Source organism: Phragmites australis, chromosome 6 (assembly GCF_958298935.1).
Source record: "Phragmites australis chromosome 6, lpPhrAust1.1, whole genome shotgun sequence".
Lineage (NCBI taxonomy): Eukaryota > Viridiplantae > Streptophyta > Magnoliopsida > Poales > Poaceae > Phragmites > Phragmites australis.
Window position 1 is genome coordinate 42,604,212 of NC_084926.1, and position 72,089 is coordinate 42,676,300.

Consider the following 72,089-nt stretch of genomic DNA (forward strand, 5'->3'; position numbering starts at 1 on the left):
ACACTGCCCAGAGCTGTCCTCTCCTAGCTCTCGTTTGTGTTTGCATGATACAGTATTGCTAACTGATCGCATATACATTCGGCACGAGATTTGCCAAGGCATTAGCAGCCAGGTCCAGATCTCAATATAGCTTATAAACGAACTTATTAATACTGCATACTATAAAATATATGAATAATAGAATCTCATAAAATATATATGATTTAGGTTTTAGAGGTGACTCATGTGTGTATAGTAATCATGTTTTTATTATATTTCTCTAATAAATCAGGGTCTTGCACAATGTTAGTTTTCTTTTTTTCCCTCACGTTCATGATATTCGTCAATATATGTGTCCATCATAATATTTTTTTTTTTAGTTTGTCTTATGACTCCATGACATGTGAGAGAGACTTAAATTAATATTTAGTGAAAAGCATACAAAACATTGCAAGACAATGACACTTTGAGTTAATTTGTTATAATGGTGGATGTGTGCAATTTAGATATAGTTATTTATGTTCTTTTGGTTAAATTTTTATAATGACATATGCGGGTTATTTAGAAGCAGATATTATGATACTTTAGGTTATTTTTTTATAATATCAGGGGTGGATACTTTGGGTTAATTTTCTCATAATGACAAATATGGATAATTTAGATTCATATTAGATCCAATGTCTATTGTTGTGTCATTGATGATCAGAGTTTACCAAATCAATGTCTGATGTTTTGCTTTTTTAAGAATTTCTCAGATTTTTCTCTTTTTCTAGCACATATATTCTGATGATTAACGTGAAGGACTCTAATGAGGCTCCAATTAGTGATAGTAAGATATGCCGGCAATACTGAATCTTTCAAATAAAAAAAAAGTTTAAGTGGGTACTGTAAAAGTTTAACGTAGTTCCCTCGAATTAACCCTCAGGTTCACAGTGCCAGTTACTTCGTAGCTTTGACATTTTTTGCTACCTTCAAAATTGAGCCTCTGCCTATACACGTGTGACTGTGTGAGTGCACGCATGCGCAGGCCGGCAGAGACCGACCTGGCTCTCGCGCGCGAGGCAGCAGCAAGAAATGAGGTGCGCGCAGAAGCCACACGTGAGCGCGGCTGCCTGCATCTCCATGCATGCATGTCGAAAAGTCCATGGCCAGAATAGAGGGAACCCGACGCTGCGAGCTGGTCCTGGCCTGGTGTTGAATTGTACGGGGGCGCTGTTTTGAGATCGACGGCACGAGCCAGGTGCACAGCACCTGTGTACGAGGGCAGCTCAAATGGTTAGAGCTAACTACTCACTCTTATTAAAATATATTTTTAAAAAATATATAGGTTTCTTCGTTTATAATTCTATAAATCTCTAAGCACGATTTCGTATTCACAATTCATCAAGAGATAGCTCTAAGTACGAAATAAATTCTATCTTCATACATCTCTACTCTCTGAGATATGTGTTGAAGAAAATACGAATTGCAATGTTTTTTTTTACTTAGGCTCATTTTCTTTCGTTTTGCTAGCCTGTTGACGTGTGTGTGGTCCAAACCCATGGTGGGAAACTCATATGAGGCACTAGCCACTCGGTTAGGGTTGGGAGAAAAGAAAAGAAAAAAAAATAAGAAAGAAAGAGAGGAGGCCAGCGATTGCTTGTTTGCAGCGATGGCGATGAAACTGAACCCCGATTTCAGCGGGAATCATGACACTACTACAAAACTAGCTTTTTATACCAGTGCATCACTGTCGGTTCATAAGCTACGCAGGAAGAATCAATCATCATGATTTATGAACCGAAAATGATAATGGTTGTCATTGTCGACCGACAGCTTGAGCTGGCAGTGATGCCCAGCTCCCTTATCACTGCCAGTTTACGCCACTGTCCGACAGTGATAACAGGACATCAGTGTCGTCTGGTTATATGAGCCGATAGTGATATCTCAGCTATATAAAAGTCGTCCTTTACTTCTCCAAGCTCAAGCACAATAGAGAGGAGCTCTGTTCTTACTAGGTGATAGTCATTTTTGGTCACCAATTTCTTGGTGGCTTCAAAATTTAGAGGATATCTCATATCCTAGGTGTTCCATGGTATGTAACTTTATCTCTAATATATTTCTAGTTGAATTTTATTTACTAAATTGCTCTAAATTTTGAAATGATGGAGATGAACCTATGTCCATGATGTTTTGAGACAATATAGATGCAATTATACCTTATTTATGATATGGAAGCTTCAATTAGTAGCTTATGATGAAAAATATCTTTATTATTGATTTACATTAGTTATATGTATGAACATATTTATTTTTGTTTTTTAATAAATTAAAAAAATTAGCCATGATATTAGGTATAAAGCAAACTCCAATTATTTATATTTTAATTAATTAGCAAGCTCTAATATAAGAACTTTAGGTACGAGCATATTTATGGTTAATTTTTAATGAATTAGAAAAATTAGCCATGATATTTAGGTATGTAGTAAGCTCCAATTATATTTTTTATATTTTAATTAATTAGCATGCTCCAATATGAAAACTTTCGGTATGGGCGTATTATTTTGATTTTTAATGAATTAGAAAATTTTGTCATGATATTTAGGTATGTATTTAATTAGCAAGCTCTAACATACAAACTTTACGTTTGAGCGTATTTATTTTTCATTTTTACTTAATTAGTCCTAAATAAGGGTTGAATAATAATAAAATTTTCTAGGGATGGTACCAACAAACACTCATCGGAAGAGAATGCGAAAGCATACAAAAGACGATTCTTCCAATCCGGGCCAATTGTTGGTAAGAGATGTCAAGGTAATTTATTTATTAGTGATTGCAAAATCTTCTAGATGTTATGAATTTGGATTTACAATAATGATATAATTGTAGATGAATAGAAGATAGATGTACGATGTGAGCATTGTGAGCGCAGACTACAACAACAGCATTGAGTGTTTCCTGTTAGCAGCTACAGTGTACAAGTCAAATACACAGTCTCAATACATGTGTTGTCCATGGGTCGATTGTGAGAACAAGAAGCAGTTTTCTACCATCCAGCAGATACATTATTACTTGATACCAAGGAGCTTTATGCTTGGCTATACCCGTTGGACTGAACACGGTGAAGCTAAGATCGTACAGGAAGGGCAATACATTAGCAGAGAAGCCGAACACTTGTGCACCGATATGCCAGCCGACGAATACACCGATATACCGCCGGCTAGAGATACGTTAGTCGATGATGATCTAGAGGAGATGTTGGCCGATACTGACGTCGATGATCTGGAACAGATGTTGTGCGATGGGAAGGGGAACTTCACCAATGAAAGATAGTTTCAAAAGTTTCAGCGTATGATATAAGACTCTAAAACATCGTTGTTCCTGGGCTACGAGAAGGAGCACACAAAGTTATGTGTCATGCTTTCACTGCTACAATTAAAGGCAAGCAATGAGGGGTCTGATATAAGCTTCACAGAGTTGTTACTGTTCTTAAAAAAATTACTACAAAGGGAAATGTGTTACCAGAAAACACGTATCAGGCCAAGCAAGTTATGTGCTCATTGATGTTGAAAGTGCATAATATATATGCATGTCCAAATGATTGCATATTGTATTATAAAGAGCATGCAGACTCGAAAGTGTGTCTCGTTTGTGGTGCAACACGGTACAAGCGCGATGGTGATGATATCGATGGTGAAGGAAAGAAGAAAAGCCATCTCATCAAGGTAATATAGTTTTTTCTATGGTCCCCTGTTTAGAGCGTTTATTCGCAAAAAAAAAGGCAAGCCAAACTGATACGATGGCACACCGAGGAACGTAAATATGATGGAATGCTGAGACACCCCGCTAATTCTACGCAGTAAAGAAACATCAATAGGAAATACAAGTAGCTCTTTATAGAAGATGTGAGAAATGTAAGATTTGGGTTGAGTACGGATAGGATGAATCCATTCGGTAACATATTCATTAGTCATAGCACTTGGCTTGTGACTCTATGTATCTACAATCTTTCTCCTTAGTTGTGTATGAAGCGGAAGTACATTACGATGTCGGTGCTGATACCAGGGCAGAGGCACCCTAGCAATAATATCAATGTCTAACCATTAATGGAAGATCTTGTAGTACTGTGGAACAATGGTGTGCATGTATGAGATGTATACAAATGAGAGAACTTCACCCTACACGCAATGTTATTCATAACAATTCAGGATTGGCCAGCCTTTCGTAACCTATCGGGCCAGACTGTCAAAGACTACTGTGCATGTGTGCATTACTTGGATGAAACGAAGAGTTTGTGGCTGAAGAACAGCCGAAAAATAGTGTACCAAGGTCATCGTAAATTTTTTCGTAAGAATCACTCATATTGCAGCAACAACAGAGCTTTTGATGGGAAAGTTGAGACTCGATCACCTCCTAAGCATCGCATTGGGAGACATGTACATTAAATGGTAAAGAGACTTAGGGAGTTCTGAAATCTAATCTCAGAGCTCCTATGTTCAAAAAGAAATTGGTTTTTTATGACTTAGCTTATTGGCCGGATTTGATGGTTTGACACACAATCGATGTCATGCATATTGATAAGAACATGTGTGATAACTTGATTGGTATGTTACTAGACATACCTAGCAAAACAAAAAAAAAACTCAAAGCATGGAATGACTTAAAATGTTTAAAACTCAGACATGATGTACACCCCAAAGATATGAATGAGGTTTTAGAGCTGACAATGATGTACTGTTCTGTAGTAGTGTGAAGCTCTAGAGGGTTGCACCGCATCTACAAGAGAGCCGGCTTCTTCTCTCTATGTAGAGGAGGAAATACTCTCTTTTCCCCCCTTTGATTCTCCATTAATCTTTCTCTATTGGTTGTCATCTCTAAGCTGATTGGAGGGTGGCTCTGATCTTGCTTTGGTGCTTCGGTTTCTCGAGGTGATTCGGGTGGAGAAGCTCCTATGTTGGTATTTATTGGAGCTGCATTTGTTGAGGCTCGCCCGATGCGGTGAGGTCTTGTATCTCCGTCTTCCTCATCGGCGGCAACGACGACGAATAAGATTTATGGGACAACGACATTTATGTCGTGCCTTGCCTCGATTGATTTTGTGTTTAAGCGAATCTCATTGTGAGTATTTCGGTTTCCTCTCTTTATATGGCCTGGACAACACAGAATGCTCGATGGTGTGTAATTGCTATGAGATTGGGCATGTTCATTCAGTACAGTAGCATATATCTGTAGTTTCTCTTGTTGTCTTGTTGAATCTGTTGCTACCTGGAGACTATTCAGTGTGTAGTTATGTTTAGTTTCTAGCACACTGTGATACTTTTGTTGAATTGGGTTGACAACTATCTGTCTGTTAACCTTGTCCTAGATTAGTGTTGTAGTGTGATATGAGTATACTTTGCATGCATCTTGTTGTAGATGGATTGCTAGATCAAATTGTAGTTACTGTCTTTTGCTTTTTTAGTTCAATTTCATCTCTGTATCAGCTATCTTGTTTCTATTGTGCTGATTTTGTGTTGTCTGATATTAGGCTACAACACTGTCCAAGATAGTCATTTAGATTTTGAGATTTTAGCTCAGGTTATAATTTTGCTCGCTGAGATCTTAAGAACATTGTTCAATCGATAAAATACTTGTTAGGACAAATAGGAAGCAGGATCATACAGGTCCTGGGGCCAATTGTCATACTGTTTCTGAGAACAATTTCACAAAAGTCTTATGTGTGATGTTCGGTTCACACATTACACATGTTTCCAGTTATTGTTATTACAGAATCTTTGTTATTATGCTTACTATTCATGTGTATGAATTTCATGCTGTCAAGCTCTTATTTTTATATATATGGAGTAATATTAATGCTCATATTATCGCATTATACACAACAATATATGGAATTATGAACAACGAGACTCACATAATTTTTGAGAAGTATACTCTAACAGTTAGATATATCTTAGCATAAAGTGGGGCCCGCCTAAACACCTCTCTGCTCCGCGAGGTATGGAAAATTATAAATAGCAAAATTCGTATAAATTTTAAGAAATATACTCTAATAATTTGAGCTAACTCTAACCATTAGCGCTACCCTTAGTTGCGGATCCAGAATACTAAGGGCTCTCTCGATATGAAGTGTTAGCTCGAATGGCAAGGTCGTCAAGCGTGCGACCAATCCCGCCTGCGTGCTCACCTGTGCTTGGTGTTTGTTCCCGGTGCGTTTCTCTCTTGCGATTAGATCCCTAGCAGATTGACACTATACATATATACTTTGGATGGTACTACATGTTTCTTACCCTCATTGAGGGTCTAATGCCTTCTAATCTTCCTAGCACGTGAAAAGATGTGCATGCATGTGCAAATGGTGTAAATAGAATGTGCTGTCGGTTATGTAAGTACCGAATGTACTTTTTTTAAAAGCTATCTTTCCCTCCTCTTCTATATCCAAAAGTTGAGGAGACTTGAAACCCTCCTGTCTAGTTGGATACTTCGATTTTACTCTGTTGTAATTCGTTGGATTGCGAATGGACGGATGAGATTTATTGCCACATTACCCTGTGATTGTTAAAATCAGCACGGTATTTTCGTGACCAGTACTCATACTACTCCATGACCAATACTCACACTATATAAGTATTTAACGTTATGGTATTTTAGCACCCTCACGTTTTTACTGTGTATCCTGGGGATCCGCATCCCTCAACGGCCCCCACCCCCGTTGGATCAGAACATCACAGAGGTGAGGTGAAGACTGACGAGACAGGAGTGATTCACGCTTGGGGTTTGCGCGCCTTAGTTCTGACTGGTGTTTTGTCGTTGCTCCCGATCAAAACTTGTACTGTTAACACCTGTTCAGCAGCGGACAGGAGCCGTGCAAACGTGCAATGGTGGGTTACTAGGTTTCAGAATGATCAAAGAAGTGGAGCTAAGACAAATGGCGTGTGGGAGGCCATAGGCATGGATGGCTAATTGGGCCGTTTGGGCTGGTCTGGTATGGATCGGGTTACGGTACGGTTTGAATGGACCGACTACAGTAACGGATTGTACCGTGTTTTGTCGGTCCGTGTGTGTGTTTTTTTTTATCAACGGTATGTTTCGTCGGTCACCGTACAATGTCGGGTTGGCTCGGGCACGATTGCGCCTCAGCGGTACGGTCGGTCCGACGAGCTCAGAGGCACGGGTGGCCCGACGGAAGCACAGTTGGACTAAGTCGGCCCAGCAGCACTTCAAAAATAGAAAAAAAAATAAAAAAAATAATTCAGAAATAATAGGAAGACATAATTATTTTTAAAAATGAGCTTTATTGATAGATTGTCTCATTAAAAATATTTCTAGCAAAAGAAAAAAGAGTACAACCTAACTCAAAAAATTAGAAATTACACGTTCTCAAGTGTCAACAACATCCATATACAAACTTTTGAATGAAGCTTCAAGCTCAGTGTTCTCTGAGTGTGTTGCATTTGCGTTTCAGCTTGTTCTGAGTCTTTTACTATGGTGAGTACTTTTACCATTTTACTTGTGAGATTTGTTCTTCTCTCTTCGATTATCCTTCCATTAAGACTAGAGACAGCCTCAAAAGAAACTGTAGATATTGGAACCGTTAACAAATCTCGTGCTAACAGTGAAAACACTGGATAATTCATCTTGTGCTCATGCCACAATTACAGTATGTTAAAATTTTCTTGTTTATGGTGTCAATGAAGGTAGTTAGCTCCCCTCTGAATGTTGGAATTTCAGCACTTGTTTTGAACTTCTTGATGAAGAACCTCTACCAAATATTTTTCTCCACATTGTCATCTTCTTGCTGGTTGTGGGTGCTAGTGGAGGTCATTATAAGTGAACTCCGGCATACTTTGTTTCATATTTACTATAAATATCGAATAACTTAGAACGAACATTAGTATAATAAGTAGAATAATCATGGTCAAGAGCATCATCTAGAATTGTGAGAACTCTTTAAAACCTGCGATTTTAGCTTTAGGATCTAAAATAAAGACAAATGCATACAATAAAGAAATTTCTTTCCAATATTTTAAAATTTTAGATTTCACAGGAACTACATAATGTCTTAGAAGATTTTCATTTTCATACATGTTTAAATGAGTAGCAATTTCAACAATATTATGCACTACTAAATAAGATGTTGGATAATAAATTTCTGATAACTTATAGTTGAATCATAAAAAAGATCAAGAAACTCTAGTATCGTTTCGGCAATATACCAATGCACTTCTGTGAGTAAAGTTTAAACCCATGCTGATGATAGTGTGTATGAATAAACATATCAAATGTGCTCTTATATGGTACAATATTTTTGAGCATCGTGAAAGTAGAGTTTCATCTTACCGGTATGTCCAAAGCAAACTTACGTGAACGTACACCCATTGCAACATAATGTTTCTTATATGCTGCAATTCAATGGTTAGAGAAGTTTATAAACTATATTGCAGTACGAAAATCATCTAGGTATTGCGACAACCTCTTCAAACCGGATTTTATTATAAGATTTATAATATGAGAAACACATCTTTGATGTAACAAGAAAGATTCAGCATATGTACTAAACAACAGAGTAAGAATATCCATGGCTCTGAAGTTTGCACCGGCATTTTTTTCAATTTTTTTGAGCTCAAACGGTCACAAAACGGTTATAAAGTTCAAAAATATCGGGTTAACGGGTTAAATGGGCCATTCCAGGCATGTTTAAAGCGTTAAACTCGCGTGCCCCTGCGTGCCTCCGCGTGCCAAGACCACGCAAAACGGCTATAGCTGACCCAGGTGTGCCCGCTGGGCTGTGCCGCCGTGTGCCACGTGGGCCGGCGCGTGCCGCACTGGGTCAGCCAAGCCAGCCGTGCCGCCTGGGCCGCCACGTGCCGTGCCGAGCTGACCGTGCCGAGCCGACTGTTCCTCCTGAGCCGCTACATGCCTGGGCCAGTTCGGGCCATACTCGTGCCTGCCCGTGCCGCGCGCTCATCCTAGGCACGACCAAGGACCTCGTGCCGGGCTGTGTTTAGGTCGTGCCTACAGTGTCGTACTTTGGGTCGGTCCAATAGGCACAGCCTATTTAGATATTTTTAGCCGGAGGTTTCTTAGATGTTATTAGACATTAGTGAGGCGTATCTTATGGTCTATTTGGTTGCCTGCTCTGTCCATAGCCTGTACGTGCGTGTGCAAGCTTGGCGCGTTTGGTTGTTGGGCGCGCAAGCTGGACAACCCTATGCGTGCATAATCTGTTTCACCAGGACTCACTCACTCGATGCAGCTAGTGTACATGTGTATTTTTTTCATTTAACTCTTGATTTTATTTAGAGGTATCAAGGTGAATAGAAATTTTTAGATATTTTAATGAGTAAACTAAAGCTCACTAGTAATATATTTTAATTATTTTGATCTAAAAACCTAAGCCAATATTTAATTAAAATTCTAAAAACCCCTACTTATATAACTTCTAGCAAATTTTATTGCCTTAAATAAATTCCTAAAAATCAGGAAAAAATCACTAATATTCTTATCATGTGATGTACTAATTTATAATAATATTTCCAACCCTAGAGTATTTGGTGAAAAAATAAGTTTTTTATAATACAACATATAGTCATATGGACAACTAAACATAATTTCTTCTCAATTAGACTAAGTATATACAGCTAACTAAATGTACCCTTACATCTACTCAGTTTAGCTAAACTCAGCCTGACTCACTAGATACGAGCTAGGCTGAGCCATACGGAAAACCAAACAAGCTCTTATTGTTTATTCTATAATACAACATTTGTAAAACCTTGTTCTTTCTTTTTAAATTAAAGAGCAGTGCTCCTAATCATGTTTTTTCGATAAAAAATATTGAGAACCATTGAGCATCCTTGATCTTCGTGTAAGTTGATGATAAGATTTGGGAATGTTTCTAATTTAATTTTTGCGAGGAGGAAAGGTTTATATTCGGAGCAACCAATTTGATGTTTCGATTTTTGGTGATACCAATATTTGATTTGGTTTATATGGATCGATTTGAAAGCAAATAAAACAACCCTTAATAGCTTGGTGCGTGTAAAAGATGCCACCGTGACATATATCTATTACAGACATGGCTTCGAAATGCTTGTGCTAAAAAGAGTTTTTTCTTTTCTTTTGGCAGGAAAGAGTCACTGGCTCACTGCAGGTTAAGGCCTCCTTTGGAACAAAAGAATTATGGAGAAAAAGTAGAGGAATTAAATTCAAAGGAAAAATTCATAGGATAGGAATATTTCATCCATATTTTGGATGAATTCTAACATAAGCTCTAACCTCTTGTTTCCAATTCCTTTGAAAGTTTCAATACATCTTCTCTCTTTCTCTCTTACTAATGAACATCTGACTCCCAAAATTCCTGTACTTTTCATGCGAAGCATTCAAACACATCATGTGAGTAATTCCTACGTTTTTTTATTCCATAATAATCAAGATGCTAGACAATTTTAGTCCTATATTTTCCCTATTCCTAGTTTCAAGAATTCTGCATTCCAAAAGCCCCTAATAAACTAAAAATTGTCCGTGTTGCGATCCGGGAACACAAGAGAATAATCGCCTTCATACATGGGCCTGAATCTGAGACTAGCACGCCTATCAGGCCCACAGCCGAGCGAAACGAGCCTAGCAATGTATTCCATTGGGCCTGCCGTTCGTGAACTCAGTCCGAATTGGCCCAAAGCTAGAGTTACCACAACACCACAAGGATAGCAACTGCACGGCCCTTAAAAAAAGAAAAGGCCCCATGTTCCAAATATTAAAAGGGAAAACAACTGCGCACAAACTGTTTCCGTAGAGTAGACGCCACGAGCAAAGCAGCCGTTTTTTTTATAGCCACGTGTGGGGATTATTTTAGAAAGAGTAGCAGGATGACATTATTAAAAATACCTACAATTTAGGTACATGTCTGTAGGCCAGACCAAAGGTCAAAAATATAGGAAAAAAATGGAAAAAATACAAAGCGAGCCTCGGATAGAAACAAATTAAGAGGAAGTTTTCTGGCTATCTCAAAAGGTGTTAAAGCATGGGCTCTTCATTCTCCAAACTATGGCTTCTTCTTGTATTTTACTCCTTCCGATTGTAAATGTAGTTTTTTTTAGACTTATGTATAAGATTAAGAAAGTAGATTAAATGATCTTGTTACTCTTTATTTATTCTGTATCTGAAAAGATAACTCATTCATTTATGAGAGTGATGGTATTTATTAAACAAAAGTAAGAAGAGAATAAAAGAGAAAAAAATACATAGAAGTTTGAAAATAATTTATATTTAGAGAATAGTTAAAAAGATTAAAACGATCTACATTTGTAACGCGGGAGTATTCAGCAGAGCCTCTTACGTATTATTCTTTTAGCAGCCATGTTTTACTGAAATCCGCTCCCAGGGCGTATTATTCAGCAGAGCCTCTTACGTGCGATTAAGGATCACATGAGCAAAGCAGCCATGTTTTACTGAAATCCGCTCCCAGGGCGTGTAAAAAATTGCGAGACAGGAGGGAAGTAAAACTGAAGGTAAGTAGCCATGGAAAAGCGTTTGGTGGCATCAGAGGCGAATAGGCGATGCCTGATGCTCGGTTATGAGCCAAATTTAAGTATCTGTGCGTCAACGACAGCACAACCTTTTATCAACGTGCATGCTAATTCCTTTTTGTAACGAAATCGATTTGAGCGCGTTTGTAAGGGAGCAGGATGACCAAATTAAATCTAATTTGAGGCAGCCTCTCGCATGGAATCGACTGACCAGATTTAACATAAATACAGATCGAATACACACCCCAACCACAAGAACAAGTAGCTACAGGATGGCTCGTTGTGCCATTCTTCGCTTCTTTTTTTATACCACACGCGAATTATTCTTTTGGAGGCGATTGGTTGGCGCTATGGTCGCCAATCACCATCCAATCACCCCGTGGCCGCATCATCTGCCTTGAAACCAACATATCAAAAGCCTACCGGCGAGGGGACTCTCCTCTCGGCATAATATATTTAACCTGACCATATCTCATACAATAATTAATTTTGCACTCATCTCTACAAGAATACGATTAGTCAGTTTATGAACCAAGCCACCAAACTAAAGCAAAAAAAAAAAAAAGGCATGCAGACATCTTAACAACGTTGTGTGCGCATCTTGTTATCAATGCTCATGCAGATTACCAGAATATTTTTCTACGTACGAATGTTTGACACCAAACTAAAATAACAAGGTGTCCTATACATATGACTATGCATATTCGACTCGTCCGGATATCCTATTTGTTCAGATAGACGGTGTCACATAGGCCTGATATACATAATGGTTCTCTGAAAAACAAAAACTACCCAGTGTCCTGAGCACCTCTAACTTCTATGTGGGTCCGCCCCTAAGTCCATCAAAATAATTTAGTGGTATTCCCTCCAGTCACAAATAAGTGCCATTTTGAACATCGACATGGTTGTCAAAACACATCTTTAATTACTATTTTTAGTGTAATACATTTATATAACATGGTAAATTTATACTATTATAAAACTATTTTCTAAGATAAATCTATTCGTATTTTTTTTAAATATCTAAACTCAATACATAAAGAGCAAATTTGTAACCAAGGTTTAAAAATGTTGACTCCATGTAACTCAAAATAATACTTAATTATGATTGGAGGGAGTATTAGCTTTTTTTCCACTTCATTATGTCTCTTTTCACACCCTAGGTTATCCCAGGTTAAGTTTTCCAAAGTAAAATCTTGTACTGCTTGTGAGTGCATTTTGAAGGAAAAGGGGGGTAATTTGGAACGACTTCGAAATGTCAAAAACCTGAGAAAATTTACTGGCTACTACTAGCTTGATAAGTGACAGCTTAGAGGTTCTCATAAAAAAATATTACAACTAAATGCCTTGACTTTTTTTATTCTGGAAAAGAGTTGGACTTTATTTTACCTAAATAAAAAACGTGTTGACTTCATTTTCCTTAGTAAAAAGAGTTGACTTAATTAGGTATTAAAGAGAAAACCTTGCTATTAATTTTACTTTCACTGAATTAATTATCTCGACAACAACTCATCAAAATGAGTATGTGGGCAATTAATTTATCCACTAACTAGTTTTCACCTTCTTTTAGTTCGTAGAAGTTCGATATAGCTTTAGAGTTTCATAAGAATTAATCAATACTGTTCTAAGAAATAATTGGTGTGCACCAAGAAAAAAAGGAAAAAAAAGAGAGAGACCATATACACCAAGCTTGTGTTTTAAACGAAAATACACCAAACTTGTCATAAGATGAAGAAAAGAATATGCACGTTCATGTACTCACAAGAACTTCCACAGAGGCAACACTTGTTTGACGTTTGGGACACAAAGCGCGCGGGCCCAGGAGGTAGCTATCGCCAGTGCCCATGTAAATCTATATCACTAGTGCCTTGCATACTTTGTTTCCTTTCGGGAAAATTGCAGAAGTTCTACTATTAATTCATTTAAGATAGAGGTACTGTTCAAAATTTCTGTCAATATAGTTAGTCACTAGCTATGAAATTATTCATATCATCTATAGATAACACAACAGATAAACTTTCCAATAAACTAGCGTTCCTCCTAAAAATGCATATACGCGTAATAGGGTCTTAAAAATCTACGTGGGTCTTAGATTACGCTATAAACTAACTATACGTTAGTACTAGTTTTTTTTCTTCTCGCATTAACTCACCTCCACATAGATAAAAATATGATGTAGATATCCTTGTAGCTAGCTGGTGTGGATTGTTAGAGACACCATAATAGTGAGAGTGTCTTCAACAATATAGTTAACCACTGGCTATAAAAATTATCAATGTCATATATAGATGACACAATAGATAGTCCTTCTAAAGAACTAACTATATTATTTTCTCCTAATTAATACAGGACCACATGTAATAGTATAGTAAAAGTCTGCAAGGATCTTGTATTGCGTTATAGATACATGTTAGTAGCTACTCCCTCCAAACTGAAATAATTGTCATTTTGAACAACTACACGGTCGCTAAAATATAATTTTGACTACTACTTTTTGTTTAATATATTGATAATATATAGTAAAAATATACTATTATAAAAATATTTTTTGAGACAAATCTACCAGTATTATTTTCAAGTATCAAAACTAAATACATAAAAGGTAATTTGTAGCCAAAGTTTGACACAATTGACTACACACAACCCACACTGATACTTATTTTGGTATGAATGGAGTAGTGTTCCTCTCTTTTCGTATTAACTCTCCTCCACATAGACAAAAATATGAAGTGGGCATTCTTATAGCAAGCTGACATGGATTTTTGAGACGTCTGAGCATCTAAGTGAAGCTAAAATAACACCCTAATCTGGAATTATTTCTCTAAACAAATAATTAACCTGTTTTTTTTTTCTAAATATGCTCCAAAATACTGTTGAGAACTCCAGCGCGTCAGGATTCCTTTCACCGGAATGATGGTGCAAATCAGGCAACCAAAATAACTTGCAAATTGTAATTATATATTGTCCTCCCTATTATCTTAATATTCTTTACCACTCCAGCTTATCCACAGGTGAAAAATATGAAGATACAACTTTACAACGGTGTTCAACAATGCTCTTCTGCAAGTTAGAGGAGAATTGTTGAACTTTAAAGCAATCAAACAAGCTCAGTGTAGCTATACCGTTGGCTCGATATATAATTGGGAAATTTCCATAATAAATTATAGAATTGAGCGTCTTGACCTTGTTGTCTTTGAAAAGTGTTGATATTGTTGGAATGTGGCCCATTTAAAGCCCATTCATGAGAATGCAAAGCAAGAAGGTTTAGTCCCGTATTGCTAGGTAAGGTGATGTAGATCAACTTAAATACTTGAGTTCTCTGGCCTCTTTGAAATAGAGAAAATGAGAAAGAGAGAGTATACTTTGCTATATTCACACGCACGCGTGCGCGCGTATTCGCGTATTTTTCGCGTGAATATCCGCGTGACTTGTGACTTGTGACGCGCGGCCGTGGCGTGGCGTGGCAGCACAAAATTGCAAGCCCTTTTGCTGCTCTCCCTTTTTAATTGTGATCAATGCCATAATCAGCTGTTTTAATCGCGATCAATGCCTTAACTCTGAGGGTTATTGGTCAGTTATGGAGGCTGCAATTGTGAGAATTTTATGAGAGAAAACGGCTCCAAGAGGGCAGCCATTTCCCTATAAATCCTGGAGACGTCCAGGCTTTTGGGATAGATCTCTCTGCTCCTCATTTTCTTCTCCACCCATCCAGATCACTGTCCTGTGTGCTGTGCTGCTGGATCTCGCCGGCCCTTCTCCTTGCCGTGCACAAGGTTGGAGGGTGAGCGGTATCTCCGAGCCTCTGCCGTCGTGAAGCCCGCACGAGGGACGGCAATAAGGTTTCTGGGCAGCGCACCTGCGCGACCGCTCTGCACTGCTTCATCTTCGATCTGCACGGCAGCAAATCGACACATCGTCAACTTCATCCCTTCATCAACCCGACTGTGAGTTCTTGATGAAACTGATGGATTTTTTGCACTTTTGCTTGCTGCTAGGGTTAGAAGTATGTTCAAATGTTATAGATCGTGAAATATGCCTTTGTATAAAATCTGGAATTAGATTTTTGCGCATATTACCAACAGATATTGCTGCTCAAAATAACTTGCAAATTGTACAATATAAAACTATACTTTTATAATATTAAGCTACATGGCGGTCCATCAAAATTTGCACTTCGTCAGCATATATAGTTTCATTTAGCAATCGCAGATCATCACTGGCGGTGAAGCACTACCTTTGATCATTAATATAAGTCTATTTAGGATTATCTTCAATCAAACATTTTTAGCTCTGAGTACATATTAACAATATAAGATTGATGTTACCAGATTTATTATAAAAATAATTTTATAACATAAAACTATTTCTATGTAAAACAATATAATTTATAGATATTGCTGCTCAAAATATCATATTGATGATCATGTCAATATCCCGTGTACTTATATTTGGGGCCCGAGAAAGTGTAGTATACGGTGCTGAGTGCTGACTCTGCTTTTCAAACGAAGGACCAGAGGAATTTCTAGTATATGGCGCTGCTGATTGCCGACTTTTCAAACGAAAAAGGTAGGAGTACTTTGCGATCTGCAGGTGTTGTCGAGTTGAGTAAATTATAATAGAAATTGACTGGGGCGTCTAGTCTCCATCATCACGCCATATCTACCCAATAGAGATATTTGTAAAAGCCACATGACTTTTTGCCCGGGCTTTTCTCCTTAATAAACTAGCAATTGCATACCTGTGTGTGAGAGAAATCAATCTATAATATAGTAATATATAGAAGATAAATATTAGACATTTAGGTATGAACAACAAATAATAAGATATTAAATGTATTTTTAGAATATGTGAAAGATAATATTAGACGTCTAGATATAAAAGGTAATTAATGTTAGATTAAATGTATTTTTAGAAGATGAACGGAGAGAATTTTTATACGGTGATCGTTTGATCAACTTAGCCGGAAGGTAGAGATTGTTCGATTATATTATAACTTGTGTATTTTATGTGAGTATAAATATAGATGTAGATGTACATATTTACTAGCTGTTCGTTTGAAAAAAAAACATGTCACATGACTTTGTATGAACAATTAAAAAATGCATGCATCGATTTTTAATTCTAAATTCGTCCAGGCTTCTGTTTATGCTTGTACCATACCTTACGATGAGTAATCACAGAAAAAAAGACTAGGAATATCGCCAGAGCTAACTATCAATTGTATCCAAACAAACTTTATCATATATTCCATGATACGTGAACACCAATACAAACTCTATTATTTTTCTTGAGCAATACACTTGTACAATATATGGAGCAGATGGATACATAGAGCACCGGGCTACCGTTTTGACGTGTCCATTTCTTACCAGAACTGGACCAGTAGCTTCCGCCGACTCCAAGATTCAACGACTGAGTTATTCTCTGCGGATGGACCACAACATACCTGCCTTAAGCTGACAAATTAATATTTTGTTGTTATTGTACAGGACCGGTGACCGGACGGAACCGTACTCAAGTTCCGGCCCGGAATCCGTCGGCTGCCGCCATATCCACGCCACTCTCTCCTGCAGGGAAAAGAATCAGGAAAATAGAAACTAATTAAAGCTTAAAATTAAGGTAAAGTTCGAGCGAGGAGAGGAGTTCGATCCGCTCAACACGCCCGACTCCGACGACGGTGGAATCCCACGTGACAGGTCATGTGGCCGCGCAGTGTCCGGCCGGCGAAAGCAAAAGAAATTGAAGTGAGCAGGTCAAAGGAAGCACTGACTGTGATCTCAGGGCGTGGGTGTGGACAGCAGCCGGAGACGAGAGCTCTTCACTGGTCGCGGCGGCGGGGGAGGAGCGCGGCGGAGGCGAGAGCCCAGATGCAGTAGGCGGCGAGAGCGGCGGGCCACGGCGCCGACGACGCTCCGGTCACGATGACGTTGAGGCATGAGGCGGCCGCAAGGAGGAGTAGAAGGTGCATGCTCTGCTTCATACTAGCGCGCTGTCAATTGCTTCGACGATTGGTGCTGTCCGGATATGCTTGTTTGACATTGCAGTTGATCATCTCCTGCCGTGCCGGTCAATATTTATAGGTGCCGAGCTTGACGCGTGATGCTGATCAGAGCCGCGCATCAACCCGACGATTAACGAAGCTTCCAGGAAGGAGCGAGGAATCGCTCTCTTTTCTGGGCGAGGGAAACGGAGCGAGTGTCACCACTAAAATGCATAGGTTTGGCAATATATTGGCTGCTTCACTTTTTCACTTGTAAGTTGTGATGTGTCTTTTTAAATATTTTATTCTATTTGAGGGATTTATAGATAATTTATGATTATAAATATAACACTTAGCATACCTGACACTTACCTATCTTTTTCTCTGTGGAACCTTTCAAAATCTTAACAAACTTCAGAAGTATCAGCTCTTGATCTTTTAGAGCCGGTGTTTGCTCATACGTTTGCACTCGTAGAGCCTGATGATGAAGGTGCTGCTATATCAACTGTATATGAACCAATCACAGGTTCACCGTCGGGTCCATCATCACCTATATTACTGGTATCAAAGGGACCGTAATTCCCTATGAGTCCTTAGAGAAAATATCATGATCGATGGATGTATTATGATCATGATCACCGGCATCCATGATCAATGTCGAATAACACTAAAAAAATACAAATATTCAAAGTTAAAAACAATTAATTAATAAAACCAATAATAAAACACGAATGAACAACAATAAAAAAAATCACAACCTGACTTATCACTATTATCATCAGTGACGGGTTATATTACGAGCCATCACTCATGACCACTCATTAGTGATGGTCTATATCTGATTCCGATCATAAGACACATTAGTGACATATCCTTATTGAACTGTCACTAATATGACATTAGTGACATATGTTGAGCATCCATTATTAATATGGTGTCTAATTTGTCGGTTTGTTACGTAGTGTATTGAAAAATATTAACTTTATTTTCCTTAATAATGGGCTGACTTGGCTATTGATGAGAAAGTCGTGCTGCTTAACCGACTTGGTTATCTCGTCAACAAGTCAAAATCAAAATGATTACATGAACAATTCAAACATGCACTGGCTAACTTTCATTTCCTTTTTTTCCACGTCGAAGTTGTAGGCAGCTTCAAAATCTCACAAGAATTAAGCTGTTCTAAGAAGAAAACAGTGTACCGCACCAAGAACAAAGGAAGAGAAAAAGGAGAGATCGTACCGATTAAGAAGAAAACAGTGTACGTCAATCTGCTTAAGATAACACTCTAATTAATCTGGCATTATTGAGCTAAACAAATTATTGTATCGTAGTATTTTACCATATCCCTACTAGTTGTCTGTCTAGAAACATGCGTGAATCTAGTATTATAAGCTTGCTTAATGTAATATTCAAATACAGGAGACTCACCGATATTGAGTGATAGATCCGCTCTTGCAATAAAGCGGCATAACTCTTTTCGAGCATTGGCAGAGTCATACTCCCAATGACGAACGGAGCCATCGGGGTTGTACTGCAACACTGTCTACTTCATGGCTGCTCCACACTTTCGCTTGCAAGTTGTGATGTGCCTTTTCAAATGTCTCATTCCATCTGAGAGATTTGCAGATAATTCATGATTACAAATATAACACTTAGCATACCTGACACTTACCCCATCTTCTTCTCTGTGGAACCTTTCAAAGTCTTGACAAACTTCAGAAGTATAAGCTCTTGATCTTTTAGAGCCGATGTTTGCTCATATGTTTGCACTTGTAGAGTCTGATGATGGAGGTGCTGCTACATCACCTGCATGTGAACCAATCGGAGGTTCACCGTCGGGTCTATCATCACCTGTAGTACTGGTATCAAAGAGTTCGTAATTCCCTGTGAGTCCTTGGAGAAAAAAATCATGATTGATGGATGTATTATGATCATGATCACCGACATCCATGATCAATGTCGAATGACACTAAAAAAATGCAAATATTCAAAGTTAGAAATAATCAATTAATAAAACCAATAATAAAACACGAATGAACAACAATAAAAAAAAATCACAAAGATTTCTTCAATGTCGAGACAGCATGATGATGGTTTTGGAATTATTCGGATTTTTGGCAACAATTCAAACTAATTTTACCAAATTATCGCTAATTCTAAAGAACTTTGAAACAGGAATGAGAGCAAGAAACAAAAGAGCAAATGATGTTGCTGGTGTGCAATGGAAGAGTAGGGTGATCCTCTATTTATAGTGAAAGATAATGCTTTTTGTAATTTTTTTTTAAATTTTTGGGAGCTCAAATGGTCACAAAACAGCTATAAAGTTCAAAAATATCGGGTTAACAGGTTAAATGGGCCATTCCGGACCTGTTTAAACCGTTAAACTCACGTCCCCCCGTGTGCCAAGATCACGCAAAATTGCTACAGCCGACCCAGGTGTGCCTGCTGGGCTGTGCCGTCGCATGCCACGTGGGCCGGCGCGTGCTCTGCCGGGTCAGCCGAGCCGGTCGTGCCGCCTGGGCCGCCACGTGCTATGTCGAGCCGACCGTGCCTCCTGGGCCACTACGTGCCCGGGCCAGTTCGGGCCATGCTTGTGCCTGCTCGGGCTAGGCCGTGCCCATACCGGCCCATCGTGCCGCGCGCTCGGCTCAGGCACGATCGAGGACCTCATGCTGGACTGTGCTTAGACCATGCTTACAGTGTCGTGCTTTGAGCTAGTCCAGTAGACACGATCTATTTAGACATCTTTAGCCGGAGGTTCCTTAGATGTTATTAGACTTTAGTGAGGCGTATCTTATGGTCTATTTGGTTGCCTGTTCTATCCATAGCCTGTACGTGCGTGTGCAAGCTTGGCACGTTTGGTTGTTTGGGCATGCAGGCTGGGCAGCCCCTATGCGCGCATAATCTGTTTCATCGGGACTCACTCCCTCGATGTAGCTAATGTACATGTATATATTTTTTTATTTAACTCTTGATTTTATTTAAAGGTATCAGGGTGAATAGAAATTTTTAAATAAAGCTCACTAATAATATATTTTAATTAGTTTGATCTATAAACCTAAGCCAATATTTAATTAAAAATCTCAAAAAACCTACTTATATAACATATAGCAAATTTTATTGCCTTAAATAAATTCTTAAAAATCATAAAAAAAATCACTAATATTCTTATCATGTGATGTACTAATTTATAAAAATATTTCCAACCCTAGAGTATTTGGTGAAAAAATAAGTTTCTTTATAATACAACATATAGTCATATGGACAACTAAACATAATTTCTTCTCAATTAGACTAAATATATACAGCTAACCAAATGTACCTTACATCTACTCAGTTTAGCTAAACTCAGCCTGACTCACTGAATACGAGCTAGACTGAGCCATACGGACAACCAAACGAGCTCTTATTGTTTATTCTGTAATACAACATTTGTAAAACCTTGTTCTTTCTTTTTAAATTAAAGAGCAGTGCTCCTAATCATGTTTTTTCGATAAAAAAATATTGAGAACCATTGAGCATCCTTGATCTTCGTGTAAGTTGATGACAAGATTTGGGAATTGATGTTTCTAATTTAATTTTTGCGAGGAGGAAAGGTTTATATTCGGAGCAACCAATTTGATGTTTCGATTTTTGGTTATACCAATATTTGATTTGGTTTATATGGATCGATTTGAAAGCAAATAAAACAACCCTTAATAGCTTGGTGCATGTAAAAGATGCCACCGTGACATATATCTATTACAGACATGGCTTCGAAATGCTTGTGCTAAAAAGAGTTTTTTCTTTTCTTTTGGCAGGAAAGAGTCACTGGCTCACTGCAGGTTAAGGCCTCCTTTGGAACAAAAGAATTATGGAGAAAAAGTAGAGGAATTAAATTCAAAGGAAAAATTCATAGGATAGGAATATTTCATCCATATTTTGGATGAATTCTAACATAAGCTCTAACCTCTTGTTTCCAATTCCTTTGAAAGTTTCAATACATCTTCTCTCTTTCTCTCTTACTAATGAACATCTGACTCCCAAATTTCCTGTACTTTTCATGCGAAGCATTCAAACACATCATGTGAGTAATTCCTACGATGTTTTATTCCATAATAATCAAGATGGTAGACAACTTTAATCCTATATTTTCCCTATTCCTAGTTTCAAGAATTCTGCATTCCAAAGGCCCCTAATAAACTAAAACTTGCTGGGTTTTTTTTTTATCCGTGTTGCGATCCGGGATCACAAGAGAATAATCGCCTTCATACATGGGCCTGAATCTGAGACTAGTACGCCTATCAGGCCCACAGCCGAGCGAAACGAGCCTAGCAACGTATTCCATTGGGCCTGCCGTTCGTGAACTCAGTCCGAATTGGCCCAAAGCTAGAGTTACCACAACACCACAAGGATAGCAACTGCACGGCCCCTAAAAAAAAGAAAAGGCCCCATGTTCCAAATATTAAAAGGAAAAACAACTGCGCACAAACTGTTTCCGTAGAGTAGACGCCACGAGCAAATTAGCCGTTTTTTTATAGCCACGTGTGGGGATTATTTTAGAAAGAGTAGCAGGATGACATTATTAAAAATACCTACAATTTAGGTACTTGTCTCTAGGCCAGACCCAAGGTCAAAAATATAGGGAAAAAATGGAAAAATACAAAGCGAGCCTCGGATAAAAACAAATTAAGAGGAAGTTTTCTGGCTATCTCAAAAGGTGTTAAAGCATGGGCACTCTTCGTTCTCTAAACTATGGCTTCTTTTTGTATTCTATTTTTTTTATTGTAAATGTATGTCGTTTTAGACTTGTGCATAAGGATTAAGAAAGTAAATCAAATGATCTTGTTACTTTTTATTTATTCTGTATCAAAAAAGATAACTTATTTATTTGTGAGAGTGATAGTATTTATTAAACAAAAGTAAGAAAAAAACAAAAGAGAAAAAAATACATAAAAATTCGAGAATAATTTATATTTAGAGAATAATTGAGGAGACTAAAACGATCTACATTTACAACGATGAGTATTCAGCAGAGCCTCTTACGTGTGTTCTTCGCGATGAAAGATCACATGAGCAAAGCAGCCGTGTTTTACTGAAATCCGCTCCCAGGGCGTGTAAAAAAATGCGGGACAGGAGGGAGGTAAAACTGATGGTAAGTAGCCATGGAAAAGCGTTTGGTGGAATCAGAGGCGAATAGGCGGTGCCTGATGCTCGGTTATGAGCCAAATTTAAGTATCTGTGCGTCAACGACAGCACAACCTTTTATCAACGTGCATGCTAATTCCTTTTTGTAACGAAATCGATTTGAGCGCGTTTGTAAGGGAGCAGGATGACCAAATTAAACCTAATTTGAGGCAGCCTCTCGCATGGAATCGACTGACCAGATTTAACATAAATACAGATCGAATACACACCCCAACCACAAGAACAAGTAGCTACAGGATGGCTCGTTGTGCCATTCTTCGCTTCTTTTTTTATGCCACACACAAAATATTCTTTTGGAGGCGATTGGTTGGCGCTATGGTCGCCAATCACCATCCAATCACCCCGTGGCCGCATCATCTGCCTTGAAACCAACATATCAAAAGCCTACCGGCGAGGGGACTCTCCTCTCGGCATAATATATTTAACCTGACCATATCTCATACAATAATTAATTTTGCACTCATCTCTACAAGAATACGATTAGTCAGTTTATGAACCAAGCCACCAAACTAAAGCAAAAAAAAAAAAAAAGGCATGCAGACATCTTAACAACGTTGTGTGCGCATCTTGTTATCAATGCTCATGCAGATTACCAGAATATTTTTCTACGTACGAATGTTTGACACCAAACTAAAATAACAAGGTGTCCTATACATATGACTATGCATATTCGACTCGTCCGGATATCCTATTTGTTCAGATAGACGGTGTCACATAGGCCTGATATACATAATGGTTCTCTGAAAAACAAAAACTACCCAGTGTCCTGAGCACCCCTAACTTCTATGTGGGTCCGTCCCTAAGTCCATCAAAATAATTTAGTGGTATTCCCTCCAGTCACAAATAAGTGCCATTTTGAACATCGACATGGTTGTCAAAACACATCTTTAATTACTATTTTTAGTGTAATACATTTATATAACATGGTAAATTTATACTATTATAAAACTATTTTCTAAGATAAATCTATTCGTATTTTTTTTAAATATCTAAACTCAATACATAAAGAGCAAATTTGTAACCAAGGTTTAAAAATGTTGACTCCATGTAACTCAAAATAATACTTAATTATGATTGGAGGGAGTATTAGCTTTTTTTCCACTTCATTATGTCTCTTTTCACACCCTAGGTTATCCCAGGTTAAGTTTTCCAAAGTAAAATCTTGTACTGCTTGTGAGTGCATTTTGAAGGAAAAGGGGGGTAATTTGGAACGACTTCGAAATGTCAAAAACCTGAGAAAATTTACTGGCTACTACTAGCTTGATAAGTGACAGCTTAGAGGTTCTCATAAAAAAATATTACAACTAAATGCCTTGACTTTTTTTATTCTGGAAAAGAGTTGGACTTTATTTTACCTAAATAAAAAACGTGTTGACTTCATTTTCCTTAGTAAAAAGAGTTGACTTAATTAGGTATTAAAGAGAAAACCTTGCTATTAATTTTACTTTCACTGAATTAATTATCTCGACAACAACTCATCAAAATGAGTATGTGGGCAATTAATTTATCCACTAACTAGTTTTCACCTTCTTTTAGTTCGTAGAAGTTCGATATAGCTTTAGAGTTTCATAAGAATTAATCAATACTGTTCTAAGAAATAATTGGTGTGCACCAAGAAAAAAAGGAAAAAAAAGAGAGAGACCATATACACCAAGCTTGTGTTTTAAACGAAAATACACCAAACTTGTCATAAGATGAAGAAAAGAATATGCACGTTCATGTACTCACAAGAACTTCCACAGAGGCAACACTTGTTTGACGTTTGGGACACAAAGCGCGCGGGCCCAGGAGGTAGCTATCGCCAGTGCCCATGTAAATCTATATCACTAGTGCCTTGCATACTTTGTTTCCTTTCGGGAAAATTGCAGAAGTTCTACTATTAATTCATTTAAGATAGAGGTACTGTTCAAAATTTCTGTCAATATAGTTAGTCACTAGCTATGAAATTATTCATATCATCTATAGATAACACAACAGATAAACTTTCCAATAAACTAGCGTTCCTCCTAAAAATGCATATACGCGTAATAGGGTCTTAAAAATCTACGTGGGTCTTAGATTACGCTATAAACTAACTATACGTTAGTACTAGTTTTTTTTCTTCTCGCATTAACTCACCTCCACATAGATAAAAATATGATGTAGATATCCTTGTAGCTAGCTGGTGTGGATTGTTAGAGACACCATAATAGTGAGAGTGTCTTCAACAATATAGTTAACCACTGGCTATAAAAATTATCAATGTCATATATAGATGACACAATAGATAGTCCTTCTAAAGAACTAACTATATTATTTTCTCCTAATTAATACAGGACCACATGTAATAGTATAGTAAAAGTCTGCAAGGATCTTGTATTGCGTTATAGATACATGTTAGTAGCTACTCCCTCCAAACTGAAATAATTGTCATTTTGAACAACTACACGGTCGCTAAAATATAATTTTGACTACTACTTTTTGTTTAATATATTGATAATATATAGTAAAAATATACTATTATAAAAATATTTTTTGAGACAAATCTACCAGTATTATTTTCAAGTATCAAAACTAAATACATAAAAGGTAATTTGTAGCCAAAGTTTGACACAATTGACTACACACAACCCACACTGATACTTATTTTGGTATGAATGGAGTAGTGTTCCTCTCTTTTCGTATTAACTCTCCTCCACATAGACAAAAATATGAAGTGGGCATTCTTATAGCAAGCTGACATGGATTTTTGAGACGTCTGAGCATCTAAGTGAAGCTAAAATAACACCCTAATCTGGAATTATTTCTCTAAACAAATAATTAACCTGTTTTTTTTTTCTAAATATGCTCCAAAATACTGTTGAGAACTCCAGCGCGTCAGGATTCCTTTCACCGGAATGATGGTGCAAATCAGGCAACCAAAATAACTTGCAAATTGTAATTATATATTGTCCTCCCTATTATCTTAATATTCTTTACCACTCCAGCTTATCCACAGGTGAAAAATATGAAGATACAACTTTACAACGGTGTTCAACAATGCTCTTCTGCAAGTTAGAGGAGAATTGTTGAACTTTAAAGCAATCAAACAAGCTCAGTGTAGCTATACCGTTGGCTCGATATATAATTGGGAAATTTCCATAATAAATTATAGAATTGAGCGTCTTGACCTTGTTGTCTTTGAAAAGTGTTGATATTGTTGGAATGTGGCCCATTTAAAGCCCATTCATGAGAATGCAAAGCAAGAAGGTTTAGTCCCGTATTGCTAGGTAAGGTGATGTAGATCAACTTAAATACTTGAGTTCTCTGGCCTCTTTGAAATAGAGAAAATGAGAAAGAGAGAGTATACTTTGCTATATTCACACGCACGCGTGCGCGCGTATTCGCGTATTTTTCGCGTGAATATCCGCGTGACTTGTGACTTGTGACGCGCGGCCGTGGCGTGGCGTGGCAGCACAAAATTGCAAGCCCTTTTGCTGCTCTCCCTTTTTAATTGTGATCAATGCCATAATCAGCTGTTTTAATCGCGATCAATGCCTTAACTCTGAGGGTTATTGGTCAGTTATGGAGGCTGCAATTGTGAGAATTTTATGAGAGAAAACGGCTCCAAGAGGGCAGCCATTTCCCTATAAATCCTGGAGACGTCCAGGCTTTTGGGATAGATCTCTCTGCTCCTCATTTTCTTCTCCACCCATCCAGATCACTGTCCTGTGTGCTGTGCTGCTGGATCTCGCCGGCCCTTCTCCTTGCCGTGCACAAGGTTGGAGGGTGAGCGGTATCTCCGAGCCTCTGCCGTCGTGAAGCCCGCACGAGGGACGGCAATAAGGTTTCTGGGCAGCGCACCTGCGCGACCGCTCTGCACTGCTTCATCTTCGATCTGCACGGCAGCAAATCGACACATCGTCAACTTCATCCCTTCATCAACCCGACTGTGAGTTCTTGATGAAACTGATGGATTTTTTGCACTTTTGCTTGCTGCTAGGGTTAGAAGTATGTTCAAATGTTATAGATCGTGAAATATGCCTTTGTATAAAATCTGGAATTAGATTTTTGCGCATATTACCAACAGATATTGCTGCTCAAAATAACTTGCAAATTGTACAATATAAAACTATACTTTTATAATATTAAGCTACATGGCGGTCCATCAAAATTTGCACTTCGTCAGCATATATAGTTTCATTTAGCAATCGCAGATCATCACTGGCGGTGAAGCACTACCTTTGATCATTAATATAAGTCTATTTAGGATTATCTTCAATCAAACATTTTTAGCTCTGAGTACATATTAACAATATAAGATTGATGTTACCAGATTTATTATAAAAATAATTTTATAACATAAAACTATTTCTATGTAAAACAATATAATTTATAGATATTGCTGCTCAAAATATCATATTGATGATCATGTCAATATCCCGTGTACTTATATTTGGGGCCCGAGAAAGTGTAGTATACGGTGCTGAGTGCTGACTCTGCTTTTCAAACGAAGGACCAGAGGAATTTCTAGTATATGGCGCTGCTGATTGCCGACTTTTCAAACGAAAAAGGTAGGAGTACTTTGCGATCTGCAGGTGTTGTCGAGTTGAGTAAATTATAATAGAAATTGACTGGGGCGTCTAGTCTCCATCATCACGCCATATCTACCCAATAGAGATATTTGTAAAAGCCACATGACTTTTTGCCCGGGCTTTTCTCCTTAATAAACTAGCAATTGCATACCTGTGTGTGAGAGAAATCAATCTATAATATAGTAATATATAGAAGATAAATATTAGACATTTAGGTATGAACAACAAATAATAAGATATTAAATGTATTTTTAGAATATGTGAAAGATAATATTAGACGTCTAGATATAAAAGGTAATTAATGTTAGATTAAATGTATTTTTAGAAGATGAACGGAGAGAATTTTTATACGGTGATCGTTTGATCAACTTAGCCGGAAGGTAGAGATTGTTCGATTATATTATAACTTGTGTATTTTATGTGAGTATAAATATAGATGTAGATGTACATATTTACTAGCTGTTCGTTTGAAAAAAAAACATGTCACATGACTTTGTATGAACAATTAAAAAATGCATGCATCGATTTTTAATTCTAAATTCGTCCAGGCTTCTGTTTATGCTTGTACCATACCTTACGATGAGTAATCACAGAAAAAAAGACTAGGAATATCGCCAGAGCTAACTATCAATTGTATCCAAACAAACTTTATCATATATTCCATGATACGTGAACACCAATACAAACTCTATTATTTTTCTTGAGCAATACACTTGTACAATATATGGAGCAGATGGATACATAGAGCACCGGGCTACCGTTTTGACGTGTCCATTTCTTACCAGAACTGGACCAGTAGCTTCCGCCGACTCCAAGATTCAACGACTGAGTTATTCTCTGCGGATGGACCACAACATACCTGCCTTAAGCTGACAAATTAATATTTTGTTGTTATTGTACAGGACCGGTGACCGGACGGAACCGTACTCAAGTTCCGGCCCGGAATCCGTCGGCTGCCGCCATATCCACGCCACCCTCTCCTGCAGGGAAAAGAATCAGGAAAATAGAAACTAATTAAAGCTTAAAATTAAGGTAAAGTTCAAGCGAGGAGAGGAGTTCGATCCGCTCAACACGCCGTCACGCCCGACTCCGACGACGGTGGAATCCCACGCGACAGGTCATGTGGCCGCGCAGTGTCCGGCCGGCGAAAGCAAAAGAAATTGAAGTGAGCAGGTGAAAGGAAGCACTGACTGTGATCTCAGGGCGTGGGTGTGGACAGCAGCCGGAGACGAGAGCTCGTCACTGGTCGCGGTGGCGGGGGAGGAGCGCGGCGGAGGCGAGAGCCCAGATGCAGTAGGCGGCGAGAGCGACGGGCCACGGCGCCGACGACGCTCCGGTCACGATGACGTTGAGGCATGAGGCGGCCGCAAGGAGGAGTAGAAGGTGCATGCTCTGCTTCATACTAGCGCGCTGTCAATTGCTTCGACGATTGGTGCTGTCCGGATTTGCTTGTTTGACACAGCAATCGTCCAAGCAATTTATAGGCTATCCAGTGAAGGTTGCAGCCGGTTATCCAGAAACGTTATTGTGTACGAGATACTGCAGCAGACCATGAAATAAATATCGATATATATAAATAAAATTATTGCATTCATAAATATATAAATAAAATTATTCAATTGTTACCGAATTAAACAATAACTAACTTAGGCCATCTTCAGCAGTTACTTCAAATTTTCTTCCTCAAAAATACTATTACAGCATCCCATATCACTATTACAGCATCTTTTATTTTTTCATCTCCAGCAGCTACCTTATTTTCTACCTTCTGCTCCTCTTTTTCCCTCTCCGGACCCGCTGTCCGCCTCTGTAAACAGTATTGCTATAGTGTTGCTACAGTAACAAACATTGTTTTCTCCCTTCGCACTGATGCTACAGTACTGATACAGTGTACAGGTGCTACAGTAGTTCCGCAAAGTTGTTGGGGGTGCTTTCTCTCTCCACAGTACTATAGCAGCACTGTAGCCCGGGTACCGACTCTGATGTAGCTGCTACAGTACCGCAAATCACTGTAGCAGCCGGATCTTAAAAATGCAGATTCTGCTGGAGATGGCCTAGGGATGCTATTAAAAATACAGATTCTGCTGGAGATGGTCTAGGAATGCCATTCAAAAATGCAAATTCTGCTAGAGATGGCCTAGGTATGCCATTCAGAGGCGGCCGGGGACCAGAGTGGGAGGAGACAGTGTGCGGGACCCACACGCGGCGCAGCTATCAACCTCGTGGGTCAGTAGGACGGACAGAGGAGAGAGAGAGGGGGACCGACGATTCTTTCCCATTACACAAAAGGTTGTCACCTCACACACTCTCTCATCCATCCTCCGTCTTTCCGCCATGGCCGGTCTCTTGTCTGCAGGGCGACGCATATGCTAGGGGAGTGGGAGCCTGGGAGGGTATGGAGATGTCACCTCACATCGATCGCTGGGCCACAAGTGAACAAACAAACGCGCGAAGGACAGGATCACAGGAAGAGGCGCCGTGTTTGTCAAAACCTTAAATCTTCTTACATATGTAAAGCTCGGTAGTCACCGAGCGTTCTGATTAGCAGGTGTATCCGAACGTTGAATGGTTGGATGCGGAAGAAGTAATGTAGATCCTTTTCCCACGTCAAGTATCTAGAGTGTTCCTTCCTACCTGATATACACTCCTGGTTAGAAAATTTTGATCAGATCGGCACCAGAGTCACACCACCATGCTCATCTCCCTACTGAACCCCGTCGAGAGCTCCTCCATACACTCTCGTCCCGTCCCATCACTGAGATTCAGACAACGCCACCATCGCTTACCCACGCTGTATAAATGGTTGCGATCCACCCAATTTGATTGCTTTCCTTTTCTGTTGATTTCCTTCTATTTTTTGCTTCACTCGATTGGAACTCAGCGAGTAGATTTCGTTTCATTTTTTTTTGGAAAATTATCTCATCTAGAGCAGTATAGGGGGCTGAGATCCAGCCAATTTTGATTGCTTTCCTTTTCTGTTGACTTCCTTCTATTTTTGCTTCACTCGATTGGATCTCAGCGGGTAGATTTCGTTTCATTTTTTGCCTGGTTTGATGGTTGCTTTTCCGTCTATTTTATCCTGGCCTGATTTCTTTGTATTTTTTGCATGGTTGATTTCATTATATTTTTTGCCAGGCTCAATGATTAGTACTCAGTAATTTATAAATATTCAACTTGGATTTGATAAATATCAATTGGAGAGCTCCACCTTTAGATCGCAAATATAAATCGCGTTGTTGAAAAAAAAAAGAGCCTAAAGAATAATATAGTTTGCTACTCTGGACTATACCAACCTTCTCAATTGTATAAATCACCAAAAGAATGCTGCTTTATGTACTGTCTGGTTAATTAACCTCTTTGTGGTAAAAAGTACAATATTGCAAGTTCCATTTTTAACATGACACATGATTGTTGGACTATGTATGCCTCAGAATTAACAAACGTTACTTTATAATTACTTTATAAACAACGCTTTCACAAGTCTCAGGCTTAGTAGTCTGAACTGAATGCTTTCTGTCCAGGCTTATGGATATGAATTATGTATTTCTTTCTGATGATCAAGTCTGAACTGAATGTTTTCTGTCCAAGCACGTTAGTCTGAACTTTGTATTTCTTTCTGATGACCTTCCTCATTTGTGTTTTATTTTTCCCTTTCAGAATTTCTAAATTCTATTACCGCATTTGAAAACTATATATTGTACTGAAACTGTTAGAAATCTTACCGACTGTACAAATCATTATGAGTTTTTGTTACCCCACTTCAAAAATCCTATCCAAATTATAATTTATATCTTAAAGTCACCAAATTATATGTTCGTGTACCTCAATCCTTTTTTCACATTACTAGGTTAGGTCAACTAATATTTTTCTTAAAATTTACTAATTAGATTAGCTCATTCTATGAAACCTTTCTCATGTAGAACAGTACTACAAATTGTTCAAAGGGAACTAGCAACAGGAAGTGATTAAAGCAAAGGTACAAGACAACAGCACTGCCTGCCTAAGATTATACTTATTATTATTTCCACCATGATTATATTAACAGATTTGATCCATGTGGGGTGCGGCGCGTGATTTAACTTTTTAAAATGTTTGTAGTTAATGCTTAGTGTTCAGACAAGGTAATAAATAGCAGATAGCAATGTGGTAGCGGATTAGTGTCAGGTAGCAGATTGCGGATAGTGGACGATGTTGCGGACGTTAAGTTCTAATAACGGAATTTTAAAAATACTCATAATTTTGAGTATAGATCATGATATTTGACTTAATAATATGATATTAGCAACTAGAAAATAAATAAGTGATAAATCAATACGAAGTTATGAACATATAAGCATATAACTTAAAAGAAAAAACAAACATAAAGTTTCTTTTATAGTCTCAATAATGAAAGTGTTTAGTCCTAAATCTAAAGATGTAAAGGCAAAGTAAATCAACGGCATCTGAAGGCTAGAGCTGACCTGACAAGCAAGGCTAATTGCTATTGCAACCCGCAATAGCAGCCTGCTAACTGCTATTGTAGCCCACAATGGCACCCGCTAATTGCTACTGTGGTCGCTAAGTTACAAACCGCTATATTTGGCATGCTACTTTGACGCGGTAGCGTCCGCTAACTGCTACTGTGATCGCTAAGTTACAAACCGCTATATTTAGCATGCTACATTGACGCGGTAGCGGAAACGTTACCAACCCTATTTGTTACGTTGATTTAGACATCATTTATTGAGTAACTGAAGAATATTATTAAAAAAAAATCTGGTCAGCACTCCCAAGAGCTAAGCCAGACTTGTCCGCGGGCATGCCTAACATGATGGATGGCAGTAACCATCTCAGCTAAGGTAATCTAAGCACGTATCATACTGCAAGCCTATTGCGTTGTCTATCTTGATTTACAGTTCAACTATCAGCTATCCTGTCTACAATATCTCTTAACTACATGTCCTTATCTTAAAAAAATTGCCTGTCTTTCTCTTCATTAGCTCTGCATAAATACAACTGATATACTTGTTACAGGTTCCATTTTTATCACTGATACTCCCGGGCGGAGAGTACTATTGACTAGCATTGTTGACTCACTGTTGGTTTCATAGCCCTGCATTCAAGTATCTAGAATTTTAGAGAATAATTTTTCCGTGTATAAAAAAAGGTTGAACTTCAGTTTATTATCAGCTTTCACCTTTTGTTTTCCTTGAAACAACTTGGCAGACGTGCAGAATCAATAGTTTTGCCCTTAGAGTTCCTGCAAAAGTTTAAAGCATCAGATTTCCCAGGTCCGTAGAATATCAGGCTTGGTAGATTACTCATGCATTTCTAAAACTAAATTTTTCGTAACCAATATCGTGTTTCATACTAACTATATCACATTGTGAGTGGATGATACATTGATCACTGCAAGCTTTGATCAAATTATATTCTTGGTTCTATATGTCCAGAACACAAAGCCCTTTTGATAAACAACGATTATATTGCAAGATCAACATTTTGTGAAATATTATCTATATCAACTATTAATTTATTAGACTTTATATGTTCAATTGTTCATGCCCATGATTTTATCAAACAGAGCGTGGCGACGCTGCGCCGCATTTCTAGTATCGTCTAGATACGTACGTACGTTGCTGAGAGTGGTGGTAAAAATTTAAAATTAGTTAATATATATAAACGTATTTGTTGAAATAGATAATATATTATTATATTTATAATTTTAGTATTCATATTCGGCATACTATTTACCGAAAATGGAATTTTGGTATACCGTATGCCGAAAAACCACAGGTCCGGTCACCATGTACCGATATGGCACTGTAGCTCATATTCAACACAACATGTACTGAATATCAATCGTATTTGACACACCGTGTGCCGAATACGGGCTATCGTGCCATATTCGACACACGGTATGCCAAATATGGCATTTGCCGGCCGTGCGGTCACTAATTCGGCAGACAGCCACATTTGGCACAACATGTGCCGAATACGTTGATATTTGGCATACGGTGTGCCGAATATGGTTTTTTTGGGCATACGGTATATCGAAAATCCATTTTCGGTAAATGATGAGTCGAATACGGATGCTAAATTTGTAAATACGACAACATGCTATCTATTTCGGTAAATACACTTATGTGTTGTCTAATTTTGGGTTTTCGGCGTACGGTGTACCGAAAATTCATTTTCGGTAAATGATGTGTTGAATACAGATGTTAAATTTATAAATACGATAACATGTTATTTATTTCGATAAATATGCTCAGGTATGTTGTTATCGCATACTAGATGCTGTCTTTGCGTCTCTCCATGCGTATTGAGATACGTGAATATTTCATTTGGTACATACACCACTATCACTCTTCCTGACAAAAAATCATAAGGTTCAAGGCCCAAAGACTATTCATATGAGCAGTCAAAGTCTCTTCAATTGCATCATACCTATCAGCAGGAGAACTCTCGTTCTGTGTCCCACATCTCCCTGATGTCCTCGTCCTCGATCCACCAACTCTTCTGTTCCAATAGAGAACTCCTTCTTTTCATCTTTGACCAACAAGAAGGGCCCGTCGCTTCTTTAGTTTAGAGTAATCAAAAAAGAAAATGAGAGCTGACGAAGGGGATGAGCGGAAGAGGTCGTCTACTGGACGCGGTTCAACTAGTGGAGACTCTTGGAAAAGATGTTTTTTTTTTAGAAATCCTAATTATTCTTGATTATGGATTGAAAAGGGATGTTATGAATTGACCCATTCCACAGGAATTGGGGGGAACTATTAATACAACATAAATCATCCAAGATCACAATGGGTCTAACTAGTAAGAAGCGATTATTAATTTACAACCATAAAAAACAATGGGTAGGCACAAAACCTTTCTAGTTCGCCAGCAAGGCATTTTCCGAAGCAGGCTGGGCTAGAGGAGGGAATTGGCCGGCTATTCAGGTTGGTACCTTTTACCTCAGATCACGGAAGCGGGAAAGCCCGTACTTCAATATATATAGAGTAATCACCTGCGGCTCGGCACTCTTTCCTCGTAGATGTCTGATTAACCAATTTCTTCCAAAAAGAAAATAGGGCTCTGGCAGGGTTCTGGGTAGTGGCCCAAACCGATACCAATAGGGATGATGGAAGGCTTACTTATTAATTTCATAATTGACGGGATTTCTAGATATAGTACTCAAAAGAATCGCCATAATACACCCGGACAATTAGAATTAAGAAAATTTTGCCGCCAATTTATAGAATTGATACACCATTTAATTGATATCATTTAGCAAAATGAAACATAGCATATGCATCCATCTTTCGGCTCGAGAATTTCACGGGATAGAGATAGAGATATAGTATAAGAAATAGGCTATTAAGTAACTCTAAATGAATTATGGATACATCTGTATCCTTAACGTACTGAAACGATTGCCATTATTTGTATCAAACCAATAGCGATTCATAAAAGCTAAATCTTGTAATCATAATACTCCATCTAATCTGAAATAAATATCATTTGACCTGATACGATTTCCAAAATAAAATTTTAAATACTATTTTTAATATATTAATAAAATATAGTAAAAATATAATATTATAAAAATTATTTTTGAGAGAAATCTAACCGTGCTATTTTATAGCTAAAATTTAAAATAATTAACTGTACGTTAATGATCGAAGTGAGTATCACAGAAGAGATTCTGCGGGATCGATCTTGTCGAATGCTTTTTTTTCTCTCAATAATTACGCATGTCTCTTTGCATAACAACGACAGGAACAGTCCTAAGAGAATCTCTAACCTATTTTCTACTTCTAACTCTTATTCCCCCCAAATAGAAAGCTCCTTATCTAGATTTAACTCATTGTACAGCGTGCTCCAACAAACTTCCTAAATCTGACTCCCAAAATATAGGTCCGATCTGTCAGTATTATTTTATTAATTCATCTCTCCGTCTAATCTTTTCTTTCTCCCCACCGAACACCGACAGCACACTCTTCTTGTCCTCACGTAGAGCATCGAGAAGCCCATCCACTGCCTAATGCTTGGGCTCCGCGTGCGCGATCTGCATGCCTTCTTCCCACCATGTGCATGCTCCTCATCGTGTGCCATCTTTTTCCCCTCGTCGGCCTGGATCCAGATCGAGCTCAACCTCATCCTGGATCCAGAGGGGGAGGCTGTCGGTGACATGGGAACTAGGGATCCCTGAGTCCCGAGGCCAGGACAGCAGAATGCCACGTGACGCCTTCCCTCGGGGACTATCTCTCCGAGACCTCAGAAGACCCAGTTCCGGGAGGGGTGCTCGGGGCCATGAACAGTGGCCCCCGAGTACCCGAGTTCACCGAGGACCCGAGAAGCGCAAGTTCCGGGAGAGGGCGCTCGGGGCCATGAACAATGGTCCTTGAGTACCCGTAGTTCCCCGAGGACCCGAGAAGACAGTTTCGAGAGTGGGCGCTCGGGGCCATGAACAGTTCCTGGAGGGGGCGCTCGGGGCCATGAACAGTGGCCCCTGAGCACCCGTGAAGCCCCTTGCCGGTGGACCCCATAAGGGCTCTACGGTGAGATGTCAATCGGTGGAAGGCCCGATGCTACATTTAAGAGGGAGTGCAACTTGTCATTTCCAACCACTACCCCCACGCCTGTTGTACTGAGTACGCCAGCCCCTGCTACCGCCTGGCAGGAGCGTGGAGACATTTAATGCGACGGGTCCCATCGCACGTCACCCTGCGGAGCCCATGAAGGAAACGGCTTAGAGATATCGTCGCTGGGCTCGAGACATATCGCCTGCCCCCCTGCTGTGTCAGATCAGCTCTGACCGAGCGGGCATACGGGGTTGTTCGGCGGCTGCTCGATGGCCCCCGCACTGCACCGGCTAAAAGTTTGCGTAATAAGCGACACGACCGGCCGAGGGCAGATTTTCAACCCCTTGTAATGTCAAGCTGCAGCCCCATGATGATTGCTTTCTATTTATGGCTCATGGGAACTCGTGCCCTCCTTTCTGGGCACGTCAAGCCTCCCCAGCAGTATAAGAGGGGGGGGGGTGCACTCTGGAGAACAAGACAACTGAAACCCGAGGAAAACAAGTCTTAGAAGACCACTGAAGCTTTGACAGATCGAAGAAGAACAAGCTCAAGCACAAGTCTGAGAGGCCGAGCAGAGATCGGCACTTGAAGACCGAAGCTCTAGACTCAGATAGAAAATCTTGTAACACAAGAGATCCACAGAGAGGCATTCCTAGAGCATTAATAGCATACACACAAGAGTAGGGTATTACGCTCCGTGCGGCCCGAACCTATCTAAAATCCCTCGAGCATTTACTCCCACTAGCAGTCGATCATCCGTCCCACCTACATCTCATATACTCGCATTAAATTCACGTACGAGATAGATTCAGAATCATCCCCCAGCCGAATCTCAAAGGGGGTCCCCTAGGATCCCCGCTTGAGGAGTTCATCCTCCGACAAAGGCCAAGAACCCGTCAGGTGACGGCAACGGAGGGGGGCGATGGAGGATCTGGAGGTGGTCGCCGTCGTGGATCTAGAGCACCTGGTCGACCTCGACCTCCTGCGCCAAGTCGATATCAAACTCGACCTCATCTCGATGTGTGTAAGATCCCTTTCCCAGTATCTGTTATACCTCCTGTATCAATCCCTGAATCAAGTACCTCATACGTATAGTACAATAATTATGGCATTATAGTCAAACTTCGTACATTAAAGTATTAAAGTTACATAGTACAAAAGGTCTACAAACCATACTGTATATTGCAGACCTGGCCTAACGGTCATCAAAAGCACAGCGGAAATATATACCAAAGCCACACACAGTTAGGGTGCGAACATGACTACTAACTCTACTTCTCATCCGCACCTTCGTCTCCAGGAAAGTTGACATCTGCTTCCTCATATGAGTGATATATAGAGTGAGTACGGAAGGTATTCAACAAGTCCTATATTACTTCATGATGTTGATATATGCATAAGGGTTAAATCAAGGATAAGGCTTTACGGTTTAGTTTTAAGTGTAAAGTAGTTTTATACAGGTATCCGGTTATATCCTCTTCTGTTGGCTTTAAAACAGTTAAACCAGAGAACAAGGTAACAAGTTATATCTGGGGGGTTTTGGTTCTGGGATGGGCTACACATCACTCCACAATCCCTAGAATTGTATCTAGGTACCTCTAGCACCACACAACTCCTGACAGATTGAGCTAGCAACCTCATCACAAAAAAATCTAGTCCACACACTCACTCATAAAAGATACACACATCCCTGAGTCTAATCAAGCATGACCATGCTTTCACATGTCTATGACTATGGACATGTCTATTCGAATAGATTTACACTCTATAGAGGTTGTACACTGTACCCACGCAATATGCTCAGCCTCCAACTGTTGCAGGCGGAGGAGCGAATCATACTGAGACACTTCAATCACCTTTCCTTGCTTGGCTTTTCTACAAGACACCCCAAGTACCAGAGGCCTTGTACTAAATGCCATTTTCATTTTTAAGCTCTTGTTGGTCCTTGCAACATTCAAATAGAGGGCCAGATAGTCACTTGGCTCTTCCTTGCTCTCAGCCTCGTAGTATGATGCCAAACGTAGTTGGGAGAAGAAAATTCAAGTCTTGCCCATACATGACGCATGGTTGCACTGGGGTGGCTTAGCATGATGGTGCAAGATTCGATGCTTAAATGCTCGAGGTAGACATTTTCTGGCAATGAATACAGCAAAGGTAAATTAAGGCCCCAAGAGCATCCTCAACTGGAGGACTACTATACTTGTTCCCGTCAAAACAGTTTTCACCCATTTTACACATCTCCCGCCATATACCACACGACATCAAAGATTTCACAATCATCAAGGATTCATGGTATATGAGTTAATTTAATAAACAGTGAAGTGACATCTCCGAAGACGGCATGTGGTGACCGCAGGAGCATCAGACAGCGGCGCCGCACAACACACGAGCAACATCTCCCCTCCACTACGTGTGGTCCACATGCTAGGAAAAGGGAGCCTGGTGCTACTGGGCTACATGGCATGATGGCCGATTCACACATAGAGGGCATGCGAGAGTTCGACATGGCGGAGGGGAAAAACTCTCGTCCGCATGTTGCCGCGAGAAGGGAAGGCACGGGGACGATGACATGATAGCTAGGAGGGGAGTGGGAAGGCTAGGGAAGCTCACCAAGCTCATGAATGGCGAAGGGTAGGATGGCGGGCGGTGATGCGACGATGTAGCGGCGGCGGCACTACTCAGTCTTCGGTTCGAGCGCGCTCCGATTGGGCTCCTGGGCGAGGGAGGGCAGCACGGGGACGGCGACACCAAATCTACAACGGCGAGGAATGGCGGCGGCGGCGATGCGAACGGGGTGAAAAGGGGGAAGAGGGGAAATGGGGACCATGCTCCCCATTTTATAGCGAGAGGGGATAGGCACAGCAAGGCGGCGATAGTGAGAAGGTGCGGCTCATCCTCTCGATTGAACAGTACGGCAGCGAAATGGCACCCATCTTATTCCGCGTAGTGCGTAAAAGCGGCCAACAGCCATGCGTATAGCTGGTGCCGAAGTCGCGCGTGGCAGGGGTTGCTCGGACGACGTGCTGTGAGAGCAGAGGGGGGGGGAGCGAGAGCATGGGGGCGGTAAGGAAGTCATCGACATCTAAATGGCGCCGGTTGTGGTGGCGGGATAGCACGACGGTGTCGCACTAGAGAGGGAGATGGGCGCATCGACGACGGTCCACGCGGCAGGCGGGCGAGAGCAGCTGGAGGGTGCGTGTGGTCGGATAGCCAACACGTGGGCAGCGCGGTGCTCACATGAGCGCGGACTCGTGCGTTGGCCGGGCTGCGGCTCGCGCACGGAAAATGGGCCGAGGAGGTGGCCCAGGCGCGCGCGAGGAAGCCGAGATTGAGCCAGGTCGAGGTGTTGATGGGCTGGCACAGAGGAGGAAGAGAGAGAGAGAGAGAGAGAGAGAGAGAGAGAGAGAGAGAGAGAGAGAGGAAAAGAAAAAGGGAAAAGGGGGAAAGATTTTGGGATAAATTCAAATGGGGTGTTTGAATTTGGGTTTAACTTTGGACTTGGCAATAATTCAAATAAGAATATTTGAATCATGATTTGGATTTGGACCTGAGATTTGGGAGAGAATTTAAATTCAATTGGATTTTGAGCTGAAATGATCTAGAAATAGATTTGAATTTGAGAGACATTCAAATTCAAATATCCACTCAAAGAACCATAAAAACAAATAAACCAAATACATATGAATCATTTCAATACAGGGATTAATTTAGAATTACATTTAGTTCATTTTGGAATACTTAGCAAAAATAATACATTTGAATATTATATATATATTCTTGATTTTATGTGGTTTATTTAATTACAAAATTTTTAAATCTGAGTGAAATTTGCTATATTCTAAAATGCTAAAACTTGAGACGTTACAACGTGGATCTAGGGGGCGGTGGTCTAAGGGGGAGTAGATCTGGTGCACCTGGTCAACCTCGAGCTGGACCTTATTTCCGTGTTGCTCTTGGCCTCCTCCTGCGTCCGATAGCGAGTGAGAGCGGCTCGCTATAGTAATAAAGAGTGATAAAATTTAGAGAGGGATAGCGAGCCGGTTGGAGATAGCTTTGGATGTTTTCCCTAAATAATAGGTTAATTAGCCAAATAAGGTCTCGGTTAAAGTTGCTCTAGTACAGTTTGATCGTCACCAATCAGACAATTAACAGGAAAAGGTTGTCTCTGGTCGGATACTGTGTCAATATTTTTAGGTTTCGACCACTGAACAGTTAGCTGTGTGTGAAAAGAGATCATACTACATGTCTGAAATAAATGCCGCACCGTGCGCACGTGTGTGCGTGCAGCAGGTGCCTGCTTAACTGGCACTACTAAAAAAGTCGAGTTGCAGACATAGCTCTGCTCACTGTATTGCATGTATATGTGACACACAGCCCAGAGCTGTCCTCTCCTAGCTCTCGTTTTGTTTGCATGCAGCATGATACAGTATTGCTAACTGATCACTTATAAAGTGGGCACCAGATTTGCCAAAGGCATTAGTAGCAAGGTCTAAAGCTGATCAATCGAGTCGGTACGAGATCTACTATTGTAGACAACGTCACACGGCATAGCCTGAGGCCTGGTAGGGTGTGGCTAGCTAGGCACATCTCGTCAGTTCGTGCCTAGACCGACAACGCGGCATGTCGTATCGGTACGATCCAGCTCAGCCCGGCTACTTCGTCCCGCCTCGTCGCCGGTCACTCTGCGCTGACCCGTCTCACCTCGTCGTGCCTCGCCCATCCTGCCTCGCAGCGCCGCCATGCCGCGTCACTGAGCCGGCACGATATGGCCTGACTTTAAGTGTGTCGTGTTCAGGCTAAAGGTGAGTCGATACAACACGATCCGCTTAGCTAACAGGGCTAACTAGGTCATATCTAAATAGACCTGGATCGTACCGTGTCGAGCGACCTATTTAGCCAGGTTCAGCTAGATCCAGATCCCAATAATAACTTAGAAACAAACTTATTAATGCTAGTCACCTACATGGACTAAAAATATTTTAAAAAATATATAGATAATAGAATTTTATGAAATACCTATTATTTTGGTTTTAGAGATGACTGATGTGCGTATATTGACCATATTTTCTTATTATATTTCTCTAATGAACAGGGTCTTGCACAAGGTTAGTTTTTTCCTCTCATCTTCACGATATAATATATGTGTGTTCATCTATTGTATAATATATTTTTTTTCTTTTTTAGTTTGTCTTGGGATTCCATGACATATGAGATTGACCTAAATTAGTGTTTAGGAGAAAAGTATACGCAACGTTGCAAGATAGCAACACTTTGGGTTAATTTGTTATAATGGCAGATGTTGGTAATTTAGAAGCAGGTATTTGTATTCTTTTGATTAGTTTTTTCACAGTAGCAGATGTGGTTAATTTAGAAGCAGGTATTAGGCTAATTTGGGTTAGTTCTTTCATAATGGCAGAGGTGGATAATTTAGAAGGATGTATTATGGATAATTTGGGTTATTTTTTTTTATAATGGCAAAGATGGATAATTTAGAAACATATTAGATTTATTGGCTATTGTTGTCAATGATGATTAGAGTCCACCAAATAGATGGTTGGATATTTAATTTTTTTATGAGAATTTCTAGAATTTTTCTATTTTTTTAGCGCAATTAATTTGAGGATTAACATGGAGGCTTTAAAGGGAGCCTCCAATTAGTAATAGTTTTATAATGGCAGATTCAGTGACTATTGTTGTCAATGATGATTACAGCCTATCAAATCAATGGTTGGATGTTTTACTCTTTTATGAGAGTTTCTAGGATTTCCTCTCTTTTTCTTGCGTGTCTAATCTGACTATTAAAGTGGAGGCTCTAAAATAAGCCTCCAAATAATAAGATTAACGTGGATAGCTCAAGGCTATTTTTTTTTTATCAAATCTGAGAGTTCTGATCGGATTTGATCTTTGGTGTAATCTGAGGCCGATATTTTTTGGTCAAATTTGTTTTTCTTTTGTGATTTATTCAATGCAGTGTTAACCAATACGTGCGCGGTCAATCTGACAGCTTAAAATTCTGGATCTGCTAGTTATCTGGCGACGGATTTTGCTTATCATATGTCAAAATTTCAACAAATCAGCTTCTGCTATTGGCCCCCAAGGTTTGATTTGGTTTTTGTTATGTGCTGATTTGGGCACAATCGAGACAATAGAGAATATTCCAGATATATGTACAACTCTTTCCAGGATGGAACGGTATAATGCAGCTAACCAAACACCCAGACAGGCTCCTATCCTGGACCACCTCGTGCAAGCACCTTTCTTATAACCAACTAAACATTATCTTGAACTTTTTAGGTCCTGTTTATTTCCCCTGTGAATTCTAAATTATGAATTATTGATTGTAGAAGTTCACCTTGAGTGGATTATAAATTATACTATAATCTAAATATATATTTACAAAATCTACTTACAGAATCTAATCATTTATTTACAGAATTCACAATCCATAATGCACAATAAAGGAAAACAAACAAAGCTTAGTATGACACATATTTGTCTATGCCTGGGACTCGTTTGGGGTGAAAAAAAGAAGAGAATATTCGTTAAAATCATACATGGGCCTAAAGCTTAAAGTAGTAGGCCAGCGAGGCCCATGACAAGCGAAACAAATTTGGCAAGGGGTACCAAGTAGTACAACGATTGGGCCCTCAGTTCCGTGGACTCCGTCCAAATTGGCCCAGAACTCTCTCTGCAAACACAACGTCTTTGTTGATTTACACAGGCACGGAGTAGACAAGTTCGATGAAAACATTGCGACGGTTGGATGCAACTGAGTAAATGTACATCCGGATTATGAGCAAATCATACTTTTTTCCATAATTAAATGAGAGCCAGTGCATTGTTTTTTACGTAAGACGCATAAAACTATAATTATTTTGACATGTATCATAAAACTAAAACTTTCTCACAAAAGTGCAATTGTTTTGTGCCTTTTCCAACTAAGTTGGTGTGAACAGAGTATGAAGTATATATACACACGCTGATGGAATACAAATAGTAAGATTATAAACTAAGCCACCAAAACAACAAAATTCAGTCATGTTGCCACCTGGAGAACATAGTGTAAACGGCATGTTGCCATGCAAATTTCAAATAAATAAATAAATCTGAGAACATATAAATCGACGTCAATGATTCAGTTGATCACAGTCAGGATACTATTTCCTGGGATCTACAGAGATTCTTGCTTCGAATTTTGATGACATCGCTGTACGTGTTGATTTCTTTAGCTACCTCCACGAATTGAAGGCTGCAACACCGTTGAACAACACCAGCAGGAGGACGCTTACAATTCACAACCAATAGAGACTGCGACGAACATGTCAAATTAGTGGCTGCAAGGTAGCCAAAAATCCACGAAATTTGTGTACCGACCGCCATAATTCCGCTCAACTATGTCGACATAAGAGTTGCTTCCTAGCTACTATTATTGCATGACCCATTTCACGCTCAGCTAAAATTGTGGTGCAGATCAGCCTGCCCATTTTTTTGTGAATTGTAATTAGTCTTCACTTATGAATATTATTAAGAATAGCATTTTCACGATGGTGTTCATCAGTTACTTCGATAAAGTAAAAGGAGAATTATGGAACTTTGAACTATAGTATTAACTTGAGAAGTGGTAACGTGGACGTTTTCAATAAAAAAAATAGAAATTGAGTGTCTTGACCTTGCTATCCTTGAAGAGAGTTGACTTTATGTTCATTAATAAAAAATAATTGACTTTTCCCCTAAATAAAGAGTTGACTTGGCGTTTGAGAAATCGTGCTACTAATATATGTTGCTTTCACTGACTTGATAATTTCCGTCCACAAACTCATCAACATGATTACGTGAATGCAACACCTACTAAACAAGAGAAAACGAGAAATCATAGCATCAAGACGCGCAATAATAACTCTTCCCTTGTATATATAACATTGACAGGAAAATGCACGTAGCATCTACCATCAAGCTAAAATAACACCCTAGTTATACGTCGGCGTTATTGTACTAAACAAATAGTTAAGACGGCATTATTGTGCTAAACACCCTTAGCGTCTAAGTCAAGCTGAAATAACACCATAATTAAGCCGGCATTATTGTGCTAAATAAATAGTTTACTGGTTATCTTTAAATATCCTCCAAGATACCGAGAACTTGAACGAAGGCTTCACGATTCCTCTCGCTAGTTATTACTAATGGCATGGTTCGTTTCACACTTGTTAGCTATAGCCAGCAATCCATCAAAATATATAATTTGCAAATCGCAATTACTCTCAACTATACTTCATTAGCATGCAGTACTCCTCCGGCCACAAATAAGTGTCCTTTTTTATTGCGTGCAATCAACCATTTCAAACTCTAATTACAAATTTCTTTTTATGTGTTGTGTTTGTAAATATCCTTCAAGATATTTGCAGTGCGTCCATCGGTGCAACTGGTGTACGTGGTTCTGCAGTTTGCAGCAATGGACGTTTTTTTGTGTGTGTGCATTTCTTAGCTAAGGAGCTTTTCTGACATACTCTCTTAAGAAAGAACAAAGGGGTCGAATCGGGGCAGCTGGGCATGACAATTGACATGTGCCCAGCCAGTTACCTGCCCACGCTGGAATAAGCTGCCAGGAAGCTTCAGCTCGATGGATGGATGCCGATTTCTCATGGTCCTGTCGTCGTCCTCAGCACAAGCGAACCGGTCGGTCATTCCGTCCCTGCCCGATGCGGATGCGTACAGGTGCAACAGGCTCATTTGCAGCACGGGCGCAAATGATAAGCAACTGCAACTAGGAGCAGTGCACTAAGAGCATGTATATCTATTGTGCTAAGGAGAAGTTAACGGAGAGAAAAATGAGTTATAATCGGTGTTAAAGGATGTAGGTATAGTACTGAGGTTAGAATATATAGTATTGATACTAAAATTTACTATTAGTGCTAAATTTCATTTTAGTAACAAAATTAAATATTTTAAATCACTTTATTACCTATTACTAAGGGATATAACACAAGTAGTTAAGAAAGAAATGAAACTAACTAACTATCTTTAGCGTTTAATAAAGATGGTACATGCTCTAGGCATCACGGCGCTTAGAAGGGGCCCGGCCAGTCGCTGTTTTCGCCGGCCTGCAGACAGCCATATCTACGACAGATATCGGTGGTAATGAAAGACGACATTGTTGTCCATCCATCTAGCACCAGCTACTTGGTCTCGTCAAAGCAATCTGAACGGAGATGGGAGAGAGAAAAATATACTCCATTGATTCATCAGGTTAACATATACTACAGAGTAACATATACGTTGTGACATGGACCAAACAGGCCATGGACCTTATGGGCCATATATATAATCTGTACATATATACTTAACAGGGAGATGGAATCATGGGAGTAGCTCCTGTAAGCTTATTTTCTGCACACGTCACGAAGCTGATGTAACGGTAGCACGAGTCACATGAGAAGTTAGCGTGTTGATTGAAGTGGTCTGGTGTGGCCTGTCCTGCTGATCAAGCAGGCCACAAAAAGACGAAGAAAAAGAAATGGTGTCTAGATACCTGTTAAGACTTTCCAAATGCAAGTGGGCGCATCAGATAAAAAGAGCAGCAGAACGGCAGTTCAGTTGGCCCTATCGTCCTACATGGCGAGCACGCGCCAACCAAGCTCCTCAGCTGCGCGCGCGAAAATGTCTGCCTCTTTCGTGCCGACACTGCCCACCTTGGACGGCGGACTTGGCACTTGGCAGGTCCACTTGGCCCTTTCGTGATCTTATATACTTGGATCTGAACTTAATTCATAATACATGATAAAATTTATCAGAAAATTTAAATTGAATAAAAAATCATGTGTGATGAAATAAGAAAGAAAATAAATTATCACGTATCATATTATAAATTAGACCTATACCATAAATACATATGATTAGCCTCTATTATTTTCCATACCACACCTTGTCCAAAGACCCAAGCCCTGGAATCAACTGACCAACAACCACTCGCCCCATATACTATATATGGACATTTATAATTACGTGATGCGCTTTTACATTTTTCTACACGGCATTGATAAGTCATGTTGCCCATCGTAACACAACGTAGGATTTGTTTGGTATAGCTTTAGTTCTGAGTTATATTGTATTTAGAGTTTATATAATAAAATAAAGAAGTTTAAACTTTTTTTAATTTAAAATAAAAATCAGATGGCTTAACTAAATATCTTAATTTAGTCATAGCTTTAGATCAAGATCTTTTGAAACTAAGGGGCCATTTGGATAACAGAAACATTTCAGATTCTCGGGTTATTCTCTAGAGTAACTGCCAAATACGCCAAAACGTGAAAGTTTTACCGTGAATCATCTAAAACTTTCTCATTTCTAATACTACGAGGAGAATCACTCAAACAAAAGGGTGTTTCACCCGTTTCGATTCATTTCCTTTTCATTCTTTTTCAAGAATCTGAATCCAAAATTCTTGCCAAACATTTTTAGAAAAGTAAGGAAGAATCATCAGAGAAACGTTTCAAGAAGAAATCAAATCAGAAACATTTCTAAAAGAATCTAGAATACTGCCAAACAAGCTATAAATACTCTCAATCTTAGATCTAACTTCCCACGCAATAAGGCAGCCAAGTCGTACTTGGAGTAACCGTCATTTGTTTGTCACCCCAATTATGTCGAGACAGGAGCGGAGCTGCTAATTGTTTATTGCCAATGACATTGATCTGTGATGACTCATTGCACAATCAGGAGCTAACGACGATGATGCAGATGAAGATGACCGGCCGGATTATAAAAAAAATCAGTGTATAATTAATTACATTTCCACTAAAGCTCCCTTCACGACGAAGAAACCCTTCCTTCGTAGTACTCCCTTCCAGCCCAAATATAAGTATATTTTGATTTAGGCATGAGAATTAAGGTGAGAGATATAATAACCTTATTGCACATAAGTTATTGTATAAGTTTACTGTATTGATTAAGGTTCATTTTAAAAGAGTTTAATCTAGGGAGCGTTTTCTACCTCTCTGGAGGCCGCGTCATGTATATTGATATGGCCGGCAATACCGGGAAGATTACAATCCTGGCAGATTACAAGTCCATCCGATCACTTGAGGAATCGGTTTGAACAGAGAGCCAAACTCTACCTACAGCTCTCGTCTGTATTCAAACCGATTCTATCTAGAAACCAACGACCGACTGAAATACAAGCAGACTGTAATACAAGCAGGTTCAATCCAATTATCTCTAACACATTTAAGTAAGGGCAGATATGAAAGAACGAAACAGAAAGGTGCATCGGAGTTGTTAATGAACTTATATTTGATGAATTTGAAAAAAGTCTAAATAGACTTGGAGACGTAAATAAGGGTACAACAACTTATATTTATTCCGTAATACGTACTTGTGAAGACCGATACAAACTGTTTTCCTGTTCTTTCGCAATAGTACAAACATGGAGCAGATGTGGATGGTACATTGAAGGAGTACAGTACTAGTTCTGTTACAGAGAGAGGCGTATCGACAGGTCTCGAATCTTGGCATGCCATTGGTCACCGGACCATTGGACTTCGTTGTTGATCTCTCCATACATTATATTTCTGACCATACGTGACTAGTTTTGAGGAACTAGGAAAACAAATATACCTGGACCTGAATCAAAGTGGCGTACGTGGGACGCGTGTGAAAGGGCCAAAGGGGGATGTGGAATCTTCAGTGAATCTCCGGCGAGCTTTTCATGGGTGGATCTCGTGACTGGTGAGCTGCCGGCGAACCGCCGGCTGTCGCCATGGTCTCCTGCAACGGAACAGAACGATCACGCCATTTGCGATTACAAACTCTAATTAAGGGTACTAGCCCATCAACCCTTGCAGCTGCACGAACTAGTAATTTTAGAAAACATGAATAATAGAGTTTATAAATTTTAGTGCGTCTCAACTGAGGATTAATATGGAGGCTTTAAAAAGAAACCGAGTTTACTAAATTGATAGTCGGATATTTTGCTTTTTCTAAAAAACCAAAGACAAGACAAGGAGGCTGGGAATTGAGGTGAATTTGGAGCGAGGCGAGGAGCTCCCTTCAGTTGGGCCATGCCCATGGCACGCCCAGAGACTCCGGTGGAATCACACGCGAGTGCACGTACGGCCGGCGGCAGCGGCGTCGACGACGTAACCCAGCGGACGGGCGTCCGGCGACCGGCGGGAGCAAAAGAAAGTAAGGCGAGCAGGTCAAAGGAAAATACTGACGGTGATCGCAGGACGTGGACGGCAGCCGGAGGCGAGCTCGATCTTCACTCGGGGCGGCGGCGTGGCAGGAGCACGGCGAGGGCGGTGGATGCCACAGCCCAGAGGGAGTATGCAGCGAGAGCGACGGGCCACGGCGGCCGCACCCCGGCCATCGACGATCCGTTCACGGCGACGTTGACGCACGAGGCGGCCGCGAGGACGAGAAGCAGCAGCAGCTTCTGGTCCATGCCGTGCTGCGCGAGGTTGGAACTTGGAAGGAACTAGGGACCCGGTGCCGGTTTCCTCGCCGAGCGATGCGAGCTCTCGCTGCGTCGCCGGAGGCGCATTTTATATGCTTCGCTTGGTAGAGGCCAGTGTGAAGCCTCGACGAAGCATCTTGTCACCAAATGCTTGGTAGTACTATGGATTTAGGCCATATTTATTTTTTATTTTAATTATAGACTCTAACCTTAAAAATATAAGAAAAATCGTAATATAAAATCCTATTTCTATAATCATAAACCAAATTATACTATAAAATTTCACAATTTAAAATTTAATAAGAGAAAGTTTTTATAAATTTTATAGACTAAACTAAATTCTCACCATTTAAATCTAAAATAAATCTGCGTTTAGACTATCTTCAATAGGTACTTAAAAATTCATCCCTATAAATTATTATAATAATATCCAATACTATACAACATCTCCTCTTTTTTTATCTCTAACAATTTCTCTAATTTTTACCTTTTATTACTCTTTTCCCCTCTTCAAATCCACGTATCAGCAGAGTACATCGAATTTGAGTTGTATCTCTCCTCCCCTTATTCGTATAACACTTGAAAACTGTAGCTGTTCGAGATGGAAACCGGAGCTGCTGATGGACAAATAGGCAACAATAATCCAGCACAGTAAATTGAGGGCTCTGCTGGCCGTACCAGTCGTTTTCACGAACTCTTCCGCGAATTTTCCGAAGCCTGCGCCGCCGGTCGTCCACCTGTGCAAGCGGTCGGTGCTGTGACTGTACTTTGCAGATAGAATATTGGACTGACCGATACGGCTCATGCAGTGCCAGCATCCGTGTGCCGGTACACCAGGGTTAAAAAACCGTCGGTAACCGCTCAAAAATCGCGGTTACCGATCTTTCCAGTCCGGTCCGATTTCAAAAACCGCTCGGTAACCGAAATTTGAATTCAAAAAATTTGAAAAAATAAAAAAATTCAAAAAAAAATTCAAAAAAAATCTTAAAAAAAACTAGACATAATTCTAAGAACTTCTGTGAAAAAAAATTTCAAAAATAATGTCGTTTGCATCATATTCTATAGGGAGAAAGTTTGAAAAAAATGAAAAAAAATTGAAGCGCGCGGCTCAATTATTAACTCATGTTAAGGAAAAGTGTAACATGCAAACACATATTTTTCTTGTATAAAACGTATTTTAAGAGAATCTTTAAAATTGATTTCACTTTATTTAGAGTTTTATTAAATTCTCTATGATTTTTACAAAGTTCACAAGCATAAAGTGAATATGTTAAGAAACATCACTGTAATTAATTTTTTCATGTCTACTATTATTTTTTCTACGTAAATCATAATATAAATAAGCTAATGAAAGTGGTTTCACTAATTTTTAAGGTGTGATGGGTCAGTTATGAATTAATCTAGTCGCAACACATTTACACAATCATGCATGTTACAATAACTAATTCATGAGTTCATATATTTTCAAAAGATATAGGATCATGTAAGAAGACTAACAAAATTAGTTTCATGATTTTTGGATTAGCAAAGAGTAAACTATGCATTTACCTTGGTTTAACAAATAAAATTTCTCACAGAAAATTTTGAACTTTTTTATGAGTATAAATACTTTTATCATGTAGATCATGTTACAAAGAAGCCAACAAAATTTGTTTCACTTGATTTGAAGCTCGGATGAATTAGTTATTGATTTTACAAGATTGAACCCAGTTTTAGGTTTTTTGTTGAACTGCGCTGAAATTCGATAAAACCGCTCGATAAATCGAGAAAACCGAGCGGTTACCGACCCAAACCGCTCGGTAACCGACCGAATCAAAAATACGAGAAAATAGCTCGGTAACCGACCCAAACCGCTCGGTTACCGAGAGGGCAAAAACATGATTTTTTCGTAAAAATTTAAAATTTGCCTAATGAATTTTCTCCGATTTTTTTTGAATTTTTGACCGGTAACCGCGGTTATCGCGCATTTTCGGTTACCGCCGGAGCTCGGTAACCGAGCTCCGGTCGGTAAATGAAACCTTGGTGCCGGCTCCGGCGGTAACCGAATTCACGGTTACCGCACTAACCGTCAAATTAAAAAAATTCGAATAAAATTTATTTGAGAAAAATTACGATTTTAGCCTCTCGGTAACCGGTCGAATTGGACCGGTTACCGAGCGGTTTTTGCGATTTATCGAGCGGTTTTTTCGAATTTTTCACATTATCGGTAACTGCTCGGTTTTGTCGGTAATCGCTCGGTTTTCTCGATTTATCGAGCGGTTTTCTCGATTTTTAGTATAGTTCAACAAAAAAAATCTAAAAATTATCTTAATCTTGTAAAATCAATAATTAATTCATCTAAGCTTCAAATAAAGTGAAACAAATTTTGTTGGTTTACTTGTAACATGATCTACATGATAAAAGTATTTATACTCATAAAAAATTCAAAATTTTCTGTGAGAAAATATATTTGTTAAACCAAGTTAAATGCATAGTTTACTCTTTGCTAATCCAAAAATCATGAAACTAATTTTTTAGTCTTTTTATATGATCCTATGTCTTTTAAAAATACATGAACTCATGAATTAGTTATTGTAATATGCAGGATTGTGTAAATGTGTTGCGACTAGATTAATTCAAAACTGACCCATCACACCTCAAAAATTAGTGAAACTACTTTTATTAGTTTATTTATACTATTATTTATGTAGGAAAAATAATAGTAGACATGAAAAAATTAATTACAGTGTTGTTTCTTAATATATTCACTTTATACTTGTGAACTTCGTAAAAATTATAGAGAAATTAATAAAACTCTAAATAAAGTGAAATCAATATTAAAGATCCTCTTAAGATACATTTAAAAAATATATATGTGTTTGCATGTTAAATTTTTTTTCTTAATATGAGTTAATAACTGAGTCACACGCTTCAATTTTTTTCAAACTTCCTCCCTATAGAATATGATGCAAACGACACTATTTTTGAATTTGGTTTTTCACAAAAGGCCTTAGAACTGTGTCTAGTTTTTTATGATTTTTTTTGAATTTTTTTATTTTTTAAATTCTTTTAATTTAAATTCAGTTACCGTTTGTTTTTTGAAATCGAGCTGGATCGAGATGACCCGTTATGTCGATATTTGCTCCGTTACGGTCGGTTTTTAAACCCTGGTGTGGAAGCGTGCGTCTCGCGTCACGACGCGCGCAGCATCCCTGCGCCTGATACTGAAACCGTACGCGCAGCGCAGAGATTGATTTCTGGCGCCGCATTCCTGCGCCTGATGGTAGACGCGCTCCTCTCCCGGTCTCGATCTGAACGAGAGCGATCTTTTTTTCTTCCTTCCCGTCTGACATCTTCTTAGCTTCTTTCAACTTTTGGACTAGGTGGAGCGACAAAGGCTGTGCCGGTCGCCGGCCGCCGTCGCGAGCAGCGATGCTGCAACGGAACAGAACGAGAGCTCTGCTCTGCAAAACTGCAAGCCTCGGAGATGGCAAGATAGGGTGTGGTGGCCCGGAGCAGATGGCCGGTGCTGCGCCACTGCGTCCCGCATTTGCCGTTGCCGATGCCTTCCAACTTTCCAAGTTCCACAGCATCAACGGGCTGAAGGAAGCCGCCAGCGTCAGCTAGTGACCGGGCGGCACGTCGGATGGACGTCGACGCTGGCATGCACTTTCGGCCGCTTCTCATCGGTGGGTGCTCGAAACCGGCCGGCAGCTGTCGAGTGTCGACTGGGCCGCATTAACAAATATTAGTAGGTGGCGTCCGTATGCAGTTTTCGGAATAGACAATTGGGCTGTCACTGTCGCTTACGCAATGCTGCCTGAAACTAACGACGGAACTCAGATTGTGCCACGCAAAGCGAAAGATGAGTTCCTGCGCCAGTTACTCCCACCGGAGACATACTGGCGCAGGAAGAGTAGTTGATTAGAAATTTTATCCCGAATAAGTTTAATATATGACAGAACAGCTGGCTTGCAATCTCAGAACGGGGACATACCGATCTCGTTATTGATATATGACAGAACAGCTGGCTTGCAATCGGGGACATCCGGGGATAGAGGTGGGACATGGACCGGCAGGCTGGTACGACATGGCCCCTTTGTGCCTGATGCCGTCTTGTACCCAGCAGACTCAGCTCGCCTAGCCTGTCGAGCTGTGCAGTGCTAGCATGGTAAGCTGACGCATAGGTTTAAGCATGACTTATGTCACATCGTGCCATAAAAAATAGATAAAAAAGATACTATATAAGTGATGAGTCGTAACATGATCCATCACTAATGATAAAAATAATGGATCGTAGTTGTGACCCGTCATTAATGTCAGTCATTGGTGACGAGTGAAAATTTGATCTGTCATCGATAACGACTCATTACTCACAGGTCATCGTAGGTCAGTAATTGGTGACGGGTCAAGTTTTTACCTATCACCAATGACTAACGCATCGGTGATGGGTCTTATAGGCCTGTCAAAAGTGACAGGTCAAGCTATGATCCGTCACTAATGACGTTGTTCAGAAATACAGAAAATGATCCGTCACTTATTTTGTTTTCTCTTATTTTTTCTCACTTCAGAAGCATATGAACTATTGTACATTTTTGCTCAAGTTTGATGTAAGAGGTAACGGCTATGAACATAAACGCTCGCTCCGAAAACGGTGCAGAAACTTTCGGAGGCGAGAACTCAATCTTCCTAGCTGTTTTAGGCCTCAAAAAATTCACCGAACCTGACAAAGTAGGGGACAAACGGATGTAACTTTTTCTGTAGATATACATAGAGTAAAAAAAACGTCGAAATCATAGTCTGTATGTAAAAGTTATGACCATTTAACCGAAGGCACTCCGAATCAACTAGTTTTTATGTCTATTGTAAAATTAACATTGGTGACTAGTCATAACCGTGACCCGTCACTTATGACCCTCGACAAAATAGTTAAAAGAATCTTTTATCCGAGTCCCTTCAGGACGCATGCGAGGTTGAGCTGGTTAGGCAGCTACGCGTGCGAGAGGCCGTCGCGAGTTCGATTTCCACGAAGCGCATATTCTAAAAACAGCCTAAAAAATAGGTAGAGACACGAGGCGAGTGGAGATAGGCCTGAGTTGGATTGGCTTAGGGAAAAATATTTTTTTGACTTTTTTTCGCATCAAAAAAACGCGAAAACCGTATATCAGTCATAAGTGACGGATCACAAACAAGTCATAAGTGACGGGTCACTAATGACCTTAATAAGTGACGTGTTCTTACCCATCACTCGTCACCCATGACGGTTATGACCCATCACCCTTATCCATTTTTCATGTAGTGTCAAACACAACTTTCGTATTTGTTAACTCGTATATAATCGCTGCTGCACAATTAGGCACCATCAAGAATTTGATCTATCTGTCACGATAAGCAAACATGATTGTTATGCTTGACGAACAGAGACACGCATGAACATAATTGGCAACAACCACCAAACTAGATTCTATTTGTTCGTGGATATACGTAAGACTCTCTTACCTCAATTGATCAGTGCCACAATAAAAGATTTAGATAAAATGTTATGAGCCCAATGCGTGCTGACGACCGGGCACTTGTATTAGCTTGATCTATTGTCAATGGTAATATGTTCCAATCATCAACTAACAACTCTGCGATAATCGAGTCTATTAATATCGGGCCCGCCCAGGCCATTATTTGGACCAGGCCGTGCCGCCCACCGTGCTAAAACCTAGGCACAACCCAGCCCGCGTGTCCGTGCCATGCTGGCATAGCCCAATATTTCTCATGCCGTGCCATAGTATGGGCCATGCGAAATCGTCGTGTCATGGGTCACCTAACTCGATTCGGCCTAAGGTCATCTCCAATGGAGACCGGAAAAATAGCCCACATCCTGTTCACGCGATTTTGCCAATTGACGTCGCCCAAACAGCAGTCCAACGGAGGCGGTATCCTGAGGTACAGTGATACGGCAACGCTTTTTTTGCTGGATGAGAGCGGCTTCTTTGTCGACGAATTTGAGGATCCGCATTACTGTTCCTGAGTATGCATGTGGGTCCGAGGGGAGGAGGAGAGTAATAGAAGGTAGGAAATATGGTAGCTGTTGGAAATAAAAAAAAAAGATGATATTGTAATAGTATTATAAAAAATAAATTTTTAAAGTATCTATTGAAGATGGCCTAAATCTTACCTCTATTCGGGGAGAGGAAAAGGGCGCCTTTGAGAGTGGGGTGAGGTGGGGTAGCAATTGCAGGGAAGTCCGGTGGGGTAGCAATTGCGGGGAAGTCCGGTGGGCCTCGCTGATGTCACAGGTGACCCCGGTGAGGCAGTGACTGAGGGCGTGCGGGGTTTGGCATCATGAAGACGGAGGCGGCGATGGCGATACAAACAGAGATGGAACTGAAGCGGGGGTGGGTCTCGGAGCGAAATGATGTATAAAGAAGAGGGAGGCAAATCTGGGCATTTGGATTACTATCTAATAGCCAGAAAAATGAATGATTTGAGGGCAAGAAATAATTCATAAAGATAATTAGCCAATCCCAATGACCCAATATATATAATACTAAACGTATGTTAACGGCAAGCATCAACATCAACGAGCTAGGTGTATGACGCCAATTAATAACTAGAAGTAGGGCCCGTGCAGGACATGTAAATTTCAAAAGTCAAGGATAAAATACGAGAGCTGGTAGCCAAGTAAGTACTGGTATTACTAACGGATGTAAACGTGTGAGAAAAAAGTTGAAATATATGTTGATTTATTTGTGAAGAGTGATTGATAAAGTTGTTGTTTTGGTTTGATGATTTTTGGTTTGCATAAGAGTGTCTATATATTGTAATTGTGATCATGTCTAATTAGTTGGAGATAAAATTGTGCTGAATTTTTATCTCTGATTTCAGGAAAATTGTTCACACCGGAAGTTCCGATCCTTATTGGGAGGTTGGTGCTAGGGTTTTATGCATGCCGGACTATTTCTTACAGAGAATAAATTTTAGAAAAAATGAAACTTTGAACACCAGAAGTTCCAGTGATGATGCTAAACTATTTCTTATAGATAAGAATTTTTTTGGAGGGTTCTGTGCTGTACTAAACATCGAAAGTTCCGGTGTTGACACTAGAAATTTCGGTAAGTACTTCGGAAGTTACATCGGATGTTTCAGTGAAGAGCGCAGACAATAGAGGAGGTTACACACACTGGATGTTTCGATGTGCAGATCAGAACATTCGGTGTTCACAAATTCTGTGAGTTGTGTTGGCAACTAAAGATTCTTGAGTTGGATTGATTTGAGGTGGTTTGGAGATATACGTTTGCTTATCTTATGGTGTGCAGGTGATGGATGCAATTTGACAGTCGATGGCGGGATTAGGGCTAAGCGAAATGCTTAGTGCTGGACGATCAAGGAGGTTAGGCGAAGTAAGGGTGATCCTAGCAGTATATGTAGAGGTAAAGCAAAGCATGTGAGATGAATGAAGTTGACATATTGACAAAATCAAGCGAAAGGGATGTCGACGCAAGTGACAAGACGGCCTGAGGGATCGGGAGCAGGAGAGATTTACCGGTTGTCGAGATCACAAAATGAGGTCCACGTGGCATCATTATGAAGTTTATGTCTAGGCAAAGCTAAGTAATGAAGGTGTCGCGATCATTCGATGGACGGAGAAGAAAATGGACTAAAATGCCCCGATAGTAGGTAAGAGGTCATTGTAAACGAGGGGTATTTTAAAAATAAGGAATCTTGACATCTAAATAAGCTCCTAAAACCTATAAATAGAGGGGTATGACTATTAGGAGAGGGAGTGAGGCAGCCATTAGAGAGTTGTGTGGTTAAGTTTCTGGAGAGGAAGAGATGAGAGCTTATCCTTTGTAATAGGTGAGAGTTTTTTATGAGAAAAATACTTTATAATTTGTTTAAAATAGGTCTGATCGCTTGAAGAAATGAAGTGCATGTTTTCTTCGATGCTCGTGTTCATCTCCTTCTAATTTTGTTCTATTGGATCTGTTGCTTTGTTGTAAGTTTTTATTTGTTGGATGAGATTTTCGTTTTAGTTTTTGGATTGAAAATTTTCCTCTATGTGAAGTTGTTCTTCTTATCAATAGAGACATAAAATTTACATACAAATATATACAGATGAGTCTTAAACTCTTTTGTCTTTAGATAATCAACTTGTAGAACTTCTTCTCCAGGTATTTCTCTCTTTGAATCAAAGTGTTTCTTTTATCAAGTTGTGATCTTTTATGACGATGACTCATGGATTGAAATTTATTGGAACGTAGAGTTCATATACAAATATTAGGGCCATGATTTTCTTTGCGTTCTTGATTGCAACTTGTATATCTCTAGCTTTTGTTTCTGTTTGAGTTTTGTGGTGTGTTGGGTGAAAAAAGGAAATACCATCTGTCGGAGGGTGAACTCCTCAAGGAGGGATCCGGAGGGACTCCCTTTGAGATTCGGCCGAGGGGATGATTTTGAATCTGTTTTGCGAGTGAAATAAATGGGCGTAAATGCGATGCAGGTGGGATGGAAGGATCGAATGCAGAATACAGTAAATGCTCAGGAGGTTTTTTAGACAGGTTTGAGCCGCACTGAGCGTAACACCCTACTCCTGTGTGTATGCTATAAATGCTCTGAGAATGTCTCTCAGAAATGTCGATGGTTACAAGAATATTTATCTAGCCTAGAGCTTCGGGCTCCTTGTTCTTCAGTGATCTCAGCTTCTGTGCTTGTACTGGACCTCTGTCTTCTTCCTCGGCTTCCTCCTTGTCTGAGAAATCCTTCCTTTCTCCGGGGAGCCCGCCCCGCCTTAAATATTCGTCGGGTGGTGGCGTGCTTAGAGAGGGAGGGCGCGAATTCCATAGCGCCATAAATGGAAAGGAGCCATCATGGGCTGCTGTGCGAAGTGACGGGGAGGGTTGAAAACGCGCCCCCGTCCGGTCTGGTTCGTCATGATGCCGTTCTGCAACGGGCGCCGCGGGGAGGGCCCAACGGGCAGCCACCGAGTAGCCTGGCGTGCCCGTTCGGTCTTGTACATCTGACACAGCAGGGTGGCAGGCGGGGCGCCTCGGGCTTTGCGATGTTATCACGAGGAGCGCCGGATGACGCGGGATGGGACCCATGCATTAAATGTCCCCACGCCTCCCTGCCAGGCCGTGGCAGGAGCAGTTGGAAGTGACATGTCACGCGCCCTCTTAAATGCGGCATCGGGCCTTTCACTGGTTGACACCTCACCGCTGGACCTCTGTGGGGCCACCGGCGAAGGAATTCTTATGCCGTCGGGGAACCGAGTGCTCGGGGGTCACTGTTCACAGCCCCGTGCACTTTCTCCTGGATATGCCCTTTCTTAGTCCTCGGGGAACCAAGTGCTCGGGGGCAACTGTTCACGGCCCCGAGCACTCTCTCCCGGAATTGGCTGTTCGGGTCCTCGGAGAACCGAGTGCTTGGAGGTCACTGTTCATGGCCCCGAGTACTCTCTCCCAGAACTAACTTCCTTGGGTCCTCGGGGTACTCGGGTGCTCGGGGGCCACTGTTCGCAGCCCCGAGCACACCCTTCCCGGTACTCGGCTTTTCTGATCGTCGGGGGACTTGAGTGCTTAGGGCCACTGTTCACAGCCCCGAGCACTCTCTTCCCGACGCTTGGTCTCCTCAGGTCATCGGGGAAGTTGGGTACTCGGGGACCACTATTCATAGTCCCGAGCACCCTCTCCCGGGACTTAGTCTTCTCGTACCTCGCGGAGATGATTCCCGCGGGAGGGCGCCACGTGGCAAACTGCTGATCTGGCCTCAAGACTCGGGAACTCCTGGTTCCTGTGTCACCGACACCATCCTATTCGAAAATTTTTGGTAAGCCGTCCATTCACATCTCTACTCATTATTCTTAGTCCTACAACATATGTATTTTTTTAAACATAAAGCATGTATATTTCTGCTCCATGGCAAATTATGAAAGGCTTGAGAATTGAGTGGCAAATTCTGAGAGACGTGCCTATTGATGGTAAATTCTAAAATCTCTCGTTTTGATATTGCTTATCATACGTGATCAATTAGTTAAACGTTACGCAGCTACCGCGAAGGGATAACACGCCACAGGTACTACGACTATGCTGTATGTGGACGTGATCGCGGTCGCATACACGCCTACACGACTGGAGCTAGGACAAAGTTATTATTGATCGACTCAAAATCCATTTCACCCAACTAGAAAATGCACTCTATACCATGCACCTAATTGCATTCTTAACTTAGGAGGTTCTGACCTGCCAAAATTTTCAGGCTTTCGTGCCGACACATCCACCTTAGGACGGCGGACTTAGCACGAGCGACAGGTCCATGCATGCTTTTTTGGAAAAAGAAAAGGTTCTGGCCGTTGCATCCACAAAATCATACTAATTATTACATTATATCAGCTAAAAGTAGAAAAGTATGCAAGATAAGGTAACAAACAACATGAAAAAAATCATTTAATACATAGTTAATGAACTTATATTTGATGAATTTGAAAAAAATCTAAATAGACTTATATTTACAATCGGAGTACTAATTAACTCATTGGAATTTTACGGAGGATGGGACAATTCTTATTTGACTTAACTTTGGGATGCAAAGTGCGCCTTGCAGGAGACAACTGTGATGTGTATTAAGTTTATAAGTTGAACACGTTTAGTCATTAGAAAATTAAATCGGTTCGTAATTAGGGAAAAGTCGGGCAAACATACGTACAATAACAGCAGAGGATTGTTTGATGCTTTCGCTTTTCTTCAGTACAAAATATAAAAGAAATTACATTATATTAGGCGTCTTTTTTTACAACACGCTTTTTGTCGACTAAATCTTCACGCCCAACTTAATACTCCAGATGACTTTGTAAAAGTCGCATGACTTTTTACTAGGAACAACAGCACTTTCAAGTTTCAACTCTTGAAGCAGATATGCATTTTCTTTTCAGATTCAGGCAGGCAATCAATGGATTCATCAGCACAGTTGATCACACAATTGGAGACGTAAATAAGGGTACAACAACTTTTATTTATTCCGTAATACGTACTTGTGAAGACCGATACAGACTGTTTTCCTGTTCCTTGGCAATAGTACAAACAAGGAGCAGATGTGGATGGTACATCGAAGGAGTACAGTACTACAGTAGTTCTGTTACAGAGAGATGCGTATCGACAGGTCTCGATCTTGGCATACCATTGGTCACTGGACCACTGGACTCCGTTGTTGATGTGTCATGCATTATATTTCTGACCATACGTGACTAGTTTTGAGGAACTAGGAAAAGAAATATACCTGGACCTGAACCAAAGTGACGTACGTGGGACGCGTGTGAAAGGGCCAAAGGGGGATGTGGAATCTTCAGTGAATCTCCGGCGAGCTTTTCATGGGTGGATCTCGTGACTGGTGAGCTGCCGGCGAACCGTCGGCTGCCGCCATGGTCTCCTGCAACGGAACAGAACGATCACGCCATTTGCGATTACAAACTCTTATTAAGAGTACTAGCCCATCAACCCTTGCAGCTGCACGGACTACTAATTTTAGATAACATAAATAATAGAGTCTATAAATTTTAGTGCGTCTCAACTGAGGATTAATATGAAGGTTTTAAAAAGGAACCGAGTTTACTAAATTGATGGTCGGATATTTTGCTTTATCTAAAAAACCAAAGACAAGACAAGGAGGCTGGGAATTGAGGTGAATTTGGAGCGAGGAGAGGAGCTCCCTTCAGTTGGGCCATGCCCATGGCACGCCCAGAGACTCCGGTGGAATCACACGCGAGTGCACGTACGGCCGGCGGCAGCGGCGTCGACGACGTAACCCAGCGGACGGGCGTCCGGCGACCGGCGGGAGCAAAAGAAAGTAAGGCGAGCAGGTCAAAGGAAAATACTGACGGTGATCGCAGGACGTGGACGGCAGCCGGTGGCGAGCTCGATCTTCACTCGGGGCGGCGGCGTGGCAGGAGCACGGCGAGGGCGGTGGATGCCACAGCCCAGAGGGAGTATGCAGCGAGAGCGACGGGCCACGGCGGCCGCACCCCGGCCGTCGACGATCCGTTCACGGCGATGTTGACGCACGAGGCGGCCGCGAGGACGAGAAGCAGCAGCAGCTTCTGGTCCATGCCGTGCCGCGCGAGGTTGGGGACTTGGAAATTGGAACTAGGGACCCGGTGCCGGTTGCCTCGCCGAGCGATGCGAGCTCTCGCTGCCTCGCGAGAGGCGCGTTTATATCTGCTTTGCTTGGTAGAGGCCAGTGAAGCCTCGACGAAGCTTCTCGCCACCAAATGCTTGGTACAGTAGCATTCTGGATTTAGTTTTAGGCGGTGCACAGCGCACGCGAGAAGCAATCAAACATGCAGCAGCAGAAAACGGCCCGTGCTTTGTACCGTTCGTTTACGCGAACTCTTGAGCGAAATTTCCCAAGCATACCTCACCGAAGTGAGAAATCTAGAACGACGCTTCATCGGCTTTGAGGTCAAGCACGTCCCTCGCAAGGACAACTTCCTAGCCGAAGAACTGGCCCGTCTAGCTTCTTCTCGAGAACTTGTCCCGATCAGAGTCTTTGAAGAAAGACTCTCATAGCTATCCACCGCGGTCTCGGGCTAAGGTGAAGGGGATACTTCGCTCAGAAACGGAGCACCCGAGGCAACATCTTTGGAGGTATCGTTCTGTCCCGTTGCGTTGAATGTTGCGAAGTGAGACTCTACGGGCTGAACACAGCGGCACACGGCAACACGACATACGGTGCCGTCAGAGCAAGTGGGCATGCCTGCTCCTCCATAATGATGATTTATGTTAGATATTAGAATGAGCAGAGATATTCTGTTTGGGCCCACATGTAAACTCCCCTCCTCCCTACTATATAAAGGGAGAAGGGCCCCGTTTGTAGGGGGATCAAGTCTGGCAACCTGCTAGAACATCGTTTGTAACCAACTGAGATTTACGATAACACAAACACATGACGTAGGGTTGTTATCCTCCGGAAGGTCCAAACCTGTATAACTCCTTGTGTCCCCAAATCCACCGCCTACACACACACAGATCCAGTTCCTAAAATATTGTTCACGCACCCACTGTCCAGCATACCACGGAATCACTGTCAGGGATTTATCCTCAACAACCTAGTACGCGTGTCTCTCAGAATTTGCCACTTGATTCGGAAGCCTTTTAGAATTTGCCAACGGAGCTACAGATTTCTTTGTTTCATGCCACTCTGAACTATTGCGGTCTATTTTGTGCCTGCCCTTCTTCTTCTGCCATCCTATTTACGATGGCTACGCCATCGAGGAACACCGGCGTAGGAACATGGGCTTCTCTAGCCATCCCCCTCACGTAGCTCCTCCCTCCCCTTGTTCGTGGTTGGGGCACGCGGCAGATCGGGTGGCACCGATAACCCGCGTGCTTCTTTTTCCTATCCTCCTCCTCCTGTGGGAGCGCGGCAAGGAGGCCAAGGCCAAGCGCAGGTGAGGCAGTGACGAGGACCCTCGCTGTGTTGCGTGCTGACTCTCCACCTGCAAACCTGCTTTTGGTGTTGACATGCCCATGTGATCATCGAGTTTTTATTGAAGTATAAGTAAATTGCTCATCTTTCTTATCAGTTTAGGCTTTTAGATGAACTGGTCGGTGCAAACAGCTCAATATGGTATCAATGTCAGAGATTTCGAGTTCGAGTCCTGGCAGGTGCAATTAAAATAAAAAATTACAATCGACTCATATTTCCATATCTGAGTACGAGGGAGCCCCACATGAGGGAAAGTATTGAAGTATAAATAAACTATTTATATTTTTTTTTATCAATTTAGATTTTTAGCTAAACTGATCGATGCATACAGCTAAGTAGTTTCAACACGGCTGCAAGCCTGAGCCCGACTTCCGGTCCCAGACCAAGCATCCGTCAGCATATCGAGCAGGACACCACGCGTGCTAGCCCAATTAAGTTCACCGGACTTCGATTTGGTCATGAATATTGACTTCTCTTACAATTTCTAATTGTGGGCTGACAATCAAATACCGTATGATTTCGCACAAAAAAAGGAACCGGTAGCAACTCAAGCAGGCCTGGGAATTTCATTCGCTTGCCTACCCTCAGGAGAGAGGGAGAGGGAGAGGCAGGGTGACGACGGACATGGCTGGAACAGGAAGACGAAGAACAGGAAGTACTACTACTGTGTTGTATATGGACGTGATCGCGATCGCATACACGCCTACACGACTGGAGCTAGGATAAAGTTTCAATTTTTGGATCGACTCAAAATCCATTTCACCCAACTGGAAAATGTTCAGGCTTTCGTGCCGACACATCCACCTTGGACGGCGGACTTGCACGAGCGACAGGTCCATGCACGCGCCGGACGGCTGGCTCCAGTCCAGGCCCCGGCAATCGCCTGGGTCCGTAGACTGTGAACATGGATAATCACATGCTTTTTTGAAAAAGAAAAAGTTCTGCCCGTTGCATGTGAGATTCACAAAGCCATACTAATTATTATTTTCTCCGTTTCGTAATATTTATTCATAGCCTCAGAAATATCTGTCTTAAATTATTTGTCTATTGCGGTAACCAAAAATATTTTATGTGCTATACCCTTGAGTGTATGCATATATTTACTCTAACACTAGTGAGTTACTTGCACACATCCTTGTATTAATTAGGGATAGTATAGTCATCTCACTGTATTTTTTCATTCGATTTCAATATTCCTTGGTTTATACGTAATGGTGAGCGTGAATAAATATTACAAACCGGAGGGAGTACATTGTATCAGCTCATAGCTGAAAAATTCGTAAGATAAGATAACAAACCATATGAAAAAAAATCATCTAACACATAGATTATTACTGAACCACAACTAATTCTTAATGAAAAATTATAAAGCCACTTCTTTCGATGCTTGGCATGCCATACGTGTCCTCCCTCCTCTCCTCCTTTTGCAAAAGCATATAAAATTTGAACCAATAGAAGAAGTGATTATTTTCTTTCAAATACAATATTGTTGTGGCATTATAACGCGCTTTTAGATTCTTCTGCATCGCCACACCCATGGGCCATGCTGTTCCTTTCTTCGTGTTCAGCAGGAATGACGAAGGAAATGAGACATCTTCCTAGTTTTCAATAACAAAGAGTATGAAATGTGTACAACAATGCATAATTGCATATGCATGCATGAAAACACATATGCCAGGCCACTAAAAACAATGAAAATTATGTCCTGCTGCCCAGACCCAAGAAACAGTCAACGCGAAATGATCATCTATACCTCTATAAATGATACTATACAACCATTTTTTCATGTATCAAAATATTTAATTAAGAGTAGAGATTGAAACATTATATTCCCTCTGGTCATAAATACTTATTATTTTAACTAAAATCCGATCAAATTTTTAAAACTTTGATCTTTAAAACTCTCAGAATATTTAGTTTAGAAACATAAAAATTATATGTGTAAATTTATCTTGAAAAATATTTTCATAATATTATATTTTATTAGATATTATAACTATATTTTAATAAAAAAACAATAATCAAAGTTGCATATCAAAGATCCTAAAAAGTCAAAAACGATAAATATTTATAATTGGAGGGAATACTAACTATACTGTTGATTTCCTCAACCATCAAACATTTCGAAAGTATTCTTCCGAGACATATGGACAAACTCGTGAAACGGAAGTAGTAAAACACATTAAACAGCGGCTGCACGAGGAGGGGACACAACCAATAGAAACTTCAACGAACATGTCAAAATGGCCGCAAAAAGCCATAGAATTTTGCCGACCTTATCTGCTCCACGCAATAAATGATGCAATTAGGCAGCCAAAGTCTACGAGTCGTACGTGTGTTTTCCACTGCAATTATGTTGACACAGGAGTTGCTTCCTGGTTTGATGGCATGACTCATTCCACAATCATGAGCTAATTATAATTAACATGATGCTGCAAATCAAGGTATCAATTAATGGTATGTTTGACAGAGTTTCAAATTTAATAATTCTTAAAACTGTATATCTATAGTTCTAAAAATTTGTGAAGCTAGCTGTCGGAGGGTTAACTCCCGTCGTAGGGATCCTGAGAGACCACTTTTTAGAGATTCGGCCGGGGATGATTCTGAATAAGTTTGCCGGAGAAATAAATAGGTGTAAATGCGATGGCTGGTGGGGTGGAATGATCTAATGCGAAAGGAAGTAAATGCACTGGGGGTTTAGACAGGTTCGGGTCGTACGGAGACGTAACACCCTACTCCTGTGTGGATGCTATAAATGTTCTGAGAATGTCTCTCAGGAATGTACCAGTTACATGAATGTCTATCTATCCTAGAGCCTGTGGCTCCTTATTCTTCGGTTTCTATGCTCGTACGAAGGTGTTGTTCGATCTGTGTGTGTCTATTGGCTTTGGGTGCTCTTGGACTTCTCGATCTTCTCTACCTCCTTAATTTCTTCAACCGTGCAGAGCTGCCGAGCTTTTCAGAGAGATTTCCAAGACCTTCAGAGATTTTTTTCGCTTCTAGAGAGATTTTCCCCAGACCCTTTTTTTGCTTGTCTTCGTCCGTGCTACCGGCCGCTTTAAATACCCGCCGGCAGTAGCGTACCCCGAAAGAGAGGGCACGAGTTCCAAAGCACCATAAATGGAAAGGGCGTCATCATGGCCTCTGGGCGACGTGACGGGGGTTGAAAACGCGTCCCGCGCCCGGTCTTCAGTCGTCATGATGGCGCTGGCAACGGGCGCCGTGGAGGGGCCCACCGGGTAGCCGCAGAGCGGCCCGGCGTGCCCGCCCCATCTTGTTCTCCTGCCACAGCAGCGCAGCAGACGGAACGCCTCGAGCCTTGCGACGTTATTCCGAGGCGCGCCGGATGGCACGGGATAGGACCCGTGCATTAAATGTCCCCACGCCCTTCTGCCAGAATATGGCAGGAACTGACACCAAGCGTGGCGGGAGCAATTGGAGGTGACAGGCCACACGCGCTCTTAAATGAGGCCTCGGGCCTTTCACCGGCTGACACCTCATCGCTGGACCCCTGTGGGGGCCACTGACGGAGGGGCTTCCTGGGTCGTCGGGGAACCGAGTGCTCGGGGGTCACTGTTCACCTCCCCGAGCACTCTCTCCCGAGAATGCCCTTTCTCGGTCCTCGGGGAACCGAGTGCTCGGGGGCCACTGTTTTTGACCCGAGCACTCTCTCTTGATCTTGACTATACGGATTCTCGGGGAACCGAGTGCTCGGGGGCCGCTGCTCGCAGCCCCGAGCACTCTCTCCCGGAACTTCCTTCATTGGGTCCTCGGGGCACTCGGGTGCCCGGGAGGCCACTGCTCGCAGCCCCGGGCACACCTCTTCCGGTACTTTGCTCTCCTGGTCGTCGGGGGACTCGGGTGCTTGGGGTCACCATTTACTTCCCCGAGCACTCTCTTCCCGGAACTTTAGTCTTCGCAGATCATCGGGGAACCCGGGTACTCGGGGACCACTGACTTTGGCCCCGAGCGCCATCTCCTGAGAGGTCTTTTTTACCTCGAGGAGGTGACCCCGCGGGATGGCGCCACGTGGCGGATCGCTAGCCCGGCCTCGGGATTCGGGGACCCCTGGTTACTGATTCACCGACACTAGAGCTATAAGTATATCGAGATATTTGGGTGAGCTATCTTGTTTTTATTTTAGATTAAAAATATATACTTAAATTATTTTATTTTAATATACAAACTCTAAATCTAAAATAAAACTAAAAGTTAAAGCTCTATGAGACTGACCCTCGTGATAATTACTTTCAACTAAGCTCACTTCGTGAAGAAGGGATCCTCCCCTTTTCTAACAATATCAGACTTTTTTACAGGGGACGACGGCAAATTCTTGTTTGACTTTTCAACGCAAAGTGGGCCTCGCAGGATCACTGTCAAGCGTGAGTCACGCTGCGCGGCGTGCATTCTGTAACCACTTGATCAAAGTCAGTCTTACAGATGCACATCTCAAAGCTATTTCAATGGCAAAAAAAAATGGTTCTCGGCCCTACCTTGGGAGCTCAACATGCGGTTGTTTGTTGTTTTTTTAATAGAGATAATCAAATATGTTGTATCCGTCGTCTTTTTATGAATACACCTCACGCGACTAAATCATCATTCCTAAGTCACATGTCTTCCTTCCGGTAGACAGACTTTTTTAGATTCAGGTATCCACCAAATTTTCTTCCGGGCTTCTATTTGTGCTTGTATTATACGTAGCTCGTGTTGAGTAATCTCACAAAAAAAAGAGAGTAAATTCAACATAAATGGATCGAACAATTGGAGGCACAAAATAAGGGTACAAGCACTTTATTATTCCAATATACGCAGATATACAATAGTGGAGTACATGGATATATATATTGGAGTACAGGACCAGTGGTTCTAGAAATAGAGTTTCTAATAGAGTTTTGACTGATTTTTTTTACACACCATTGGTCATTGGAGCACTGGAAGACTATTTGACCTGTCCATTTCTTTCCAAACTGGAGAAGTACTTACCTCCAACTCCAACGACCCACTAGATCAGTCTCTGACAGGTGGACCATACCTGCCTTAAATATGAGGACTCAATGTAGTACTTGGAGTGACTGGACGGAACTGGATAGAAGTTCCAGTCCTGCCTCAAACAGAAGTGCGTGGAATCCATGCATGCGGGAACTGGAGAGTGGGATTTTGAAGAGATCGAACGCCGGCTGCCGCCATGGCCACGCCATCATCTCCTGCAACGGCGCAGAACCATAAGTCCATAACGCAATCAAGAACCATAGCTCGGAGAGATGATCACATGACGAGTCATCCTTTACGAGGATTCAAATATGTACATGGGGAAGCTATAAATTTTCGTCGAAAAAAAGGATGGGAAAATTAAAGTGAAATTAGAGTGAGGAGATGAGTTCCCTTCAGTTCACTTGGCCACGTCAAGCCCAGCCTCCAATATCCCATGCGTACATACGGCCGGCTGCAGCGGCGTCGAAACCAAGCGGCCGGCGGCTGGAGTTACAGAAACGAAGGCGAGAAAGTCAAAAGGAAGTGCACTGACATCGATTGCAGGGCGTGGACGCTGACGGCAGCCGGTCGCGACCTCTTCACTCGGCGCCGCGGCGCGGGAGGAGCACAGCGAGCGCGGCGAAGGCGAGAACCCACATGGAGAAGGCGGAGAATGCGACAGGGCACGGCGCTTCGGTCACGGCGACGTTGACGCACGAGGCTGCCGCGAGGAGGACGAGGAGCAGCAGCCGATGGTCCATGGCGAGCGCGCGGTTGGAAGTTGGAGCTTGGCCGGCTGGCTGGTGCGATGCGATCACCGGCTGGGGCGGGCCACATTTATATATAGCTTTGCTTGGTAGAGGTGGATAACTTCAGGGAAGCTTCGTGTCACAAGTGGCAGCAAATATTTCGTGAACACGTTGGCAAATCTGACGTGCGAGAATCAGTCAAAATTCAAGTGCGGCAGAAAGCCAGAAACTGCCCATCTGCTTTTTAGATCGGAAGCTTCATTGATTAGTAGCAGGGTTACAATCGATTTGCAGACATTCAAGTATTGGAGGGGGTGCTTCAGAGAGTCACTCACCTCGCTCCGAAAGTCCGAATTACTCGAAACCTGTTTCGCGCACATATGTGCAGCCTTATTACAAGAACGTTTTGAGAAACAAAGAATAAAACCCTCAAAACTCCTGATAAGCTCCTTAATCTCTGTCAAAATCGACGAGACTTTGGATTTTTGGTTGTTCACGTTTGACCAGAGTTCCACAAAAACCTGGCTATCAGTCTTCATAAGCAGACGCCGAGAACCTCTTCTGATTGCGAACACAAGGCCGTCTCTACATGCAAGGGCCTCCATAGACAGACCATACCATCTCGCGCATGCCCCCCCCTGAACGCTCCATGTTCATCTCTGAGTACAAGACCCGTATCACCCGAGTTCGCATTGGCATAAAAAGCTCCATCGGTATTGCATTTCAGCCAGCCCGCAGGCGGCCTGCACCATCTTGGTTGATGTTCTAAAACCACGGTTTCTTTCATCGGATGCATAATTTGCCACAGGTCCACGGTTCCTTTCATCGGATGCTTCTCCATGTCTCCTTTTATGTCTAGCCATCCGGAGAGTCCACATACCACAAATAATAACCGTTGCTTCTCTTTTGGTGCATATATCATTGAATAATAAATGCTGCAAGTTGTACTGATGTTTTAAAAAAATTAGAGAAGATATCGGTAGGAGTTTGTCCCTAGTAAGCTACTTTGCATTCTGGATGGTGACAGGGCAGGGCGGGGCCGGCGGGTGCCCCCTGTCTCTGAACTCGGAGCCCCGTCCCTGTCCTCGAATGTCGTATCGGGGCAAATACTCATCCCGTCCCCGTCCTTGTCCCCGTTGGATCCCTGAACCTCAGCGGGGCCCAGCGGGGTGGACACGAAAGACGCAACGAGCAGACGCAGCGACGAGCAGGCGTGGCGGGTGCATCTAGCGGGCGAGGCAGGGCACGGCGAGCAGGTGCTGCAACGAGCGGGCGTGGCGGGCAGCGCGGTGAGCGACACCCGAGTGCGGCAAGCGGCTAGGTGAGCGACGGACTTAAGCCTCATGGGGAGAACTCTGTCCCTGTCTCCATCTCAACTTGGACTCAGGGCCCACCCCGTTGCCCCCACGAGGCAAAATCTGGTCCATTTCCCACCCCACTCAAGTCGGATCACCGCGGTCCTGACTCCTGCCATCCCTAACATTCTTCCAGACCAATTTGGCTATAGAGCAGTCAACTAGCACATGTTTGATAGATTCTTCCACCACAAATCTCACAAAAAGCCATCCTTGTGCCTGCCGTTTGGGGACGAAATTTCAGCCGTTTTGCCGAGCTTGCGCCGGCCCGTCGTCCACTTGTGCAAGCGGCGGTCAGTCGGTGCAGTGACTTTCCACGGAATCACGATCACACTCTGCAGGCACAATATTCGATCGACAAGGCACAGCATTCGTACGTAGTACGCGCGTGCAAACGTAAGCCGTCATTCTGCTTCTGGTACAGTAGGCATAACGTAATTCGTCGGTTACCATCGAAATTCACGGTAACCGATCTTACCGTTTCGCTTCGATAATATAAACCGGCTAGGTACCGAATTTAAATTAAAAAATTCAAAAATAAATAAAAAATTAGAAAAAAACCTTAAAAAACTAGAGACAATTATAAGAATTTATGTGAATTTTCTTTTTCAAAAATAATGTCGTTTGCATCTTATTCTATAGGAAGGAAGTTTGAAAAAAAAAACCTCAAGCGTGCAGCTCATTCATTAACTCATGTTAAGTTGCTTAACAGTCAAACACATATTTTTACTGTGTATGGCATATTTTAAAAGGATCTTTAAAATTGGTTTCACTTCATTTAGAGTTTTATTAATTTCTACATATTTTTTACAAAATTCAGAAGCATAAAGTGAATATATTAAGAAATATCATTATAATTAACTTTTTCTTGTCTACCATTATTTTTTCTACATAAATCATAGTATAAGTAAACTAATAAAAGTGGATTCACTAATTTTGGAGGTGTGATAAATTAGTTATGAATTAGTCTAGTTGCAACATATTTACACAATTCTGCATGTTACAATAACTATTTCATGAGTTCATATATTTTTAAAAGATATAGGTTCATATAAGAAGATTAAAAAAATTAGTTTCTTTATTTTTGGATTAGCAAAGAGTAAACTATGTATTTAACTTGGTTTAGCAAATACATTTTCTCGTAGAAAATATTCAACTTTTTTATGAGTATAAATACTTTTATCATGTAGATTATGTTACAAGGAAAAAATTGTTTCACTTTATTTGAAGCTAAGATGAATTAGTTATTAATTTTACAAGGTTGAGTTATTTTTTTGGTTTTTTGTTGAACTTCATTGAAATTCGAGAAAACCGTTTGATAACCGGTGCAAACAGACTGGTTACTGACAATACAGAAAATACGGAAAATTTGGTCGATAATCGCTAAATACGGTTGGTAACCGGTGCAAACCCACCCATTACAGTTCGGTCAATTTGGTCTAAATTCTCACCGAATTTCAAATTTGATCAAGTGAATTTTGAGCGATTTTCACCGAATTTTGCCCGGTTATCGTGGTTACCGCGGTTTTCAGTAATACCGGTGGCCGGTTTTCGTTGGCAAAATAAATTTGTAAACCTTGCACGGGAGATCAAGGCAAATGCGAGCTTTTTTTCCTTCTATCCAAGAGCTAAGCTAGACAAAAATGTTGCATACGTTAAAAGGAATCGATTACGGTCCCTCTAGTTGTTGAACCAGGTTTCCCAAAATGTTGTACATGCTCTTTTAAGCTGTTGAGTGCATGTGAAGGGAACAATCCTGATTTGAGATTTGGGTCCCAAGGGATAAATTACGAGTAATGAGAGGGAAAAAACAAAAAAGATTAAAAAAGTAAAAATACAAAAAAGTCTGTTCATCCTAATGGGCCTGTGCACCGGGCGCAATGGGGCGTAAATAGTCCCTTCGAACCCTAGATATTAAGGCCGTGTTTGTTTGAGTTTCTGCTTTTGAGCTTTTCTGAAAAGCTGTGTTTTTGGCTTGTCTGAAAAGCTGCTTTTGGAAATAGTTTGTTGGCTTTTCAGCACATAGCTTCTTAGAAAAGCACATCTCAGTGAGCTTCTCAGCTTTAGTTCATTTTCCTCAGAAACAGGCTTCTGACTTCTCCAGAAACCACTTCTTCAGAACTTTGTTTGTTCTGATTTCTGACTTCTGGCTTCTACCAGTAGCAGAAGCAGAACCAGAAGCCGCAAATAAACACGGCCTAAGTAACTGAGTTCTCGTGGGGTTGCGGCTCTAAGCATGTAAAGTGGGCTGTGGCCCGTGGACAACATTAGTGGTAGATTATGTTTCCTTTGGAGAGATCAAGGGCCACCTCGATTCGCAAGGTCGTCATGCGACCGAGCCCGTCTGCGTTCGAGCCCCGCTCGATGCAATAAGATATGCCAGTCAACACGAAGCCGAAGATGTCCAACTCTGATGGTACACCAATCATCGATCCTTCAACCTACAGGACGCGTTGCGATACCTAACCATGACCCAACCAGATATTGTATATGCCGTCCAACAGGCATATACCTGACCATGGTCCAAAAGATTATCATCTGGCGCTTGTCAATAGAATCATGAGACACACGCGTGGCACGACATCACTTGGCCTCCAAATCTGTGGCTCTGCATTGACACTATTACAATTAAGACTGTAATGTAAAGTAGAGATATAAGTAATAGATTTAATAGTTAGTTTTCTCATTGATAGATATAGGTATTTATATATAATGAACAGTTATGTTCGTGTCTATTTGGGAGAGAACCGTTCGGGAGGGCTGATTTAATAGTTAGTTTTCGCATTGATAGATATAGGTATTTATATATAATGAACAGTTATGTTCGTGTCTATTTGGGAGAGAACCGTTCAGGAGAGCCCTCCCGAACGGATGTCTATTGTCGAAAGGGCATGAGTAACCACAGTGCATTGGTCACATTGGTTCGTAACACTCTCTCATGATAAATACCGATCCATATATATATCATCTTGAGAACTCCTTTAAAAATCCTGTGAAAAAAATATAAGGAGAGTAATAGTAATAGGGTGATATGCTGTTAAAACTCATTTAAAATATAGTGGGAAAATGAGAAAATGATACATCATATGTTGATTATTGCCTCATTGTAAACTCATATGAGAAAACCTTGAAAGATTCAATAGTGAATATCTGTAAGATGTCTATTAACTTGATGTTGATTTGCATTTACTGTCTTGTAGGATGTTTCCCCCTATTTCTGATAATGTTTGCACGAAGTTGTATCCCTTATGACCGTACTTCTCCCTCTCTTATTTTGGTTTGGGAGTTGAGTAGTTTTGTTAGGTACATCCACTCTTTTTGGCACATTAATAACGAGAATCAGATTTGATGATATCTTTATG

The 72,089-nt window shown here is 41.0% G+C and overlaps 3 long non-coding RNA genes across 3 annotated transcripts; all 3 read right to left on the reverse strand.

Annotated features, from left to right (window-relative positions):
- Positions 1 to 16,701: 16,701 nt before the first annotated feature.
- Positions 16,702 to 17,515, reverse strand: LOC133920696 (uncharacterized). The gene is made up of 2 exons (XR_009910156.1): positions 17,254 to 17,515; positions 16,702 to 17,050 (listed from the first exon to the last, which is right to left on the reverse strand). It is a non-coding gene; the product is annotated as an uncharacterized LOC133920696 (long non-coding RNA).
- A 10,319-nt stretch (positions 17,516 to 27,834) lies between these two features.
- Positions 27,835 to 28,667, reverse strand: LOC133920697 (uncharacterized). The gene is made up of 2 exons (XR_009910157.1): positions 28,395 to 28,667; positions 27,835 to 28,183 (listed from the first exon to the last, which is right to left on the reverse strand). It is a non-coding gene; the product is annotated as an uncharacterized LOC133920697 (long non-coding RNA).
- Positions 28,668 to 66,427: 37,760 nt separating this feature from the next.
- On the reverse strand, positions 66,428 to 67,420 carry LOC133920698 (uncharacterized). The gene is made up of 2 exons (XR_009910158.1): positions 67,177 to 67,420; positions 66,428 to 66,856 (listed from the first exon to the last, which is right to left on the reverse strand). It is a non-coding gene; the product is annotated as an uncharacterized LOC133920698 (long non-coding RNA).
- Positions 67,421 to 72,089: the final 4,669 nt, after the last annotated feature.